We start from the raw sequence: 63758 nt of genomic DNA on the forward strand, positions 1-63758 counted from the left end.
GACAGGAAGCACCGGCTGGTTGTTGGGCTCAGGCAGCAGGAAGAAACAGTGGCTGAGTCAGGTCTTGGCCAGGGTCGGAAATGGTGTCATGGGGGGAGTGGGGTGTGACTTGTGGAGTCACACCTGGTCATCAAGAGGCCTGGGGTACAGGGATAATGAAGTCAGAGGGAGCAGTAAGATGGCACAGGCTGCGGGGCTCTCCTCAAGCATGGACGGAGGAAGTGATGTGGTCAGAGAAGGTGGCACATGGATACAGCAGGACCTGGTGCATGGACTAGGGGTGGGATTTTAGGGACGCTAGGTTCGTGCCAGGGTGTCAGGCTCCGGGCATGGGTCTCACAACTTGGCAAGCAATGTTTTATGTCTCTCCACCCTCTCCCAGGACCCCATGGTGAGCAAGGCCCTCCAGTGCTTGCAGAAATCCTCGAACACCACTGACATCTACACACAGGCGCTGCTGGCCTATTCCTTCGGGCTGGCAGGGGACATGCAGCTGTGGAGTGCCCTTCTGGACAGCCTGGCCCAGTACAGCACTAGCTCTGGTACCGTCCCCTCTGCCTGCTGGTCCCCTCTGGGATGACCGCCCCCATTCCCAGGGCAGGCATTCCCCGCTCCGCCGTGCTTCACCTGGGCAACTGCGCACCTGCCCAAGCCCATCTTGAGCTGACACGTTTGCTGAGTCTCTGGAGCCCACCCAAGTCAGAGCCTCCCTGCGGGAGCTGCCAGTGAGAGACCAGCTACCCTGGGGCCTGCTGTGGGAATACGTGTGCGCTAAGAACTGGACTGAGGCTGTCCAGCCATCGTCCATGGGATAGTGAACAGGGTAACGATGTCAATGATGCCAGGGGCAGCGGTGGCCCAGGTGCCATTTCAGCAGAGCAGGGAGCCCCGTGTTGGCCCCCTGTGATCTACCTGGGCACTGTCTTGCTGGCTCCTTTCAAGCTGAGAGAGGCACCGAGGCCCGCTTCTTCAGGACCCCACTCCCTCCCCTCTGAGCTCTGGGAAGGGTCTGCTGTGTCAGAAACCCTATAAAACCTCCCTTCACTGCAGAGCCCCTGCACAGTGGCTGAGCTGGTCTGTGCCAGCAACTCCGGAGTCCCCCTCGTGCCCCTCCCTGACGGGGTATGAAGGGCAGGGATCGGCATCCTGTTGCCAACAACCTTCACAGCATGTAGTTGCACATGGATGACCCTCCTGAGGGCTCTCGACCAGCTGCCCTGGCATGTCCTGGGAGCAAAGGTCTCCCTTGGTCTAGGAAATGTGTGAGGGGCCTTGGGGAGGAAGGCACGTGGCCCCTACTGTGCTGTAGCTGCATCCATGGGCTCTCCTTCCATCGGCTTGTCTCCTAGGGGGGCAGCTCCATTGGGAGAGAAAGGTGAAGCCACTGCCTGGCACTGAATCCTTCTGGGCCCAAGCCCTGTCAGCTGAAGTGGAGATGACCGCGTATGTCCTCCTGGCCTATCTCTCCCCACCCAAAGAGGCTACTGCTGACCTGGCGACTGCCTCCCAGATTGTCCGCTGGCTCAGCAAGCAGCAGAACCCCTACGGTGGCTTTGCGTCCACACAGGTGACAGGGCCGGCAGAGGTGGGACAGGGAACCCCACTAGGACCTGCATCTCTGCAGCAGAGCAGTCCCCCTTCCTGGGAGAGAGCGGGCCATGGTGCACAGCCCCTGCCCTAGAGGCAGCAACCTGGGCCATGGTGCCAGGATACAGCAGGTCCAGAGTGTGCTGCAGGGAAACTGCAGGAACTCCTGGCTCCAGAGAGTGATTGCAGCTGGTGACTCTGCATCCCCAGGACACAGTGGTCGCCCTGCAGGCTCTGGCCAAGTACGCAGCTTTGACATACAGCGCGAGCGGGGACATGACGGTGACAGTGAAGTCGCGGGGCAGCTTCCAGCAGGAATTCCACGTGGACAACAGCAACCGGCTGGTGCTGCAGCAGGCGACCCTGCCGGAGATCCCCGGGGAGTACACAGTGACGACCCGCGGCCAGGGCTGTGCCCTGGTGCAGGTGAGAACTGCGACTCCAGCGATCAGCAGAGCTTGCTCTGGGCTGATACGTTGCGTGCTCTGTCCCTCACCCACTCGCTCTTCTCCCAGCTGACCCTGCGCTACAACCTGCCGCCAAAAAGCGCCACGACCTTTGACCTGCGTGTGGAGACGGACCCTAAGGAGTGCACTGGGAATGCCAGAGTCCACTTCAGCCTCATCCTTCATGCTCGGTATGAGCGCAGCCCTGCCATTCCCTGCTGGGGCAGGAACAGGCCCAGGGAACAGGGACAGGGCTGGGGTAAAGACATGCTGCTGCAGGGTGGGGGTGGGCCAGGATTTGCTTGCATGGAGGCATCTATCCACAGGGATGGGAGGTACAGGGGCTCCTGGAAGGCAGCTGGGACTAAGCACATTCCTGTACAAGTGACTCCCATGGAAAACCTGGGACGCTGCCCTTGCCCTGGGAGGGCAAACAAGTGTCATAGGACCGAGCAGGTCAAGGACATCACAGATAACTTTAGGTCAAGGGAGTGTGAGGCCTCCCCTTTGCCTAGCCTCCTCTCCTGGCTGTGCCCTGGTGTGCAGACCATTGCCAATGCCTGCCTCTGCTGCTATAGGTACAGCGGAGGACGCTCAGCCACCAACATGGCCATCCTCGAGGTCAAGCTGCCGTCCGGCTACCTCCCTGACAAGAAGTCCGTGAGAAAGGTGAGATCCCAGCTGGGCAACCCTGCCCAAGTGCTGGACACCAAGGGACTTCCCAAAGGGAGAGAGCCCTGTCCTCATAGCAAAACAGACCCAGAACAGTGCCAGGCAAAATAGGGAGAGCCTCCCTATTTTACCACCCACTGACTGGGTATGGAGTCAACAGCACAGCACCCTCGAATGCCTCTCTGGTCTCCCACCCGAGCACTGACTGGGACTCACCCTTTGCTCCTGCCGTTCAGTATAGCTGACCTGCCTAGCTGTCCTACTGCTCTCCCTTCCCTGTAGTAGGTGCTCATGGAATAGGTGTCACTGGCAGCAGTAGTATTGCCACCCATTGCAGCAGGAGGCATTTGGTGTCTGGTCTCAGAGGCCCCAGCAGAGGTGCAGTCCTGGCCATCACCTCTCCCCTGAGCTTTCCCTCCTTTTGCTCTTAGCTGGAGGACAAGGGTTTGGTGAAGAAGCTGGAGCTGTCTGCTGATGAAGTGATACTCTACTTGGACCAGGTGAGCACTGAGGGCTCTGCAGGTGGGGAGGACAGATGTGAACAGAGCCACAGCAGTGGGAGCTGAGGTCAGACATGCACAAGCCCCAAGGAGAGCCCTGTGTGGTGCAGCAGGAGGGGCCAGATCTGGGCTGAGCGCGATGAAGAGGTGACATTTTGTGAGGGGTAGGCAGAACAGGAGCTCAGGAGAGCATTTTCACACTGCCTGGGCTCTGGGACAGAGTGAAGGAAGGAGTCAGACCCCAGAGCCATGGAGAGGGGTCTGTACCTACCCAGGACATAGAGCTCGTCCCATGCGCACGCTTCCTCTTTCCATAGCTGACTAAAGAGGAGAGAACATTCACCTTTATTGTGGAGCAGGATTTCCCTGTGGAGAATCTCAAGCCAGCCACTGTGAGACTGTACGATTACTACGAGACGGGTGAGTCTCGCACCGAATCCTCCATTACTGCTGCTCTTGTGGACTCCATGGGACAGTTAATGCCCAGGGTTGGCCGGGTTCACTGACGTCCCCTTGGTTCCCAGTGACCTGTTTGTGGACTACCTGTTCCCCTGCATGAGCTGGAGCCCAACTTCACTGGAAATGGTGCCTGAAGAGAAGACAGGGGATTTTTTCTCTCTATGACCCTACCCATTTCCACCCTGTGATCCAGCTCCTCAGGTGCCCCCAATTTTGTTTGTGCTGAGCCCAGAAGCTGGCAGGATGCTTTCTGGAGGTGCTTTGAAGGGTGACCTAATTCAAGTGGTGACACAATCCTGGTTAGCTGCCACCAGATGGGGTAGAACAGTGGTTCCCAAGTATTTTTTTTTCTTTTCTGCTGACCAGCACACAAGTGGGACAGGGCACACCCTCTCTCCTGGGTGTCTGCCACCCAGCCTTAAGCCCACACATGACTGCCAGCAGTGGAAGCCACTCACTCGGGCAAACAGATGGGGGTCTAAGTAGGGGCCTTGTGCAATGACCTGGCTACCAACCCGTCATGGCCCAGTAGTTGGGAACCTCTGGGGTAGAATTTCCTGCTTCACTGGGGACCCAAGTGAACCACCTCCTGTAGGCACTCACACCTAAATTAAGAAAACCATAGACAAGGGTACCACCATCCCCCCAGTGCAGGGTAGGGGAAGGGTTTCTCCTCCATTTGTTGTGGCTTTCTTACTTCAATCGTTAACCGGAGTCACTCTGAGCTAACCTGACTTGTATTACGGGGAAAACTATTTGTCTAAACAGAGATGTGGCTGCAGCATGGGCGAGCATAACCCAACTTCCAAGGGAACCAGCAGCTACAAAGACATGGTGATATGGGGCATGGAGCTTGCAGACTGGATGTTGGGCCACCCAGAGGACTATGCAGTCTCACTGTGGGTCAGCAACTAAAGAACTGCTGGTCTTTAAGCCATGGCCCCTTGCCCGAGTGTCTCCACTTGAAGTTCCCCTGCAACCAGACAGGGCAGCTAGAGGGAGCTCAGAGCACCACTTAACTCAGGCTGGAAGTTGGTAGATGTGGACAGGATTGAAAGTAGGGACAAACCCATGCAAACAGGGACAACACTGCAAGAGACCACCCCTTTGTTTCCTGACATACATCTCTCCTTATTACAGGTGAACACACAGAAGCTGAATACAGTGCCCCGTGCAGCTCAGGTGAGTGCAGTGTGCCTGCAGTCTAGCCTGGTAGCAGCACTGGTGGCACCTGACCCTCACTAACATTGCCTTCTTGCTATGTCCGTTCCCATTTCTGAGGTTTCCAGAGCCCCCACTACAGGGTGGAGAGCAACAGGTGCCCACTAGGGCTCTGCGGGGTGGGTGGTAATTGGATTCGGAGGAGATTTGGCCCGATGTGGTGGCCAAATCTCCAAATCCGAAGCAAATCAGGGGACCAATTTAAAGGTTTGAATCAATTCAAAGCTCTCCAAATCTTTAGCAAAGATTCAGAGAGTTTTGATTCAGGCAGTCCTCGGTGGCTGCAGCACGGAGCTGCGGGCACTCAGAGCTGGTAAGTACTAGGGCTGGGGGAGGGGCAGGAGGGGACCATGGAGAGACCCTTGCCAGCCCCCCCGAACTCCCAGTACCCCCCCCCCGACCCATGCCTTCTCCCCCAGCCTCCCTATGGCTGCCCCTGTCCGCTCCAGCTCCTGGTACTTTAAAGAAAAGCCCCAGTGCTCACCGGGTGCTGCCCCTTGCTGCACTGGGGAGCTCGGCACAAGCTCTCTTACCCCCCAGGTCCCCCGGCCCCACCACAGTTGCCCCACCTGCCAGGGCTTTGGCCCTTTAGGAAAGAAAAAAAAAAAAAATGGAGAAAAGCCCTGGGACTCAGGGCTCCAGGGCGTTTCTTCCAGTTTTTTTTCTTAAAGGGCTGGAGCTGGCCCATGAGGGGGCTGAGGGAGCTGGGGGTGGAGTTTGGGGGCTCATGCAGAGCCCTGCATGCAGCATAGGGCAGTGGGGATCAACCCCTGCCTGGCAGCAGCTGCTGAGCCAGAGCTTTTTTCCTCCTCCAAGTGCCAGGAGCTGGGGCGCATGGGGCGGTCATTGCTGGGCTGGGAGAGAGGTGGGCCTGGCCTGGATGATTCGGAGATTCAGCCGAATCAAATCAGGACAGTGATTCAAATCACCGAATTAAATCACTGTCACCCGAACCAGCCAAATCCAAAGCAAATACTAGCTGCGTCGCACAGGCCTATTGCCCACAGCTCTGACAGAGTTCTCCAGTGTGAGAACTGACCGCTACGGGTGTATTGATACAGCAGTCCGATATTGGATCAGCACCAATTTAAAGAACATTGACTGTATCAGAAATTCGCTTTTTTTGCCTGATGTGGCCAATAATGTGGGTGATAAATGCCCTAAGCATGCCGCAGCGCAGCACATAAGGAGCAAGGAGCACAACCTTGCAGCCTGATAAGCTGTGTCTAGCTGGTAAGTCTGCCCCAGCCCCCCTCCCTCACCGCAGGGGCCTCTATCTGCCCCCACCCTACCCATTTCTTCCTCCTCCCCTTTCACCACAACAGACTTACCTGTCAGACACTGCTCTTCAAGCTGTGTGCTGGAAATTGGATCGATATCAGCCAATATGCCTCCTTAGAAATCAGCTATCTGTATCAGCCCCCAAAATCTCTATCAGCGCACCCCCACTGATCACAGAATCTCAGAGAAGTAGAGCTGGACGGGACCTCCATAGGTTATAAAGTTCAAACCCCTGACTGAGGCAGGCTCATCCCTATCCAAACCATCCCATACTAATCCATAATTTAACCTCTTAATAAAGCTACCGTCAGCCCTGACAATGCAAAATGTAACATCTTAACCTGCCAGAGGTAAAACATAGAGACCTGGGGGCCAATGTCCTGCTGCTGTAAAAGGTGGTTAGTATAAGCTTATGAGATCTCAGGCAAAGTAGCATGCCCCTGATAGAGGGAGGCAAAACCTCCAGTCCATAACTACTTGACCATGGGGTACAATTTCTTCCCAAACCCAAATAATGCAATCAGTCATACAGTAAGTAACCAACCCACAGAAGCTGCAAGTGAGGGCCAGGGGGAGGAAGTGGAGGCACTTTCTGGGAAGAATCTAGGCAGGACTCAAGGGAAGAGGACTCTGAGGCTGTTGCGAGGATAGGGCATGAGCCTGTCTGACAGGGGAATCTTGATGGATGTTGGGAGAAGTGTGGGGTGCAGTATTGGGAAAGGAGGGGAAGGGCAGAGGGAACCAACTGACTTTGACCCTTGTTTCATGGGACATTTGCTTGTTGTTTTAAAGCCCCCAGCACAGAGAAAGGAAATTCTCGCTGATGCCCCTGGCCTGGCCTCCCAGCTGGGCCCCTGCCCTCCCATACCAGATACCTCATCAGCAGCTAGACACCAAGGATCTGCAGAGCTGACTGCCCTTTTTCAGCAGCTGCTTCTAGTCCCAGCTGCCCTCTTTCCTCTCAGCTTGGACTGGATGGAGCCAAGCAGTCAAGACACAGACCCTGAACATCATCTGCAGACAACACATTTCAGGGTGCTCTGCAAACATGCCCTTGCCATCCCTTCTCTCAACCTTCAACCCTGCCCGCGTGGCTGGAGCCCATGTATGTGGGACCAGTGGGGCTGCTGGGATTTGCCTGCCTGCTGCGGCAGAAGCAGCACATTAGAATCTGTGACATGTCAGCCCTGCTTGTGACGTCTTTGCTCTCTGTGCCCATCCGTTTGCTTCCACAACACAATACTAGCAGGGGATGTCAGCACTGGAGCAGGATAGGACTTGTACAAGCAGGTGGCAGCTTGTTTTCCCTGACTGCCCACAGCAGTTTGGTCCTGGGGCCAAGTGCCAGCCCCATGCATTACAGCCCTGGCTACAAGACTGGCCTGACTTGCATGTGCTGCAGTAAGCCTACAAGTGGGGACAAAGTGCTAAGGAGGGGAGCCCAGGGAAGGTGTCAGCGGTGCACATACTGCATGGAGGGATCATGGCTACAACCTTATCAGACACACAGCTCCTAACACCAGTGCTGCAAAATGTGCACTCATACCCTGCTGTTTTGGAGCGCTCTTCCTCCTACATGACGCTCAGTCTGGGCTAAGATAGCTGCCCCTCAGGGAACTTCACCCTCCATTAGAGGTGCAAAACAAGGACAGTTGCTGTCCTTCCAGCTCAGTTTCAAGGTGGGGTAGGGGCTGAGCCTCGCAAAGTAAGGTTTCCAAGCAACTGCTTGCACTGGATGGTAGAGGACAGATGTACAAGGGCCATCCTAGCCTCCGGCCAAGGCCACCAAAGGACTCTAGTTCTAGACACCTAATACTATCCCTCTAACTAACACAACAATCTACACCCGAAAAGACTGACAGAGTTAAAATGAAGGGCAGGTCATGATGAGCCACTGGGAGTGCAATGGTTCAGCCTCCTACATAGAATTAGACCAAATTGGATAAGACTCACCACTGCCTAAACCAGAGGCAAAAAGAGTCTGAAACCAACCAGCCTGATCTTCCTAATGTATAGCAGACAGTCCTTCGTGTTTGGCAGAGGGGGCCGCTTTGCTATACATTAATTAAATAATTCTTAATTAAACAAAGGCCACACCTTGTTAATTAACTTTAGCTACCACCAGTATGGGGCTGTGGTTTGTTCTCAGCCCCTGCATCCCTTTCTAAGCACTTGGTGGAGAAGGTACTGATTGGAATTCAGCATAGATTCACCAAAACCCAGTCATGCCTGACAAACCTGACTGCCTTCCATGACAAGATGATTGGTTCTGTGGATGCGGAGACAGCACTAGACATAATATACCTTGATTCTAGCAAGCGTTTTGATAGTCTCTCACAGCAATCTCGCAGGCAAGCTAAGGAAGTATGGGCTGGATGAATGGACTGTAAGGTGGATAGAAAACTGGATGAAGCCTTAGGCCCAGAGAGTAGTAATCAATGGCTCCATGTCCAGCTGGCAGCTGGTATCAAGTGGAGTGCCCCAGGGGTCAGTCCTGGGGCCAGTTTTATTCAGTGTATGCATCAGCAACCTGGAAGATGGGATGGAGTGCATGCGCTGCAAGTTTGGAGATGATAACAAGCAGAGGCAAATGGTAGATATGCTGGAGGGTTGGGCTAGGATTCAGAGACCAAGACAAATTGGATTGGACCAAAAGAAATCTCATGAGTCAATAAGGACAAGTCCAAAGTCCTGCACTTAAGACAGAACAATCCCATGCACCAGTAAAGGCTGGGGACCAAGCAGCAGCTCCGCAGAAAAGGGACCTGGGGGTTACAATGGACAATCAGCTGAATATGAGCCAACAGCATGCCATTGTTATAATAATGAAAGCTAATGGCTTACTAGGCTGTGTTAGTAGGAGTGTTGCCAGCAGATCAAGAGGAGTGTCATTAGTCACCTCTATTCAGCACTGATGAGGCCACATCTGGAGTACTGCATCCAGTTTTGGGCACTCCACTACAGAAAAGATGTAGACAAATTGGAGTCCAACAGAGGGGAACAAAAATGTGTTGGGGGCTGGGGCACATGACTGCTGAGCAGAGGCTGGGGGAACTGGGCTTATTTAGTCTGGAGAAGAGAAGACCGAGGTGGGATTTAATAGCAGCCTTCAACTACCCGAAAGGTAGGAAAGTTTAGGTTAGATATTAGGAAGAACCTTCTCACTAGGAGGGTAGTAAAACACTGGAATAGGTTACCCAGAGAAGTTGTGGATTCTCCATCCTCAGAGACTTTTAAGACCTGGCTAAACAAAGCCTTGACTGGAATGAATTAGTTGGGGATGGTCCTGCTTTGAGCAGGGGGTTGAACTAGATGACCTCCTGAGGTTACTTTCAACCCTTATTTTTTATGACTATGCCATCAGTATGGGGCTGTGGTTTGTGCTCTGCTCCTAGGTTCCCTTATGCACAGACTTTGCCCAATGATGTGCACAGATTCAAGTCGGACACACAGACCCAAATGCTGCCTGCCCTGCCTTCCCCTCCCCACACCTCATCTTGACACATAACAGACAATGGCCAAGCCACAAAGTTACCCGACTCATCCACAGCAGGCAAGTGCCACCCTGCATGGGCAGCATGGAAGGCAACTCTCCAGAACAGGCAGCTCGTATGCCAGGCCAGGCTGGGGACGACAGGGGAAACATCAAAGCAGAGCCATCTGAGTGCTGGGCAACAAAGTGGAACCCTGGAACCTTAAACCTGCCTGTCCCGTCCCAAGTTCAATCCTGTAGCCAGGTACTGCCAACTCTGGCTGCCATTTCTCCGCACAGCTAAGACTCCAGAGCCAAAGGAATGAGCCTCACTCACACTTAGTATCACTTGCAATTCACGTGCCGGACAGGCCCCAGATTCAGACCCTGGGCCCAGTCACCCTACTGGTGGTAGCTGCTAGAGCTAAAATCATGGCCGCAGGTCTTCTGAGGTCACAACTCGTGGAGCTGCAGAGCAAAGACATTTCTCCTGTTGGTCCTGGAAGAGAGGCAGTAACTGCTTTCTTTCCAGAACAGGGCCAGGGCCAGAGGCCCAGGGCTAGCAAGAAGAATGCCTGCAAAATTTATATATTCCTGGCCCTGAATGCACACAGGTCACAGGGAGCAGCCCATCAGATCCCACCATGCTGGCAGGCCACTGTCTGCTATGCAGAGGCAGGACAGCAGCCCCGACCAATTGCGGGTGGGTCAGTCATAAGGACGAGAGAAAGAACCACTCCAGGACACGCAGCAGGCAGAAAGGCCAGCAGCAGCAGGATGGAGATGCATCAGCCCAGGGACCAGGATTTAATCCTAGAACCGGTCAGGAGTGCAGCTCTCGCCGGAGACTGGACAATGGAGACAAAACAGCCATGTGGCACAGAAGGGAGGGGTCACCTGGCCCAAAGAAACCCCCTGTCCACTGTTAATTCTTGCTTTCTCCCTCCCTCCTCCACCAATGAGGTCACAGCAACGAGATCTGCCCCCTCCCACCACCCAGCTGTAACCAAGGCAGAAGGCACGTCCAGGTGCAAGCCCCAGCTCCAAGTGGCTTCTCCTACTGCCTGGGGTTCAGGTGGCCCTGGGGAGAGATGAGTCTGACCTCAACTGAGACACCACCCAGCAAGGCAGGGAGATGCAGGGAGGACGCTGTGGCCGGAATAGGGAGACATGGGGCAGCAGGCTCAACCAGCCTCCGCAATGAGAAAGAGAGGGTGGGGAAGGGAGGTGGGCCTCAGGCCACGGCCTGCCCAGAATTTACAGCTCTGGTGTCAACATGGCAGTAAAACCACGTGGCCAGGGCTAGCCAATCACCTGCAGCAAGTGTAAGAAAGGCCTTGGGCAATACCACAACTAAAGCCGCCTGCCCCAGGGTGACCTGGTTTAGACAGGAAGCTACCTCCTATGTTAAGGCACTGATTAAACAGAGCACATCTTACAGCTGACCATGTCCTCCTTGTGGTCACAAGCACCTGGACTGCAACAGAGACAGACCCAGACACTGTCCAGCATCATGTAGTCAGGGCCTGGCCTGGCACATGGGTGGTCCCACAATCACCAGCCCAGCACAGCGTCTAGTGCTGACAGGAGCTGGCCTTGCCCAGTGCTCCCAAGCCAAGTCTTGAGTTGGCCACATTACTTGTGGTGCCTTTTCTTCTGCTCCTTGCGTTTCTGAGCCCCCATGTCCTTCTTCATGCGAGTGTCCACGACCTTGAAGTGACCTTTGACTCCCGCAGGGCGGCTCACGCGTCGGCCAACTCCTTTCTTGGCCACCACATATGTGACCTTGCGTTTCTCCTTCCCGAGCCCAGCCTTCTTATAGATGCTGCCGGAGGAGAGAAAGAGGGGTCAGAGCAGAGTCTCACCCTCTTGCCAACCTGCCCTTGTCCCAACCCAGAGCTGTTCTCCTGCCAACAGAGAAAGGCAAAGAGTGGAACCAGATCCATGGCAGGTGCGGGCTTGCTTATGGACACTGGAAGCAGTTCCGAAACTTGGACTCCATGCCCTAAGTGGTGCATGACTGGAACTGCATCTAAGGGAATAGAGTTGCTCTACCTCCAGCACCAGGCTCTAGCCCTCAGGACAAAGTTCAGTCTTTTCCTCTCGCCCTCTAGCCTCTGTTCTTCACTCCTTTGTTTCCCCCCCTCCCCTGCTTCTAGGTCTCCTCCCACTCCATCTGGACCCACAACCAGGCCTTGACAAAGACCCATCCATTTCAATCCCCACAGCCTTTCTGCCTTCCCCCGGCTGCTGCTACCTGGGCAGCCTTAGGCTGCCCGAGTTTTGCCAGCACCAGAGATAAGCCTAGGAAGGAGGTGGGGTACAACAATCCAAGGCTGAAGATTTTGAGGATTGGGGTGTCCTGATACTCTTGCCAGCACTTCTGCTCAGAGTTATACTGACTGTCAAATTTAGGGTCAGGAAGAAACCTTCCTTCTAAACCAAACTGACACACTACAGACTTGCTCTGTAGTATGGATCATGGTCCTCTTCCTAAGATCCTCTAAGCAAATACTAACCAACTACTCATCCACTGGCAGTACCCTGGCCTCCTCTCCTTTTTCCTATGACAATTTTGGGGGGAGGAGATGTTCCTAGTGTTGTGTCTTGTAACTGTTTATCACTGTTTAAATTTTAGGGAATCCTTCAGTGGGGTTGCCTATGAACTGGACTCAGTGGCCCAAGTCCTACGTGCCCAAGTCTCCCATCATGGTTCTGCTGGTGAACAACAGCACTGAAATCCTGAACTCCAGCTCTATGACCATGCTATGCCCAGGCACATGGGCCCAGCCCTCCGGTATCACCTGACGGCCTTGCCCCTGTAACGGTTACAGTGAGCAAGATCACCCCCACGTGCTGTGACTCACCGACGCAACTGGGCCATCTTCTCACGCTCCGAGATATCTACCGTGCTCACAACAGCCTCTGCCTTCTTCTTCATCTGCTCCATCTTCTTCAGCATCTGGGGGAGATGGGGAGAGATCAGCAGGGCAGGCAGAAGACAGGGGGGAGCACTTCTTGCATGAAGCCACTGGTTCTCTTACCCGCCGCTTCTTCCGGGCCTTGGCCTCTGCCACCTTCTTAATGGGGCGAGCGTTAATCTGGCGCCAGCGCTGCCGGTACTCTTCCACTGTCTGCCGATCCAGGGGTAGCTGCTTCCGGCGGTGCTGAAGCTCCTCCTCCACAAACCAATCCGGCAGCTCCCCCTCCTCTTCATTAAAGGTGTACCTGGGGCAAGTGAAGCCACGTTCCTTCACCCTGGGACTGGGAAGGACTCCTTGTCCATGAGGGGACTGCCCTCTCTGCACCCCCTCCACGTGTACCGCAGGACAGAGACCAACCTAACAATACTCCAAAGGAGGGGTTCCTCTCACAGAATGACCCAGGTTACCAAAGAACAGAAGACACAAGTCTCCTCCTCTCCCTGAAGTTGCCCTATGAACACAGCTCACCCATATACAGCCAGGAGAGACTGGGGCCCAAAAAAACAAACCCCCACTCCCGCAGCAGACCCTCTTTCCTTAAGGGTGAGTGACCACAAATTGATGGTCTCCATCGGGGCAGAACTCCTGCCCCCCTCCCTTCTTGGTCTGAGTGACATCACTGCTACCCCAGGTACCTGTTGAAGGAATCATCAATCAGATCCCGCCTGGCCTTCTTGGATGTGGCAATGACAGATCCCAGAGTGAGCCCCTCTGCATCCAGGACCCGTGCTCTCTTCACTGAAGAGGGACATGGGCAAGTTAGGGCTAAACTGCCATCCCTTCCCCCAACCCCACCTATGCCCCCAGATATCCAGAGCCTCAAGAGCCATGGGCCTCACCAGAACCCACAGCCCTTCCCCTGCCACCCCTTACCTGGATCCTCAATAGGCACCACCTCGATGCCACCTGGGGCAGCCTGCACTTGTTTCCTTCCCACCTGTGGTGGCAGGCTATAGAGGGGAAAAGAGAGGGGAGCCATTACTTACATGCAGCAACCAACAGGGCAAGGTAGCACAGCTCAGGCCTAACACAGTGGGTCTAGGGTGAAGGGACAGCACATGTAGCTGCCCACATGCACATATATGCTTGCCATGGTTGGGCATAACCACAGTTTGCCTCTCCCCCACAGCAGGTCAGCCCTCCTCCCCTAAGACAGAAACTGGCCTGCTCTTCATTCTTCCAAAAGTTCTTCACTGTTAGAACAGGAAGGCAGTAGAATAGACTGCCATGGGAAGCTGTGGACTCTCCATCAGTGGAGGTGTTCAAGAAAGGGCTAGAAAAACATTGGTCAGGGATGACCTAGGTGTAGCTTTGCCTACGTTCTACAACGGGTATTTCCCCATGCTTCTGGGCTTTCTTGGTTGTTTCAGGGGACTGGAAGGGAATTTTCCCCTCCCTCCCCTGTGTGTCAGGGGGTTTTTAAGCCTTCCTCAGAAGCACTGGGTGTTGGCTGCAGCCAAAGCTGGGGATTTTGACTGGGCTGTGCCAGTGCTCCCGGTAGGACTTAAACCTGGAGGCTCCTGACTAAACAATCTTGCTCCTCTGCTCAGAGTCAGACCAATCACCAATACTTGGGGTCAGAAAGGAATTTTACCCCATGATCATCAGTCTGGTACAAACTGTGTGGGGCTTTTTGCCTTCCTCTGTAGTGCAGGGCACAGCCCTTTACCTAGGGTCTTTTCAGTGCATATTAGCAACTTTTACAGTGGCAGAACATTGGCTGCTTTGAACACCCGCAGGTAAAGCAGGGGGATGTCTTGCGTTGTGTCAGTTGACTGTTTGGATAGGGATGATCCTGCCTCAGGGAGGGAGCTAGACTAGACTTCCGGCCCTATTTCTCTGTGATTCTACTATTCACCTTTCCTCATGGCTGCTGCTGTCATTGTCATCCTCAGAGCTGCTCTCCCCACCAACCTGGGCTTCACCAAGGTTAGACCCTGTGTCAGGCCCAGGCCTGGTCTTCACTGTATCTCCTTCCCGAGGCGGCTTCTTCTTTTCCTTCCTCTTTTCAGTCTTTTTGTCTAAGTGACAAGGAGCAGGGGGAACCAAAAATAAACACTGGCTGAGAAGGATCTAGGAAACAGAAAAGGCCCAGCTAGGGACTTGTTCTACCCTGGGGCCCAAAGATGGGTGCTGCTGCTTGCAAACAACTACACTCCTGCTTTTCCTCAGTCTAGACAGGCTGAGGGCAGGCTGACAGCTACATAGCCCAGCACCCAGTAGAGCCCTGTGCCCTGTTGCTGGGAAAAGTATGTACCAGTGGTACAACTGACTCCCACATGAACACTTGTTCTTTACCTACTACGGCAGGGTTGGGAGCACAGTTGCCTGCCCAGCTCCACACCCAGATGAGGAGGGATGTCTCAACTTCCCCCGAACACCCAGGGCCCTCTTCCTGGGAACTGTGGGTCCCATACACAAAGACCCTGCCCTCCTACGCACCTGGCAGGGGCTCCCTCTTCCTCTTGGCCAGTGTCTGTGACTGCTTGATCTCCAGATCCTCATCCTCATCCTCATCAATGCCAGCAAAGGCATCCTGCAAACAGGAAGAGGTTGGTGGCAGGGCAGAGTTGAGGGTGCCAGGTGGGTGTGGTAAGATACACGGAGGGAAGGAGCATGCAGTTGGGCAGAGAGGGGGTACAAACCATGCTGCTCTGGCTATTTTCACCAGCCCCCGCCACATAAAGGCTCCTGAAGCAGTAGTGTAGGAGCAACAAGTGGGAGGACTCCCTGGTACCAACAGCACTGAGTGCAGGGCAGGCAGGTCTGCCCAGGGCAGGCAGGTCTGGGGGGACTGGAAGAGACTCCTACATTCCCCACATACCATGGCCCCCTCCTCTGTGCTGCCTTGAAGCATAACATAGCCCTTGATTCCAGCCAGCAAGGGTCCCTCTGGCCTGGATGTGTGCAGCAGGGCTAGAGACACACCTGAAGCTCTGGCTTTTGTTAAGGAAAGTGAGGGAGGACTGGAACCCCCACCTCTTCCCAAGCCTCACCCACCTGAGCCAGCATAGGGACCCACCTTCCCAAACCACAGACTGGTCTGCCTCTCCTCTAGCACAGACTTCGTTTCGAGGGGCACCAGCAGGGGGTTCTTCTCCTCCTCCTCCTCCTCCCCCACATCAAACGTCTCCCTGTAATACAGACAGTCCAGTGAGGTCACCACAGCAGGCCCAGGAGAGGCAGCGCTGGGCTGGGCACTCCCCAGTCCAGCACCCAGTACCAGGAGCTCTAGGACCTCACAGGAAAGTGAGAACAGGTGTCCTCAGGGTCTGGCTTCTAGAGTTCAGGCATGAGCTGGCCAGCCCTCATGCTGAGGCCTCTGGGAAAATGGGACAGGCCCATCCCTCCAGCAGGTGATCTTACCAGGCCCCTTCAGGGCACCTGTGGTGCTGGGGGCCTATGGACTTGCAAGATAACTCTGCATGTTCAACGTTTCCAGTACGCCATAGCACAGGCACTGTGATCCATTACCTTTATGGCAAATCAAGTGCAACCTGCCCCTGAACACAATCACGAAGCCGCATCCTGGGACTCAACCCCAGCACCCAGCCTGGGCACCCTTGACTGCTGCTGCTGGGATCCCCACATTGGTCTCCACCAATAAGCAATGCACGCAAGTCCTTCCCTCCCCCTCGCCATAGCCCTCACCTCTTTGGCTTCTGCTTGGCCTTCTCCAGCTGCTTCTGCTGCTCCTCAACCTCTGCCAGGTCATCTGAGTCCAGGTCACTGGCCAGAGACACGGCATCAGCCTCATCCTGCTCTGAGATGCATACGTCGTCCTCCTCCCCGTGCTGAGTCTCCAGGAAGACATCCGCTGATGCCATGTCCCCTTTTGCTACCTCATTCAGCAGCTGAAAAACAAGGAATGAGCCGGTTGCCTCAGAGCTCCCCCATCCCTGCCTCAGCCACAGTCCACCTCAATTCCAGCCATGCCTTTGCCAGCCCCACTAACATCCTCAAGTCTCTTCCATCATTCCAGGCCCCCACTTTCCCCAGCAAACCACAACCCAAACATCTTCCCTCCCTTCCCCACACCAGGCCTTCAGCTCTGAAGATGCCCCTTGGATGAACCCCACCCAGGACAGATGTTCCCAGTCATGCTGTGCAGAAAGCTAGCCAGACCCAGCTCTCCTGGCTCTCCACTGCCAGGGTCCCCACCTTTGTCTTCCCAATGGTTTTGAGTGAGAACATGCCAGTCTCGCCCTCATCTGCAATGGAGACACCAGGAAGGTCCATCTTCAGCTCGACACGCTCACGCTGTTTCCGCTGCTCCTTCAGGATCTTCTTTTTCTTCCTGGATAAGCAATCAGATAGAGATGGTGGGGGCACGAGGTTACATTCATGACTCACTCTGGAACTCCAGGCTTCTCCACAAACTGCAGCAGGGTTGTAAGCACCACCAGCCCAAGCTGCTCACTGAAGAGACACCCCCAGCTGTCCCTCCATCAGGCAAATCATCCCTGCAATCCTGCCCCAGAATTCGCCCAATCTGCATAGCTCTCAGCACTCACCAAGAAGCCTATTTGGGAGCAACAATGGAGCATCAACATCCACCCTACAGGTTTGTGCCACCCAGGAACCCCAAAGGCACCTCAAAAAGTTACTTCTGACTACCCATGGGGACAGGGCTCCTGACTGCCCCGGCTAGAGTTCTTAGCCACAGCACTGGGGCTCTGCAGGGTTCCCCATCTGAAACCCCTTGCCTGGCCTAGCTGATAACAAGCATCTCACCTACCTACAACACTGGGAACCCCCCTCCCCTGAAAACCCACATCCATCCCATCCTCCATGCTCCCACGCCACAAAGGCCCCACCCCAGGTACAAAAAGCAACAAGGCAAAAAGCTGTCGTCTCTGCCCTGGGACCACAGACAGAGCTTCATGTCACGTGAAGACAACTGGCTAGGCCTCAGCTGTCACAGCCCCATAACTGTCCTACCACCATTGGAATGGATAGCACTCACCTCTTCAGTTCAGCCAACTCCTCTGCCTTCATCTCAGCCAATTTCAGCTCCAACTCCTCTTCCTCATTTACGTCATCAGCCCCCGCTTTTGCTGGCTTCTTGGCTTCCTCCTCCTCATCTTCCTCACCAGAGCTCAAACTGCCAGAAGATAGAAGTCACTCAGCCTGCCTCTGCACTGCACTCTGGGGTCAGTCCTCCTCCCTGGGTCCTTCCCCACTGCAGCTCAATTGCCCTGCCTCTCCTCCTACCTGATGTCCAGCTCCTTGGCCTGCTCCTTCAGCTTTTTGGCCAGAAATCGCCGGAGCTTTGTTCTCCAGTTCAGCAGGGCCCTGGGCAGAAGGAGACACAGTGAGATCTCCCTGCCCTACACAAGAGTAGAATCCACCACATGCAGCCCATGAGTGCCCCCACCTCACGTACCTGAGCTCCTTGCGCCCTAGCACACGGATGTCACGGCAGCACTGGCGTAGCTCCTCAGTGGTGGCACTATGCCGCTCCAGCTCACCATCCTCCAGTGTGATCTGCACAGGAGACCAAAGAAAGTGACAGCTGCTGCCTCCTGACAAGTCTCCTCCCTTCAACCCTGAGGTCAGGGCTAGGGGCCCATCAGTGAGTCATGACTACTGTGAACCACGTCACCAGGGGCAAGCAAAGGGGTGCCAAATCCTGCTGACTCCTCACACCTCATTTGCTTCCTGGACAAGATGGCAACCTCACCCTGCTCTGCTTCCACAGGGGCCAGCCCTACCCAACCTGGCCAGGGTACACACCTCATTGGCCTTGGAGAGAAAATCCACAGGGTTGGGGGCCTTGAGAAAATCCATCAGTGTGAAGCGGTGGTAGAGTGTTGTGTCACCCTCAGCATAGCCCTCTGCCTGCAAGAGAAAGGAAGAGAGGATGTTGAGAGGCAGAGCCATGGGTTCCCAGATTTTCAGGCCAGAGAGAACCATTACACCAAGTTCCCATGCACTGTAGAGAGGACAAGCTACTCTCTAGGACAACTTGGCCCTAGATATTGCTTAATGAGCCATCTATTTGTGCATCTGCAGGCCTTAGTATCAACAATTTTTTTTTGTTTTTTACTTCCCTCCAAACTATTGACCAAGCTGATCAATGCCAGGGACCTAGTGCTGATTCCAGTAAAGCCCATGCAGCAAGGATGCCCTGGCAGCAGCAACTTCTTAGGATTCAGCAGATGCTTTATTGATCCTGCAGGGTGCTGGGATTTCGAGATGTCAAGCAGTCATAAGTCAGCCACTGGGCAAAGACCTGTGCACATCACATCTAGAATCCAGAATGGGCTTCCAAGTGAGGTGGTGCTCTCCCCTACCTTGGAGGTCTGTAAGAGCAGACTGGACATGCACCTGGCTGCAGCACTTTTTCCTCCCCAGATTGAGGGTAAGGGGTCAGACTCAATGATCTACTGAGGTCCCTTCGGACCCTGAAAATCTATGACATCTATAGGTACCTTTAATCAGCCAAACTTGTAATCTCAAAGGATGAGGTCATGTTGGTTTGAACACATCCATTTTTCAAACCTTCTCTCAACTGCCATTGTTACATGCCTCTTCTCATCCTGTTAACTGAACCCTGCCTCAGCTTTTCCTTGCCTTGCCACAGGCTGGTGCTAGGTCAACTAGCGTGTAACTACCCACATGGTTCTGCCCCTCCTTTCTGAAAGCAGCGCAGCCTTGACACTCCCTCAAAATCTCCCTAGCAAGCCAAGAGGCAGTAAAAATAACACAAGAGGGGAGGGTTAGTAGAACCTGCCAATCTGAAAGTATTAATCTCTGGCAAATTATATTTAATATTCTCCTGTGTTAGTGGACTGGAAAAGCCTTCACCTCCATGTGCGATACAAGCACAGCACCCAACTTCTTTGCAATCCTAAGAGTTTTTCAAGCTCTTGTCTGTTAACAGTCTCATTTTACTAGGATATGAATTGTTACAAGACCCACAGACACACCCCAGGATACGAACCTCTCTCCTCAGCCCTGGGGGTTGCTTGTCCTGCCCCAGAGGGCCCCATACCCTCCATTCCCCCCTAGCCAGGGATACTCTCATACCTTTGGCTTCTTCTTGGTCACCAGCTCACTCACAGACTTGGCCTGAACCTCAACTTCCTTGAAGGCATATTTTGGATCGAAAAATTTGCTGTCAATTTTATCTGGGGCCAGGTATCCTTGGAGACAGTGGAGGATCAGAGACGTCAGCACATACCTCCTGCCCATTTCCATCAAGCACCCTTACCCCTCACACCTGCCCCCAGTCCCCTTCCCCCTCCCCCCTGCTCACCTTGGCAGACAACAAAGATCTCAGCCGACTCATTGCGGGAGGCCTGTGGTTTGGTGGCCTGCACTTTGTGGAAGAACTGCTGGAAGATCCAGAGCAGGGGCTGGTAGTCACGGGAGCGGAAAACCTTGGTGATGAACCAGCCACCTTTGCAGAGGAATTCACAGGCGAGCTTCAGGGCCATGAGTGTCAGATTGGCTGAAGTGTGGAAGGGAGAGAGGGCAGGAGTCAGCTCTTCACCTAGTACCCAAAGCCTCCACTCTCCACGTTCCCCAAACTCAGAGATAGGGCAGCCTCTGCCCTGTGAAAGGGGCTCCGACTAGATTTTGGTGCCAACGGCAACCAGTGCTGTGGTAACCCAGGGATGCATCAGGGCAGGGAGGCCAGCTTGGGCCAGGATTTCACTCGGGGCTTGAACAGGGCAGGGGGAGGTGGCACACCTGGGTCACATAGCTTTGTCATAGTTGGAGACCTGTAACATGCCCATGGGAGCAAAGACCTCCTACCAGTTCACTGTCTGAGGACACATGGCCCACAATACTGTGCAGCACAGGGTGGGTTGCCCAATCCCTCTGAACCAAGCCACTGAGCAGGGCCAGAACCACTGACTGCAGCTCAAGGGTGCATATTTAGAGTGGACTAAATCCCTGGCCCCTGTGGAGATAAGGGCTGCCACTGAGCTCAAGGGGCAGAGAAGAGCCCTGTCCAGGACAGAGGAGCCTGGGAGGAGGGACATACCTTGAGAGTAAGCATCGTGCACCCAGCTCGCCCCCACGTTGGGGGCCCCATCGTTAAGTACCACATCTACCTTCCATGTCTTCAGCTCCTTGCGCAAGACCTAAGGAGGTGAGAGAGCATGATGAGCCTGGCTTGTCACGACTCCCACTTGGAGCATCCTGGAGTCCCAGGCTCCAGCACACCACGTCACCCTGCTCCCTATGCAGCACCCAGAGGCCAAGAGTCCTACCTCTCTGCACATCCTAAACCCAGGCACTGATAAATCCCTACTCCCCAGCTAGGGGAGTCCAGGTTGCGTCTGCGGATTCCTGCCCCAGATAGGCCCTTGGAGCACGTGTGTGAGATGTCTTTCCCCCACCCATATGCAGTGCCAAGCTGGGTGAGTCATGCTAAACCATCACACCACTGCGTTACAGCTGGCCCAGCAGGCAGAACTGTTACCTGACGGCATTTCTCCGTAGTTATGTCCTCCTGCAGCGTCACCACATTGGGGATGGGCTTGATGGGAACCAGATCCACCCCTAGTAACAAGGAGATCAGCACTTGCTGGAACCCAGTCCTGTTCCCAGAGAGGCATCCCAGTCCACCACAGCTCTCCCTTCCATATACCTCTGAGGGTACAGCAACAACCAGTCCCAGCCAATACGCACCCCTTTGATCATTAGGAACAGCAGTGTTCCTTTCCTAGCAGCCCCCAAAGACACCCCTTGTCTCCTCAGCCTGCTCCCCACAGATATCTTGCCCCTGCCTTCCCCCACAAGCCAGTACACAGGCTCCCCCACCTCACTCACCGATAATAAGACTGGAAACCGGCATAAATTTGGAGGCCACCTGCAGCCTGTGGAGAGCAGAAAGGGTCAGAAAGCCTCACTCTTGTACCATAACCTTCTGCATGAAGGCTCTTCTCACCCTCCATCTCAAAGGAGATGAGCTGCATGCAATTAACTTCAGCACCAAGCACACACCCTGGGATCCCACCCAGGAGGGCCTGTCTGAGCACGCATCTCTCAGAAAAGGATACAGAGCTGCATTCCCAGTGGCCAAGAAGGGCATAAGTGGGGAGGGGCCCCCAAGTGTCACCCTTTCCTAACTGGCATGGGACAAAATGTCCAGGACAGAGAATAGATCCCAGCAGGGACCCACTGTTCACTGCAAGGTGATGCCAGCCCAAGCCATACTACTTTGGCTGAAGACAAGTTGTTCCAGAGGGGCTGCACACACACAGAGCCACAGGGAAACAAGGCCTCCCCTTTGGCGACACTGAGCAGAGTGCACAGGGGCCATCAGGACCAGTGCCTCCCAGCAGGCTAGGATTCCAAACAGCCTACAGCTTGCCAGCGACTAACTGCTCTTGGAGCTGACCTCTCTGAGAAGCTTGCTGAGGCATCCTGAGCATGACATCTCCAGCACCCTTGTAGCCTGAGCCAGAGGCAGTACTGAGCTAAGACTTGCCAGGGAAGTCCCCTAACTGTAGGGAATGGACAAGGCTTGTCCCTGCCTAGAGAACACGAGCCACTCAATTTCAGCTCACGACTTGGTTGCCCAGACTCTGAGGAAGTCAGGGCTGCAAATCAATCTGAGCACAGACAGCTTGAACCAAGAACCATGTGGGCCAGGCTCTGGGTTTTTCCAGGGCCCTGATCAGCCTGGGGCTTGGATGCGAGCAAGCTGGCTGTAGCTCCCACCAGCTAGCCAGGACACTCCTGTATCTCACAATCCAATGGCAAGCAGGAGGGCCCTCTAACTCACCATCCCCCAGGGGCTGCACACAAGTCCACCAGTGCCCGGGCTTTCTGCAGGAATTGGAACTTCCGGTTGAGCTGAATCAGCTTGAAAGAGGATCGGGAGCGAAACCCTAAAGGAAAAAGGGGTGGGGGGGGAAAAAAAATATCAGAGCCCTCCCAAGAGCCTGGGATATCCCAAACAGACACTCTGCAGCAAAAAGGAGTAGGAGAGGCCAATCAGTGCCCATTACTTACTCTGAAGCAGCCACCACACTGCAGGCACAACGAGTACAAAAGGATGGCCAACACAGAAGTAACAGTGACTTGGGCAGGCAGACAGGGGGCCGCGGCCCGACCTGGCCTACCACCAAGGAAACGCAGAGGTCCTGGTGGGTAGTTATGCCAAGGGAGATCCACCAGAACAACTCCACAGACAGACGGGGCCAGCTTCTCATCCCCACTCACCAGTTTCCTTTGCCAGGTGGTAGAACTTGTCCCGTCGGCTCTTCCCAACTTTGCCTTTCTTGCCCATGCTGGTAGGTGAATGAGTTTGCGCCGGGGCTCACCTCAGGGATGCAGGGTGATCCCTGTGACCAGTGCCAGGAAGCAATGGAAATGTCTTCTGCAGAGAAAGGAAAGGCAGCAACAGGCTGAAGACAGGTAAAATAGCCCCGTATTTACTTTGAGTGCCCCAAAGTCCTCAGAAGCAGAACAATCACTGCAACACCTCATCTGGGCTGGGGGGAAGGGAGCACAGGCCTGAACTACATATTAGAGAGGGAATGATCACATTACTCTACCCTCAGCCCCACATCCTGCCCCTGAAGCTAGACCCAACCCCCCAACCACACCATGAGAAACCTTCAGGTGCTCTAAACCTTCTAGCAGGACTACAGAAAACCATCATACAACTCATTAACAGGATACACACAGGTCTCTTTCAAGTGTTACCATCAACTCCAAGGAAAACCCCATGCCGAGTCTGCCAGTCCCCTACAGCAGTAGCGGCTGAAGACAGTTGGTACCACATCATCCCAGCTGCCAAAGTAAAGAAAAAAACTCCAACCCCACTTGGTGCCATCTGCTGCCTGTATTGCAGTCATTAGACAGAAGGCACCTCTCATTAAACTAAAGGTCCCCTCAAAAATTGCCACCTCTCAGTGTTCACTCTTTTTTTTTTTTTTTTTACACTACAAAGTAATACTGGAACAATTATTCTGTTGCAAAGAACTGGGAACACCTTCAATGGGACAGAATGGTTTTAACTCATGGGTTCCTGCTTAAAATGCTTGGGTTTACCCTGTGAATCACATTTATGCATCTAACAGTGCTAACCTTGCCACCCAGGGCAACCATGAAAGGACCTCAAGGCCACAGCCCCTATCCAAACACCCCAGTCAGGACTAGATGCCAACTGGCCAGAACAGAAAGGAAAGCAAGCCAGGCTCAGAGCAGCAGAGCAAACCTCGGGACAGAGCCAACCTGGCCTGCTGGAGCCGGAGAACATGGACATGGCATCTCTAGCACTAAGTCTTTCCCTTACAAACGCCTCTCCTTACCCCTCTGCTTATGATTTGCCTCTACCCCCAGCTGCTCCCCGCCCGCCCCCCTGCCCCTCGACTCTTCCCCCACAGCCCAAGGGGAGACATCGCAGGGGAGCTGCCAGGCAACCTCAAAGGCGGGGCGGCGGCTTCACTCCCTGCTTCCTCCCCTTGCATCAGGACCCCAGCTAGGGCAGCCCACCCGGCCACGCCGTACCAGGCGGGCAGGCCTCAAGGAAGCGGGGCTGGGACAGTCTAGACCCTGCAGGAGACTGAGAAATTCAGAGCCCGACCGACCAGCCCCAGTTCCACTCACCAGCTCCCAGACAGCTCCGGCTTCCACGTGCGCGCCCCGCGCTTCCGCCGCCAGGCCGGCGATCAGATGCACTTCCGCTTCCGGTACAAAGTTCTCCCTCCGCCATCTTGAGAGTGGCGCTCAGTCGCTAACCGGCTTCGATCTCGCGCGCGGGAGTCGCACTGAGAGCACATCCTGTACGCAGAAAGCAGGCTAAGGTTCTCAGTGGGAGGTTGCCTTTCCGTCCAGGCCTCATAGCGGACCCTACCAAGATGGCGGCTGAAAGGGGCGGTGCGCACAGGACGAGCCATCAACAACAAAGCTGTCCCACTGCGCATGCGTGTCCTGAGAGCGCGTCACTCAGTATTTTCTTTCCGGCGCCACTCTACTCGCGGACAGGAAATGGCGTAGGTGGATGTTTCGCCCTTTGTGCGTGCGCACCAACGGCAAGGGAAGTGAGGGCAGTGGCCATTTCTGGTGTGGGCAGGTGCTCGGGCCTTCATTGCCGCCCCAGTGAGCTGCTTCGATGCCGGCCGAGAAGATGGCGGTGGACGGGCCCGAGCAGGTGAGGCCGTGCGGGGCCAAGCCGGACCGCGGGGGCCGCCGCGTCCTGCCCCCGAGGCCAGGGAGGAGCGGGCTGCTGCGGGGCCGGCCTCGCGGTGCTGAGTCAGGGCGGCCGGAGTGAGGGGTAGTACTGCGAGGCCCCCGGCCCGCCCCGTGCCAGTCCCACGGGGCTCCCGGGAAGACGTCCCGGTTATAGCGCTCGGGCCCCGGCAGCTGGCACGTTTATAGCGCGCTTGGGCCCGACAGACGTGTTACACTCGTAGAGCGCTCGGCACGCCCCGGCTGGCAGACGGGACAGTCATGGCACAATTCAGGGCACCCGGCCCTGCCTTCCCTTCCTGGTCAGTGGGGCTGAACAGCCCCACGTCCTCTCAGGGCAGCAGTGCTCAACCCCGTCCCCTCCCCGCCCAGATGCACTCATCCGGTCCAGCGCACCGGGCTGGCCTGTCCACGGGTCTGTCAATTTGGCTGCTGGGGAGCTGCGTTTAATACTGTCAGTGCCACCACTGCGCAGTGGGGAGCCCAGCAGGCCGCATGGTGCGACTCCGTGGGCCAGGGGTTGCACTGCCCTGATGTGATGGCAGTGATTGTCAGCTGGGTGCTGCGCCACCCTGGGGGGCCTTGGAATGTGGTCGGGGTACAACCAGGAGGCACTGTTAGGTGTGTGAAGGGGACTGACAAGATAAACCTGAAGATTTCCCATAGGAAACCGTGTCCTCCCTTTTGCGCTCTTTCTGAGCACTTTCCAGTAGAAAGATTGCTCAATTATTTGCCTGTTGCCAAAAATGGGTGAAAAGCAAGCTGGCGTTTTCCCAGGGGTGCCTGGAATCTAACAAGGTTGAGAACCACTGTGGCATATGATGCCTTCAAGCCTGGCTTGTTCAGCACTACATTTTGACAATGGGACGTGTCCCTGTGAGGATGTGTAGCCCCTTTGTGGCAGCAAACTCCATCCCCATGGCACTGAGACTGTTGATTGCCCCTGCCAGGGAATGGGGCCCTGGTGCCCTGCTCCAGCTGTCACTCTGTGAAGCCCTGAAGCTCCCTTTCCCCCAAGCCCCTGATGCTCCCTTCATCCTGCTTTTCCCCTTTTCCTCATCTTCCACCTTGCTCCAAACCCCTTCCCAGTTCAACTCTTCTTCCTGCCTTGCTTCCTCCCATGCTCCTGTGCCAGGGACAAAACGGTCCCCTGGAGGAGGTGCAGAGCACCCTGGTATTAATGGGCTCTGCTCTCTTCCCCTGCCCCATGGACATGCTGGCAGGCCATTGGGTCCTCACTTGGCCATAGGTGGGATGCCCTGATTGAAAGGGGGCGCCTGGGCATACAAGGAGCAGAGGAACAGTTGGGGGAGGGTTTCGGAGACTGTATCTGTCCCACGGGTGTGTTACTGTGTGGTGGGACCTGCCACCTCCAGGCACAGCTCTTTTTGGAACAAACCTCTCCGCTTCCTGCCATGAGTCTGGCCTTTTTCTGTCGGGCTGTCTGAGATGCTTTCCTGGGCTGACATGCATGTTCTGTCATGTTTTCTTGGCAGATGGAGATGGATGAAGGCAAAGGAGGGACAGGCCTCCGCCAGTACTACTTGTCAAAGATTGAGGAGCTGCAGGTGAGCTGCAGGGGTTGTGTTTTCACTAGGTCGTGTTTTCTGCAGCAGGGACCCTGCTGTCCCTCTGCTCTTTTTGTATAGCACTTCCAACTAGCCCAGCTCCTGCCCCTTTCCCCCCTGCCAGTGGGGCTGGAGGCTCAGGACCACTCCCTATCTCAATCCTGCCAGGATAGGATTGGAGTGCTGCTGGCCAGCAGCATCACCAGGAACCCCTCCCTGGGGGAGGAGTTTCCACTTAGCAATAACCCTTTGAAGTGAGCTGACCTGCTGTCCAGGAAGGTAGTCTAGTTCAGTGCAAAGCAGCACAACCTCAGGCTGTTGGGGTGGGTAGTAAGTGGCCAAATCCAAGGGCCCTAGCCAAGTGCCCATGAATTGTTTGGCAGAGGTGTCCCTGCCCCAATGATGTGACCTCCCAAAACCTCCAAAGCCAGTGGCTTGCACATGAAGGGCTGTGGCCTGCAAGTTAGGGTGAGTCCTTCCCAGCTGTTGTGCCAGGCTGGTTTCTAGGACAAGGCTCTGGCAAGAGCTGGGCAGAGAGTGCAAAAGCCATTGTGCTAGACCTGAGGAGTTTCCCCTTGAGAAGGACCTAGGGTGGGTAAAAATCAATGTTTTCATTGTTCTCCCAGATCCTGGTGTACACCTCTTATATACTTACAGGCTGCTGCCAAGTTCCCCCTGGGCCTTCCTTCTCCAGGCTGTAGAGTCCCATGTCCCTCAGCCTCTCTTTGTAAGGCTTACTGTCTTGGCCTTTGATTGTGCAATAACATCCTTGTTAACAGCAGTATATGGAGATGAGAGAGAACAGACCTGATTACTTACCCATCAGCCCTATTGTTTCTCTGCAGGTTTGTGTACGCAGAGTCAAGCCCTTGCCTCTCCCTAAAAGTGCAAATTTTCAAGAAGTAAAATGAATAGAAGATTGTTGGGGGTGGAGTAGATCTGGGCAAGGCAGAGGAGTCTGGAGATAAATGCAAGAAGGAAGGGGCAGTAGAAACAAAAGAGAAACATTTTGAGCAGAATATTCTAGAAGCCTTGAGGAATAAGTTTCTGAGTATAGCCTCTCCACTGATTTGAGATCTAGTGAGGTAATGGTATGGTAGAATGGTATGACCTATCGTGACAGCAGGCTTGCCAGGCTGCAAAAGAGACAAGGAATCAAAGATGAGAAGAAATCTAGAAGAAAGTGAAGAAAGCCCCAAGCTAATAACATGGCTGCAGACCTCATTTGATGTCCTCCTAATACAATGTGGCAAAAATATCCCCCAAATATCTATGATCTAGTGAATTGGAGATAGTTCACCTCCTAATGACTTCACAGGCACTTTTTGTAGAAAACAATAATTAAAATGAGGCTTCCTTCTCAGTGATTTAAGTCGATTTGATTTAAATCAAATCCACCCTGAGAAGGACCCCTTTAACTTCCTCTTTAATGTAGCAGGGCTCCTACATTGGCGAGGTGGTGAGAGCCATGGACAAAAAGAGGGTGCTATTTGTGCCCAGACTGGTCTCACACAGGCTTCTGCTGGCAGCTTCAGTTGACATATCATCTGAGCTGCTGTGCTCTAGTGGAGGCACTTGGGCAGGGCTGACCCTTGTGGGCTGGTAAGGGCTTATACCTTGTCCTTCCTCTCCAAAGCTGATTGTGAATGAGAAGAGCCAGAATCTCCGCCGTCTGCAAGCGCAAAGGAATGAACTGAATGCCAAAGGTATGGGTTTATTTGACCTTCCCCTTCCAGCTACTGGGGAGCTGCCTCCCACTTGATAATATTGAAAGTGGAATCCCTGGTGAACTGAGACCCAACACAGAGTTGTTGCGTGCTCTGTAGGTATGGACCCTCCCCGGCTGTCTTGGTCTGTTGGCATCCAAGCTTTGCGGCCTCTTTATTTCCACTGCAGCACAGATGCTCCCCTCCACCCCATAGACTGTCTTATCCAGCCACAAAGGAATGTGTTGGCTGAGGTTCTATGCTAGCCCACACTGGCAGCAGAGCATGGCTGCAGCTGGGTAGGCAGTAACAGTGGCTGGAGAACCCCTGCCCTGGAAGGCCTGTCCTCTGTATGGTCCCAGCTAAGAACCAGTGAAGCCCTGCCAGCCCTTCATACAGTATTAAAATCTCTTATTCCATTGCAGTGCGCCTGCTGCGGGAGGAGCTGCAGCTGCTACAGGAGCAGGGCTCCTACGTTGGCGAGGTGGTGAGAGCCATGGACAAAAAGAAAGTGCTTGTGAAGGTACAGAACTGGGATGCTGCTTCCTGGGGCTGATTGGTGCCTACTGCTGGCCTTGGGCCCCAGTGTAATTACATGGAGGCCTGGGTTCCTGGGGCAGGGGACTGCACTCTTGACCTACACACTGCTGTAGAGTGGGCCCAGCAGGGCACCATGGTCCTACAGCACAGCTGTTGGCTTTCCCTGGGCACATCTTAGGAAGCTGGTGGGCTTGCTCTGGGGAAACACATGACCACTGGGGTTCGCCTCCAGAAAGGGTCTGCAGGAGAAGGTGAGGCAGACTGGGGGATGCTGGTGCACTGCAAATCCAGTAGTAATGTAGTGGCTAGAGCAGCAAATCTGTCCCTCCATCCCATGGCAAGAAGAGCCATGGAGAAGAGGGTGACAGCTATCTGTGAGTGCTGACTCCCAGGGGAGAGGGAAGCTCCTCAAGGTGGCCTGTGGAGGTATAGCTTGGAAGAACAGGATGAAACTAAGGGGTTGGCTCAGATTTCTGATAACTTCCTACCAGAGGGTTCTCCTAAACTGAGAAATCATCTCCTGGGAGCAGGGCTGGAGGCCTGAGGGTTGGGAGGTCACCATGAGATGGGAAAGGTGTTAGAAAATGGGTATCCAGGAGCAGGGCTCCTCGGAGCTTCACGGGGCCTTGCTGCAGTCATCCGTCTGGCATCAGACTGCAAAGTCCCCAAAGAAAGGTCAGACCAGGACATCCTGAGAGCTGTCTTAGTTATGATCAACCTCTGCCCCTAGAGCTGCCTTGCAGGTTGTGGTTGTGTGGGAAGAGCCCGTGAGTGGGCAGTGAAGGCCTGTACCTGGACTAATCTTGCCCTGAACTTGCTAAAAATCTTTGTCTTTTGGGTCCCACCCTAGGGCCTTGCCCTTTGGGGAGGAAACTGCCCAGAGGCCTCAGCTGCACTCAGCCAGTGACTCATCTGTTTCAGGTCCACCCAGAAGGGAAATTTGTGGTAGACGTTGATAAAAACATCGACATCAATGATGTAAGTATTGAGACCTGCATGATGGGAGCCCTGCAGGTCTGGGGTTGTATGGCACGGCAGCAGCCACTCTCCTTTGTACTGCAGTCCCTAACCTGCCAGCATGCTGCACAGGAGGCTGCGCCCTTCTTATGCACTTCATGCAGCTCTGTTTGCTGCAGCCCCATCCAGCAGCTTGCTGGGGGGGTGGGTTCTGCTTTTAGGCCTTAGCTCCTGTCCTCTTCTCCAAAGGTGACCCCCAACTGCCGCGTGGCACTGCGGAATGACAGCTACACGCTCCACAAGATTCTGCCTAACAAGGTGGACCCCCTTGTGTCCCTCATGATGGTCGAGAAGGTCCCTGATTCCACCTATGAGATGATCGGAGGCTTGGACAAGCAGATCAAGGAAATCAAGGAAGTGATTGAGCTGCCTGTCAAGCATCCAGAGCTTTTTGAGGCCCTGGGAATTGCCCAGCCCAAGGCAAGTGCTGTTCATGCAGGAATTGTGGGCAGGTTCTGGGTCCCCTGTGTTCCCCAGGTGTCAGTGTGTGTGCAGTGCCAGCTGTGGAGGAAGCAGGGAGTTCTGCTTACTGGGGGCTGCCTTCCAAAACTGAGCAGTGATGATGTGGCCCTGCCTCTCCTCAGCCACCCATGTGTGGCTAACCAGGCTTCTGGGCTAGACTGGGAAGGGGCAAGGGAACAGTAGGAGCACTGCAGCCTCTTAGTCCTCTGCACTGTGCACAGTAGACTGCCTGCCAATCCATGATTCCTTCTGCCCCAGAGAAGGAGGCTTATTCCAGTTGCTTGCTTGAGAGCTGCTGATCCAGGATGAGATCGATGGGGTTGTCAGCATCTGCAGCTTGGGGCAGCAAGGCTACCCCCACCACACACACTCCCACTCATGTGACATAAGCTGGGCTCTCTAGCCATGCCCTGCTCTAAGAGGCAGGGAGCAGGATATGAGGCCTTGGGAACCCATATCAAAAAGGAGGTGGGTTTCATGCACAAGGTACTGAGTGCCCCTGAGCGTCTGCACGGACGCTGGCATGTGCATTATGGGGCACCAGGGCCTTTCCCTGCAACAGTGGTACCAGCGGAAGTGATGGCCAGAAACCCTAGGCTCCCCACAGTGAGACAGCCCGTCACCTCTGCCCTGGGAACCTGGGATGGGCTTATGCTGGCTGCTGCAGCAAGGGCAGTGCCAAGAGGGACAGTGGTATGTGCTCTTGCCTCACCTCTTACGTGGCCAGTAACTCCTCAGTGAAGCGTGCGGCTGCTCTGTTCCTTCTGCTGCTGTCTGCCCCGAGGGGTCAGTTCAGTGTGGCTGAGTAAGCCTTGCTGGAGGGGCAGGGAGGGGATGTTGCCATGCAGAGCCCTGCCCCTGGGCCATGAGCAGTACCCGTCTGCAGGCACAAGAATCACTGACAGCTTTTCAGGGGTCCCTCTCACCTGGCAGCACATGGAGAGCTCCACTGGGACAGCTCTGGTTGCTTCACTTTGCTCCCTTATTTATTTGCAGTGGCCATGGTGCACTGCAGGTGAAGCACCCTGCCCTGCCCGAACCTGGGTGCTTTTAAGTTAGTTGTCCACTAGGTGGCACCAAGTGCTGTCATCTGTGCCTGCACCCCAAGCCATGCCACTAGACTTGCTGCTCCTGCCTAGAGGGAGAGCACCCTCTGACCACCCGATGATGGCTGTTGCAGGGCGTGTTGCTGTATGGCCCTCCTGGCACTGGAAAGACCTTGCTTGCCCGGGCTGTAGCTCACCACACTGACTGCACCTTCATCCGTGTCTCAGGCTCCGAGCTGGTACAGAAGTTCATCGGCGAGGGTAGGTGTGAAGGAAGGCAGGGTGACTGCAGTGGGGAGGAGGTTGCAGTAGGGACAGAGACAAAGTCAACACCTAAGAGCATGTCCATGCTAGGCCCTGGCAAGTACATGAGCTCTGGCACTGCATGGCCTCCTTGGGGCTTGTGTTGCCATTCCACTGAGCCAAGTGAGCCCATGATCATATGCATGATTGTGGCTCATTTGAATGCCTCCCACAAGGGCCTGTGCCTAGCTAATGGATGGAAAGATAGTATCCTTGTCCCTCGTACTGCAGTGAGTACTCCCTAGATTGGGCTCACTGGCTGGCTTCGTTGTAAAGGGTGCTACTGATGCTGGCCAGGAGCTCTCTAGGTTCATAGCGCCATCCCTTAGAGCAGGGGTTCTCAATCCCTGGGCCGTGGGTCGGCTGCTGGACCAGAAGTGGCTGTGGACCGGCAAACCACAGCTGCTTCTGCAGGGCCTGCAGCAGTACAGAATTTGGCCCAGATCCCCCCCAGGGATGGGGGTATTCTTACCTGTCTTCCAGACCAATTCTGGCCATGGTCAGCTGTGACTGCTGAGCCGTGGTTTGCCAGGCTGCAGCATAAAAACTTTGGGAATCCCTGCCTTGGAGTATCTGCTACCTAGCCATGTCCTGTCCTGGTGCAGAGTGTTGAGGGGCCTCTCTCGTCCCCAGGTGCACGCATGGTGCGGGAGCTCTTTGTGATGGCCAGAGAGCACGCTCCTTCCATCATCTTCATGGATGAGATCGACTCCATTGGCTCCTCTCGCCTGGAAGGTGGCTCTGGGGGTGACAGCGAGGTGCAGCGCACCATGCTGGAGCTCCTTAACCAGCTTGATGGCTTCGAAGCCACCAAGAACATCAAAGTGAGTGACAGGGCAGCACTGGGGAGGGAGGGAGGCTCTCAGCATCTCTGCCACTGTGTGATGTTGGGCAAGTTGCTTCCCCTGGCTGCACTTCAGCTCCCCAGCCTGTGCCAGAGGCAAGTACAGGCTTCCATTTCCCTTTCCAATTCCCATTAATTTGCTCAGGATGAGTAGGAAACAGGATGCATCCTGACTGGGTGTGAACTGAGGGTAGTGATGACTAAGTGGCACCAGGGGCCTGATATAGCTGGTTCGCAGGATGAGGCTCCCAGGTAGAGGTCAAGTTAGGACCCTGGCAGCATCAGTAACCACTTCTTCCCTTGTAGGTCATTATGGCCACTAACCGGATAGACATCCTGGACTCTGCACTGCTGCGCCCTGGCCGCATTGACAGGAAGATTGAGTTCCCTCCTCCAAATGAAGAGGTAAGGTGGAGCTGGCCCTGGGAGGCAGACACAATGCAACTGATTGCAGCCTCATTCCCTTTGTTCCTAGGGCCAGGCCTATTGGTTTTCCTCCATCCGGGGCCTGGGGCCCTGTCAGCCTGCAGCTGGGGCTTTCCTCTAGGGGCTGTGGACAAGGCCTGTGGTCAGCTTCTGTAGTGTCAACCCTGAAGGGTGTCTGGGGAAGCCCTCAAGCTAGAGTCCAGCTGAGTGACTGGGCTGGCCTGATGGCCATGCTCTCTGGAGCAGTCCATGCCCCTGCTGGCCCTCACCCATGGCTGGGCCCTCTTTCCCACAGGCTCGCCTAGACATTCTGAAGATCCACTCTCGGAAAATGAACCTAACGCGGGGTATAAACCTCCGTAAAATTGCAGAGCTGATGCCCGGAGCCTCTGGTGCTGAGGTGAAGGTGAGTGCAGCAGGGCCAGAGTTGTCTGGAGTGGGGAAAGGGCTTGACACAGGCATTGGTTGGGATGGGCACATCGAGTGGAGCAGCAGTTTCTCCTGAATGCACAGGGTCTCCCTGAGCTCCTTGCAATGAGAATGTTACCAGCCTGACTCCTGCAGCAGGTTTGGTTTGAACCCTGCTATCAAGTTTTGAGTTAACCTCTCAAGTCAGGAAGTGCCTGTAGCCGGGGGATGTCCATCAGATGCATGGGATATGTCACCAGCTGACAATCCAGCTGAGAGCCATTCTGCTCAGGACAACTAGCTGCAGTGTGGGTGAAGACAGCAGCTGCAGGGAACAGTACAGAACAGGGAGTGATTCTCTCTTGTCCTTTTGCAGGGTGTGTGCACAGAAGCTGGTATGTATGCACTGAGGGAGAGAAGGGTGCATGTTACACAGGAAGACTTTGAAATGGCTGTAGCCAAGGTAAGCCCCTCCTATTGTTCCTTCCTGTGTGGCTTTGCTAGGCCAGTGTCAGACTGCTTTGAAAGAACAGAACATACAAGTCTGTGATGCAGTAAGAACTCAACCTATAGCCAGTTGGCACCTCATGGGCGGCTTACTGCTGACCCATTTTATTAAAACAATCCAGTGTTGGATGGACACGTGCACGTGCACACAGCTACCCCTTCCCCCTCTCCCCATCTCTGAAAGGTGGTGGCAGTTTATAGGTGGATGACAACATTGATTGGGTTCCTGTAAAATTGTCAGAGATCAAGACTGTTCTCCTTGCAGGGAAAGGAGAGGAGCAAGAGGGAACACGCACTCAAAGGAAGCCGATAAACATGCCCCATTGCATGGAGGCAGTAGTGTTAATGTACCTGCATGCTGGGCTAGAATAGGGACACCCACAATGAAATGACTACAGCAAGCCTTAGAGAAGTGTCTTCGCATTAGAGGTCCACTGATACATTGATCCAATATTGGACTGGCATCGATACAAAGAAAAATTTCTGTATCGTAAATCTGCCTAATGCAGATTAGGTTTTTTGGTTGTTTTTGTTTGGTTGGGTTTTCTTTTTAATTTGTCCAATAAATGCCCATCCGTGTGCCCTGGCTGGTCAGCCCTAACCCCATTCCCTCCCTCACTGCTGGGGCCTTGATCTGCCCCTTAATCAACTGAATGCTGCTCTCCAAGCTGAAGAGCTGTGTATCAGAAGTCGAATTAGTATCTGTCCATATGCCCCCTTTTTATCAACTATTGCTGTTGGCCCCAAAAATCTCTATCTGTGCACCCCTACTTCACACTATGCCATTACCCCACAGGCTGTTAAGATGTCAGCTAGGTAGTCATACCCAGAGCTCTAGCCTTTTTGCTTCAGCCCATGAGCTAGCATTTGGGAATGGGACATGAAAGTGCCCAAATGGTCTAACAGGGCTCCAGGTTCAGTTGGATAATGCTACTCATCTCCCAAGTAGAGATTGGGTCCACAGAGCTGCAACTTCTCTGTGAAATGTGAGAACAGGTGAAGCCTTGTGGGATAACTTGGTTCCTTGCTCTAAAGTCCATCTGCTTCCCTGGCTTTGAACGCGTGGAGGCAGTAAAAAGGCTCATTGGATTGTGATGTGTAGGTAGTGTAGCCCAAATCATGAGAGCTACTGCAGCAAGGAATGCACAAGCTCCAGGGAAAGAGGCCTGTCTTCTCATGTAGCTAAAGGGAGTGTGACCTCCCTTAGTAAGCTTGGAGACAACCAGTGAGATCTAACCTTTGCCTCCTTGCTCCCAGGTGATGCAGAAGGACAGCGAAAAGAACATGTCTATCAAAAAGCTGTGGAAGTGAAGAGGACTGAGCCCTGTTGGCCCAAAGGTGTTGTTGCTGCTTTCCTGGTTTGTTTCTTGCTCAATTTCATTAATAAACCTCTGTGGTGTCCAAGTTGTACGTTGCAGACTGTAGAAGGTAACTAACTAGCAAGGATTAGGATTACAGTAGGACACTGATCCTGTCAGCAAGAAACCTCCCTTGTAGGCTTAAATTACACCCATGTGACAGTTCTTGGTAACTTTGGAACACACCAGCACGGTCCATTTGCTAACTGACATCTGTGGTTGAGGAAAGAAGTGGCTGGTCACAGGCTTTTCCCCTTGGTAGTGATGGTACCTCAATTTTGTTTTGTTTCAATTTTTCTAGTTGTTTCCACACGTGCCTAGGGAACACACAACAGTGCTAACATTTTGAAGCCTGCCACACAAACAGGCCCTGGGCAGGATTGGCTGCAGGCCCCAAAGTGCTGACTAAGTCTTATCCAAAGGATGTTATGGCACCCTCAGGCCTGCACAGGAGCTTGGAGGACTGACTCCTGTTGCAAGCCAGCAGGGTTACAGATCAGAACAGCCTGCTGCTTGCACTGGCTCTTCTGCCTGCAGGACACTGCTAGGTTCTTATTCAAGGAAGTAGTTGTACTCCTCACCCAGAGCCCAGCTGCTGGTTATGGACATGCAGGACACCAACAGACACCAACTGCTGCAAAGTGTTTTTATTAGAAAATATTCAAACAGACACATGGTTACACAACAGCAAGAGCGGGCACCCCTGAGCCTTCCCCATGGTGAGCATGTAAACACCCCATCTTCTGCCTACCTCTACTCTGCAATGAAGGGCAGGGCTACACTGCTTGCACCCATCACACTAGCTACAGCACAGGAAACAGAGAGGCCATGCTCTCCAGCAAGGAGTCATAGTGCAAAGACAGGAAGCCCTAGGGCCAAATATGCCCATGGCTTTGGCTAGAGTCGGTAAGGCACTTGGGAAAGTCTGGTTCACACTGGCACCCTTGCCCAGTGAACTACCCCAGAGCCATGGCTCTGGCTTCCCAACATGCAGCCACAGGAAAGATGACACTTACTGCCATGGCCACTGTCATCAGTGTTTGATGGGTGTAGACTGCTCCTGCTCCAAAGGGCCCAGGAGCAGCACACAGGGCTGAAACCAGCACTGCTTCCCCCTGCCATTGCTCAGACTCCTGAGGGTGTAGCAGCACCTCCCCCATGACATACCTCATATAGATCACAAAGACAGGTTGCAATAGGTAAAACAGCAAGGGGGCAGGGGGGAATAATGCAACTGATTGTCAAAGACTCAGGCCAAAAAGCTCAGTTATCTACAAAAAGGCGTCTACAAGGGGCCTGAGCAAACCCTTCCCAAGAACAAAAAGGGACCCCACTGCATAGATCTCCACTTGAGTGCAGTACTAGAGAGGAACTCTAATATATTAATCAAATACAAACCCGCTGTACAAAAGGCTTCCTTTTTATAAAACCTGTTCACAAAAATAGTGCAAAACCATGGGGGCCAGACAGGCCGGCCTTTTGGAATGGACAAAACTTTGGTTGAGGAATGACAGGCAGGCTCATGCCTCTGCAGGACATGGGAGCAGCTGGGGGAGGGAATTGCAGAAAGCAAACGGTGCCCTCTCCCAGCTAGTGCCAGAGCAGACTGGGCTGCTGGCGGCAGTGTTGCACAGAGCAAGCTCTGTAGCCAGAGTGTTTGGAACTAGTCACTAGAGACGCACAGCCGGGACAGCTTGTACCCATCATTCAACAGCTCCGCCAGGGCTCAGACCCAAGCTGGGAGAGCTCCAAGCCTCCTTCCCTGGGGAAGGGAGTGAGCCTGCAATGCTGTTTGGACAGAAGACTGCACTGAACACTGGGGGGAGGAGCAAACAGCACACTGCAGAAAGCTAGCAATATCAATGCAAGGGGGGCTGAAATAAAGAATGGCTAAGAGAGACAAGGCAGAGCCTGCCTGGGTCCCACAGGACCCAAACACACCCCTTTCTGCCTTTGGCTACAGCTTCCTGCCCAAGAGGGGGCCCTGTGGTGCTGGAGAGCTTCTCGGGGTGCTAGTGGCTCAGCCCCCGGTCGCAGGCTTTGTGCAAGTGCTGTATTTGATTCCAGTAAGAAGTACCGTAAGGCTCAGGTGTTGGAAGAGAGGGGAAGAGGACAGCCCCTGAGCCACAGCCAGCCCACTAGGTGAGACGAATCCCCAGCACTTGTTCCAGTTCCTGTCTACGCTGCTGCACCTGAAAGAGAAGAGGGTAGCATGAGGTTGGTCAGGCTGGCTGGGGCCTGGGGAAACACCTCCATGTGCCTGCCAAGTGCTAGAGGGGCATGTACTCTGCCACATTGGGACAGATCAGCAACCTACAGCCTGTGGGGTAGATTGGGCTCACAGATGCAGGGCTTCAGCTGTGGACACTCTCCCAGTTCTGCAGGGACAAGCACCAGCAGCACTGAGGTCCTAGTGCCCAACCACCAGCCTGACCCCCAGCCAGAAAGGCTGTCTACCCCTGCTCTCTCTCTACTTCCAGGAGTCTTTTGTCCTGACTAAGAGATGGCTTGAGCCTCACCCAAGTCCACAATCAACACCCTGAAAGGTTTGGGCAGAAGGGACTCAGTGAAGATAACTGAAAAAATTCCAGTTGCTGGGAAGGAGAAGGGGACAATCCCAGCCTTGCCAGAGATGCTAGATGGCCTGATGCCCAGAGCCTTGCATTGCCCACTCCATCCCCCTGGCCCTCACAGCATGGGTTGAATATCTGTACCTGCCGCTGGGCCAAACCCATGTGGCTGAAGTCAGTTCCACAGCCACCGAGTGAGTATAACCTAGATCCCACACCCTGCAGACAGGGAAGCTAAGAACAGCCACAGAGATCCTAGAGCTGTCTACCCTTCCAGCCTGAGGGGCAGCCAGGGATGGAAGCCCCCTCAATCAGCTGTGCTTGGGGACGGTGTTGGTTTTGGGAAGAAGTGGGCTGCTTAGGAAGGGGGAAATGTTGTTTTTTTAGGAAGCAAGCCAAAACTCCCAGACATAAGCCTGGCAGGGCCCTCCTGGATCACTGAGTCCCATCCCCTATGACTGCAGGCAACACACCATTATAATCCTGTCCAAAAACAGATCAAGCTTCATCTTAAAAACCTGATAGGTTGGCCTGATCCCCATTTACTTCTGTTGGGAGGCTGTTCCAGATGGATGGACACCTCCCTCCTGCTTCCAACCTAAACAAGTCCCTCAGTCCCACTTGTCAACAGCTCCTCTCTGTCCCTGGAGTTCAGCCCCCACAAATGTGATAAAAGAGGATGACTGCATCCCTACACCTCAGCCCTTGCTTTTTTGTAAAGCTAAACAAACCCAGCTCTTTGAGCCTCTTCTCTTGAGACAGGCTCTCTGCTTCCCCACTGGTCCTCAGGGCCCTTCTCTGCACCTGTTCCAGTTTCTATCTATCTATCTGGAGCACAACCAGAACTTCCATAGTTCCAGGTGAGGTCTCAAAAGTGCACTCAGACTTCCCTATTCCTACTGGAAGTGCCCTCTCCACAGCCATTTCACATAGGAGCAAGCTGTTGAAACCTGAGCACCACCAACTTTTGTGGCCAAAATTATAAAGTCAGGTTTCAACATCAAACCTGAAGGAGCTGCTCTGATCACCTCCCTTCAGCATCACCCATAATCTCCTCAGCCAGTGCTTTCCCATCAGTGCACCAATACCCAGCTCATCAGTTTCCCAAGCAGTACTGCAAGTCCTGTCCTAGGTCCAGATTACTGTGATCTAATACATTTCTCCTGGTCTACAAAGGAGGTATTTTATCAGGGTTCAACACTGGGTTCCAAACCCCCCCCAAGCTGGCTCCATTCCAAAGCAGTCACCACCCAGGACTGTGCAGGCAGCAGGGAGTTCCTGGCTCCTAATCACCTTCACACAGGAGGCTGCAGCAGGCACAGAGTGGGAAGGGGCTGCACCCCATGTTCTGGGACTCACCTGGGGGGAGGGAAAAAAGGCGGCCCAGCCAGTTGGTCAGTGGCCAGCCCCACAGGGTTTCTCACCTTGGCAAAGATGTGCCGGCCCACAGCTTCCTGTGCCCAGGGCTGCTGGTAGAACTCCGCTCGTCTCTCCTCCTCCGGGTTCCCAATCACATCTGTAATGATCTAGCACAGCAGCGTGGGGGGAGTCAGTGGGAAGCAGATTCCTGCTTTAACAAATCCCAGCTCCCATCCCAAGCAAAACCCCCCTCCAATCCTGGCAGGGCAGCACCACCTGCAGGGATGCTCCCAAGGCAAGTCCTGCACCAGCTGCTGCTGGACTTGGCACTGTGCTATGAGTTCAGGATCTGCAGCTCCACAGTGGCCACAAAGAGCTGCTCTGGGCATGCCCCAGCCCTGCCAGCTGTTCACACTGCACCAGTCCCTTCTGGAGCTTGTGTGTCTAGGGCCCTGCCCCACAAGCTGGTGCAGCCCCCAACTCTCCCTAGCCCACCTCTTACCAGGGCCCCAAATTCACCTTGAGATCCCTCCTTTGGGATTTGATCCATTCCTGAATGAAGTCCTGTGGGTTGTTGCTGAAGCTCAGCATGAAATCTCTCTGCGTCTTCAGCTGGTTAATGGATTCTATGGTCTCGTGGATCTACCAAGAGTAGCTGAGTTAGATGGAGCTGGCTAGCAAAGACCTGGGGCAGGGCTGGTTCTGGTCAGACAGAGTCAGGACCATCTTAGGGTGCCAAATCTGGTCCTTCCATAGCATGGGGGAGAGGATGTCCCAGGGGAAGGAGCAGCCCTCTTCTAGCTGGGCTGGCCTGGGGTTTGGCAGCAGGAGGAAGCCAGCTACCAGCTGCCTCATAGGGCTTAGCCTGCCAGCCTGAAACCAGACTGATGTTAGTGGGCACAACACAGAGAAACATGCACAGACCATGGGGCACCCTACTGGCTCCTTTTTCTGGAGGGGTACATTGACATCAGCCCCTGTGAGCATCCCTGGCAGTCACCCCCTGCCCAGCCTTTCTCCCCTACACCCCAGGCTCAGAGGTACTAGAATACACAGTACCTTTGGGAAAGAGTTGGCATTTGACTAACAGCTCAGCCAGTGTGCCAGGATCCCAGCTACTAAGGCAGGGAGAGGGCACTGGCACCGTCTGCCCTAGCAGGATTTTGTCTCCCTGATTGGCAGGGCAAGAGCTGGGCAGCACAAAGACACCCCAAACCTTGGCATCCAGGGAGGCAATTTCCTGCTGGTTGGTGGTGGAGGCCAGGAAGTTGCTCATCTGGGCTTTCAGAGGGTCATCAACCTCAACGTCTATGTCGTAGCAGGCAGTCTTCTTCTGGTCATTCGGATCCACACTGGTGAGGCACAGACCAAGTCATTGGGGGATGCCTGGGACAGCCAGCCATGGAGCTGGGCAGATGGTCACAGGCAGCCCCCAATCCCCACCTACCCCAGAGGGAAAACCAGCTTCCTCACGAACCTCAGCCTCACTGATATCGCAGCAAGATGCCCCAACTTGTTCCACATTCTGTGGGTCACCACTGTGGGCAATGTCAGCTCCCACTGCCCTTGGGACCTGCACCCTTGAGGTGAGAAGCCCAATTTTCCTGAACCAGATTTCATAGGTTCCTGCCTCCAGGTCCAGAGCCATCCAACCCTGTCTACTCCTGCACCCTGGGTTTAGGGCCTGTCCAGCCACAGCGCATAGAAAAAGCACAGCCCAGGAACAAACTGCTTTCTGTCAGGCTCCTCAGGAAAGCATTTCTAGAGCTGGGGGTGGGAAAGGATGAAGGCCCCAAAGCTGAGCTCCTGTTCCTGCTCCAGTGGCAGCCTCCCTGCCAGAGCCCAATGAGGATGCCCAGCTGTGCCGCACCTGATGGTGTGGTTGATGATGATGGGATCGGGATGTTGCAGCAGCCCTGCCAGCTTCATGGGGATCTCGGAGAATCGCATGCGGATGCAGTTGAAGATCTAGCCGGGAACAAACCAGAGCGTTGGCAGCGTCTGGGGCAAGGGATCCTTTGGAAGCACCCAAAGGAGTAGGGCTCAGAGGTACTGCCTAGCAGCCGGCAGGATGGGCTTGTGGGGGATGGGAATAGCTGCCAATACAGGCCAAGGATTAGTGACCCATCTCGTGGCTGGTAGAAATGCTGTCAGAACTGCTGATGAGGAATGGGACATGTGGAGGAGCAGCTGGTGTAAGGGGCAGCCAGCCCCTTGACAATCTTGGCCCCAGAGCCATGCTGCAGCACCAGTGGGCATGTCTCAGAAAGGCCCTTGCCCCTTGTCCCATACTAGGCCCTGCAGGGAGCCAGGAAGGTGCCAGGCTTTCCCAGCACATCAGGGACCAAGGCACCCATACTAACAAAGACAGCAGCCTTGCCCAGCAGCATGGCAGCAGGAACAAACAAGGGGGCAGGGGCTAACCTGGCGGAAGTAGCGGTTGCAGTTGATATACTCCTTCTCGTGACTGTCCTGCAGCTTGTTGTGTTTGATGTAGAGCCACAGTGCCTGCATGATGTTGGCCCGGGTCTGGGTGTGGACGCCCAGCAGGCGAGCCAGGCGAGGGTCCAGTTTGTACTGCGGTGGCTGCAATGACAGTGTCCCCATTAGAAATGCCTGTGGGGCCAGCACTCCCCTTCCTCACAGGGGCCTTGAATCTACTGGGATTTCTTCTGCGGGACCTGGTACATGTGCGTCCCTGGGTAGACCACAGAGAAATCCTGCACAAACTAAGGAAGAGGAACTCTCTGCCTGCCCCACATGGCAGGTGTACTGTGCACCTTTGCTGAGGCCCCCTTCCCTTCCAGCTCCAAGACAAGTAGCCAGGAGATACTGAGGGCTGACTATCTGCTGCTCTGCTTTCTCCTAGGCTCAATACCCAGCAGCACCAGGCCACTATCTGTTGCTGAAGGGAAAGGACTTTTCCCATGATCATCCTCCCTTGAGTCAGGCCAACAAAGCCACCCCACTCCCCGCCCCCACCTACAGTGCTGGGAAGGGGAGGAGAGAGAAGGGAGGCAGCACCCTGCATCCTTGACTCCCATGGAGCCTTACCTGGTGGTCCAGCATAAGCAGCAGGGTGCATTTCACATTGACATCGCCAGGGCGTTTGACCTGGAAGCCATCGGTCTCCTGGGTTGTGGGCATCCTGTGCCACTGCAGGAACCGACAAGACAAAGCCGGTTGCTGCCATGCCCACAAGAGGGCACTTCACCCCAGTTATTTACACTTTGTGAGCCCCGTCAGCAATTTGAAGCCTCACCCTGAAGGTGGGGGGGAAGCAGCTAAGAGTGCACTGGTGCCAAAACTGTTCCCCAACCCTTCTTCTGCTCCCTCTGTCAATCTTGGGAATAAAAGGCTTAAACAGAGGGGGGTCACTCTGATAGACAGTGGCAGAGCTACCACACTTTGCTGCTGGGAGTCTCCCAGGTGGGGGGGTAAGGGGGAGAAGAGCCATGCCACTGCCACCACCCTTGGCCACAGCCAACAACCAACACAGAGAAACAAAACAAAGCCATCATGGAGCCTGGAGGGAGCATTGGCAAGTCCTTGCAGTGAGGATCCAATATGGCCCGCACCCATATAAGCTGCCTCCCATTCTCACACTGAACTATCCCCAGCAAGACCTGCTAGTGCATAATGAAAGCCAGGGGCCAAGCACCTGCAGGGAAGATTCAGCTGAGCTTATATCCCAATCCACAGCTCCACTACTCTCCTGAGCCACCCACAGGACCAGCCCCAGGGATCCCTGAGGTTGCAGAGCAGAGACCCACTTCAGGAGGTTCATGGGACAAGCCACTGCCTCAGCCCCACCTGCTGAGACACCTCACCTCCACCAGATGGTTGTCTGGTCCATAGAGCTCCTTGTCCAGCTCAATCACAAGGCTCTTGAAAAAGGAGGAAAACTTTCTCTTCTGCTTGCTTGGCTGAAAGACACAAGCCAGTGTGGGCCTCAGTCACCCCCTTTCCAGCCCCAGTGGCCCTGGGGGTGTAGTGCCAGGCAGGCAGGAGCACAGAAACCCCGTGACAGAGCCCCACCCACAGCGCAGAGGCATGACCTGCAGGTGGCACTGAACCCAGCTGCTTGGCGAATTCTCATGGGCTCGGCTCAGCAGACCTGTTGGTGCTGTGGGGCGCCATAGTACAGACACATGCCAGGCCTGGGCAAGCTCAAGGGACTCTCGGGGTACAGGGAGAGGCAGGGAGGAACTCAATGACACTGGAGGCCTCCTTGGGTTGTTGGCTAGGGAATACTTTGATGACATATGAGGGAGGGAGACTATACAGCCAGGCAAAGTGCTCCGGGTCCCACTTTGGGATAGTGCAGGAGCCTGCTGGCATTTGAGACCAGGGGCTGTGCAGTAATTCTACACAACCTCGCAGCCCAGCACAGAGGGCTGTAGGAACAAGAGCATATGAGCCAACACAGACAGAGTCCACCAACACAGACAGAGTCCATGTAATACTAGCTTTGCTCTCCGGCTAGCAAAGGTAAACCATGGGCTGGGACAGGGGTATGAGCTGGCCACCTGCATGAAGTAGGGATGGGTGGTGAGTGAGCAGAAGTGGGCACAGCACAGCTCCTCCATGTGCTCAGCTGGAGAAAAGAAACTTGTTGCCATGGCCCCACTGGGTAGCACCAGACAGCATGGAGTACAAACACAGGTGCATGCAAGGGCATCTCTGCCCACATCCTTACATCCTCCAGGAGTTTGCCTTCCACACGCAGCTCCCAGGAGGCCACACGCTCCCCGCCATCCCCCTCTTCCTTGGCCGGGCTGAAGGTGTTGGAGATGTAAATACGCAGCTTCCGCTTTTGCTGTGAAGGAAAGAGAGAGAGAGAGAGAGAAATACAGGGACACTCAGATCTGGCAGCAAGCTGGCAATGCCCCAACCAGGCTTCCCTGCTCTTGAGAGTCCTGGATGCTGAGCACCTCTGCCCACCCAAGCCAACTGGGGCCGTCCGGGCAACAGCTTCCTTCCCAGGGATGATGCCTCATACCGTCAGGGGCTTTTTGATGGCCTCCTGGATTTCCATCCTTTTCCTGGCAATGGTCTGGTCCAGCTTGCGCTCAAAGGCCAGGAGGTCCATGTAGGCCTGAGATTCTGGGACAAGCTCCCGGATCTACCAGACAGAGAACCAGTTACAGAGCACCCCCACCCCACCAGGGGCATCCATCACACTAAGTCCTGCACCATTTCTACCATTTCCACACACATCCCCCCAATCACAAATGACTAAACTCTGCACCTTGAATTCACCAGATGGTCCCTGGCAAAGGGAAGCCCAGCTCACCCCACCTGGCAAAGTGTGGATCCTAGAGCACTGCAAAGCTGTCCCTTGCAGAGAACACTGCTTTCATGCTCAAACCCTGCAGCTGAAGGCCTGGCCTTTCGTTCCTTCTCTTTCCCTTCTTCCCAGGTGAGTCCCAGAACATGAGGGTGCAGCCCCTTCCCACTCTGCCTGCTGCAGCCTCCTCTGTGAGGGTGATTAGGAGCCAAGAACTCCCTGCTGCCAGCACAGTCCTGGGTGGTGACTACTAAGCAGCCAGCTCAAGGATGAGCAACCTCACCTCTAGGGCTGTGACATGGCACATCATGAAAGTCAAAGGCTCCGCACAAGAGCACTGCTCCAGAGGTCCCCTAGAATCCAAGGCACCATCACTTCTTCCCCTTCCATGCAGGGGAGGAGCCAGGGGGATCATCTGCCCCCACTAGCTACATAAAGGATCTCGTCTCCCCTCATCCCCAACATCACTGAGAAGAGCTCTAGACCCCAGGGATGTTTCTACTCCTACCCAGGGGAGGGAGGTGGTCCCTTTTCATCCCTTTCTTAGTGCCCTGTCCACTGACATCAGTGCACCCTAGCCTGGGGATGGCGCCCACACTCTTTGCCTGGTTCATCATCAGGAAGGCAGCACTTACCCTCTGTGGTAAGACTTTGTCAGCCATCTTCCTCCTTTTCACCCTGCAAAAAGCACACAGGCCAGTAGGAGCTGAGTGAGAACCATGGGGACATGAGATAACGTGTATCCTGCTGCCTGTCTGAAGAGTAAGGAACCTGCCTTACTGCCCAGGCTCAGATGCTGGTCCAGCCTGTGGAGCTGGGACCTGCCAGGCACTTTACAGGCCAATTGAACAGAGAAGCTTTCCCTAATTTGCTGATCAGTAGGGCCTCACACAGACATCCAGTTTCTCCAGGGTGTTGCTGCTTTCCCAAGAGAAACCACAAGCATACAGATATTCATGCTTTTTCTCCCACAGTAAAAAATGGCCACTCCAGGAGAAAAGTAACCTGGGAATACTGAGGGTTAAACTACTCCCAGGAGAGTTTCTCTTGGGGGGTAGGGGGGAGAATGTCTGTATATCCAGATGGTAACCAGTCCTGGACCCCAGACACCAGGAGATGCTGTGCATTAGGTAGACAAGTCACCTACATGGGACTGTGACCAGGAGGTCCTCACCCCTACTCCAGACACAAATAATACATAAGAGCTTAGGACCCAGCCCAGAGTGTCTACCAGGAGGGCAGGCAGTGTATCTTAGAAACCAGGATAGTGAGGATTCATAGGTTCTCTTCTGTGGTCATGCTAACTTCTCCTGTGACCTTGGGAAAGATGCTTCCTATCCTGTTGTGCCTCAGTTTCCCCACCTGATAATGTCCACCCTTGTGCTTTACCATTTCCAGCTGCAAGGACCCAATGGAAAACAGTTCTTAGAGCAGCAAATCCTGTTCTGGGACTGTTGTAATTTAACAGTCCTGGCAAGGTCAATATCCCAACTCCCAGCTGTGATTCCAAGTATGAAGTCTGAGCCACAATGCCCCATCCCCAAACAAAACCCCTTGCTCAGAGATCTCTCAGGCCTGCCAGGGCAGGCAACAGTCACAGCATGGGTGAGGCTAAGACAAGAACTACAGGATAACTGCAGGAGCTGCAGAACTGCCTGGATCAGCCTCATCTCTCAACTCACCCCATGCTCATCTCATCTGCACCAGGCTGCTGCACATGTGGTCTGCAAAAGCAAGTTCTCCCTGGCACTGGAGGCCTGTGACTCCTTTCTGTACTGTCACACCTGCACACATGGTGACTCCAGCTTGCAGTGTGTGGTGCAGGCACAAAACCACCCAAAGACCTAAGTAAGGGTCATGGCAACTCTTGAGAATGCTGGCAGCCTCCTTGCCTTCCCCAAATCCTCCTGCAAATCCATCCCTGGCTGACAGCAAGGGAACAAACCAGACCAGCTCCATAGTTTCAAAGCTGTGCTGCGTTTGAGACAGAACAGCTAGAGAGGAGGAGAAACCATCCCTTCTCCCTGAGAAGCGTCTTGTCCACGGCCCTCCCAGATACTCCCCCACATCGCTGCACCTGGCATGTAGCCCATGACAGACTTCAGACAGACTGGGTCTATCAGGGCAGAAGCAACAGAGGGCTGTCTTGGAGCAGAGACTGAGACCTTCACTACCCAAAGAGCTTGGTCTGTCCACACAAAGATCCCTTCTGCATGCACTGCAGGAGCGCTGTGGAAGGACTCCAGTATCTTGTGTCGTCCTAGCAAAGCTGGAGGCTTCTCCTAAAGCAGTTGGCACTCAAGCACTGGCAACACATAGGGGGTGCACGCAAGCACATGTGCACCCCCTAAGCATGGCGGTGCACCCCCTATGAAAAGGCACCGCCAATACTGTAAGTGGTGCCTGTGGCCAGTCGTCACTCATCCCCCTGCCCTCCACCACCGACAGTGTCTACAGGCAGTCAGTGATCTCGCCACCCCCTGCCACTAACGGTAGCATCTGCAGGCAGACAGTGATCGCCGCTGGCTGCTGCCAACGCTGCCAGCAGCATCTGTGGGTGGTTGCCCACCCCTGGTCGGCGCTCACTGCCAGTGGTTTCTGTGGGAGCTCCACACTTACCACAGCTGCGCTCCCACTGCTGCTGTGCCCCCCCAGTCGCTGGGGGCATGTGTTGTTCATGCACTCAAGTGGCTGTTGTGGACACCATGGTACCCCTAAAAGCTTCTAGCACTCATGCCCTGCCATCCCAAGACTGTGCCAATGGTCACTGAGGGCAGCTCACACAGGAACCTGGGAGGCCAAAGGTCTGAAACTACTGCTCATGCAAGCTTAAATGTTTCTCTGGAAAAGGGGGCAGGGCACTGACCAACACTCACAGGTCTTTGGAGGTGGGGTTTCTTCTATTCCATTGAAAAGACAGCTGGAACCCAGGCCAAGAACATGTTGGCTTGTGGCTGAAGGTGCAGGTTTGCCCAACAGCCCTCAGGTGGCTGAGAAGGGAGCTATACCAGTTCAGCACAAGACCCAGTCATACCACAACTAAAGCTATGGATGGAGTGAAGTTGGAAGCCCTGCAGGATCATGTCTTGCTCCAGGGGAGGGATCCCTCACTCGGCACAGGCCAGCCACCTCCCTCCCCTTCCCCAGTGATCAGAATTCCAGCTCTGCCCAGGAATGTCGCGCAGATGCACAGGCCCAGCGATTCCCCTGAGCAAGCCTCTCCCCTCCCCCCCCGCCCCACAAAGCCTGTGGCCAAGAAGCAAGCTCCGTGGCAGCACACAGAGTGCCGGGAACTTCTGGCCTCCATTACCCCTCGGCTCTGCTAAGGGAATGCAAAACCAAGGGTGTGGCTCAACAGGGCCAGCTGCAGGGCTGGGGGCAATATACCTGCAAGCAGGCATCAAATTAACTGGGCTCCACTGTCCAGCTCTGGCAGGGAAAGGACCCAAGCATCCACTAGGCCCAGGAGATCCTGCCCTGGGAAAACAGCCCAGAGCAGTCAACAAACCCCAGTGCAAACAGAAACAGAGCAAAGGGATTAGCAGCACCATAAACAACTCGGGAACTGCCAGCACAGCACACATCCCCCCCAGTTTGGTTTGCAGGGAAGACCAAAGTGGGGGAGGAAGCCTCCAAGAGCTGCATACCACAGGATCCAGTAGGGCCGTGTGTGTTTTCTTCTGGGGCTCCAGATGGAAAAAGGTCTCCCGGAAGACCCTGTACAAGGACAAGAGGGCCAGGGGCAGGGACACGCCATACATCCTCCTATTCCTGTGGGCCAAGTATGCAAGCATGATCTGCAAACTGGTGACGGACGCAGAGGCCAAAACCGCTTGCTTTGTGAGGTACTTTGCAGGGCACATCCTTAGACACTGGGGGGTATTCACCCTGACCAACCATAGACCGTGGATTATGAGAGCCCTGTGGTTCTATGAGACCCTGAACCAGTGCCACAACGTGTATGGTCTGCAGAATGTAGGCCCAGCGAACGTGAGAAACCACAGGAAGATCCAAGAGACAGTGACAGTAATTGATTTCACGTCTCCCGTGGACCTGCTCCCAGGCGACACATGCCAGGCCACGTGGGAGCGCATCCACCACAAAGAGCTGCACAAAAATCACAGGGACCTGAACTGGCTCATAGCCCACTGAGCTCTGCCAGTGAGGGCCCAGAGACAGAGAGAGGGGCAGTTGGGGAGACTCAGCTGCCTGTGGCCCAGCTGCCACGGGGCCACAGAAATAACTGAGCATCTCCTCTGGCTCTACGCTAAGGAGGTATGGAAAAAGGTAAAACAGCTGTGCAAAGCAGTGACCAGTGTCAGCCAGCTAAACAGTGAAGCAGCGCTGTATGGGCACCTTGCCAAACATCAGGGGAGACTGTTGCCCCGTTTTGACCAGTTTGCGTTCTGCATCAGGAGCGCCCTGTGGAAGGCCAGGAACCTCCTGCTGTACAGACAGACAGACGCAGAGGTAGTGGGCTGCATGAAAATGGCACTGAGCAAACTCTGGATCTACTACCAGAAATCGGCAGCAGAGGACAGAGAAGATACAGCAAATGTCACCTGGCATAGGGACATCTGGCACAGGATCATACAACCCCCACCCAGAAGTGAAGAAGAGGAACAGGCAAGCGGATCAGAGGACAGCGACAGCAGCAGCGGGTCCTCCAGCAGAAGCTGGAACAACAACAACAGAGGGCGTTTGAACCAATTATGTGACCCTGGAAGTGGGGCAAGGGTAGAAAGGAAGGAAGGGCTGGTCTGAGCGACCTGCATGGACTTAGTTTGTTTTGTGTGCATTGCACGCATTTACGGATATTGTAACAGGTTCGGGTGGCCAGCAGGCTTTTTGCTGGTACGGATTTCTGTAATGGGAAAGGTTTAATCCTTTTGTGGTGTAATGGATAGAGCATTGATATATATATAACTTTATATAAAGAGAGAGAGATTTTTACAACAACAACAAAATATCAGGGGGGACAGAGATACAGCCCATCTCCAAATCCACGTTCGCTTCTGCCAAAGACAAGCAGCCAGGGGTGCCACTCAAAGGCAGAGAGAGAGCGAGGCCCCTAGCCAGTCCAGAATCAGGGACTAGAAATCCTCGGCACCACTGAACATCCTTCCCTTGCGCTGATTAACTGGAAATGGAGCAGAGAGCAGGAGAGCCGAGATCTAATCAATCCCTGCTCAGGCCGCCTCCCCCCAGCGCTATCTTGAGAGACTCCAACATACTGCACGCTGGCCACTCAGCCATGGAAATCAGCTCCTCTGCCCAGGCACCAGCCACCTCTTTTGAACATGGGAAAAAGGGAGACAGCAGAAAGCCCAGTGACTCGCCCAGGATCATAATAGGGCTGGGAGCAGGATGCAGGAGCCCAACCCTACTCCACTGCACTAAGCCTAGCTGTGACAGGTTCTCTCTCCACTTGTGTGATCCCAGGGGAGGAGCTGCCTTCACTCACATCATGCCCTACCCAGAAGGGTAACGATCATATCCTTACCCTCGCCTCTGGCTCGCCAGTGGTGGCTGTGACTGTGGCGCAAGCAGGCGTTTCCGGAAGGGGTCCATCATCGACTGCGGCAGGCCTGGTCTCAGGGGACTGGCTGCTCCATACGGCGGTCCTGAAGGCGGCCCCACCTGCAGCCCTGTCATCGGCATCCGGGCACCTGGCGGCATCCCAGGGCGCTGGTGGGAGAGAGAGACAGAACAAGGCGTGACCTCAGGAAAGCAGGGGCCAGAGCTCCAGCAAGCACCTTAAAAAGGCCCGTGACCAATGCAGCCCGGGGAATGAACTGCACACCTGCTTCAGTGACAGCACTGGCCGGGCAACCTGCGTCTGAGAAGCTCTCCTGGCAGGGGAGGAGGAGGAGCCCTGATCAGACAGGCCTGGGGAGCAAGTACCACTGGTAACAGGGAACCCAAATTATAGCCTCCCTCTGTTACTGCCATTCACAGAGTAACTACAGGCTTGCCCGCACCAGGAAGTATACAGTTTAGCATGGGCGCTGTGCAGACATGCACCCTCTCCCCCAGGCTGGGCACAGAGCATCGTGACTTGCTGAGTTGCAAGGGGGCAAGGAGAAGGGGCCCAGGGAACGGTCACTCAGTGAGCTGCAGCACACGGTGGGGACATGGAGCACCAGAAGCAGCACTGTTGGGTGCAGGGCAGGGAGGGGCCCACTGGCAGAGCAGCAAGGGTAGGGCCAGTGCGCCAACTGGCAGCCTGGGTTACTGCAAAACAGACAAGCAGGGAAACAACAGAAAAATGCAGAAGTGCAAACCGCAGGCAGCCTCCACCCCCCACACTAACGGACCTGAACAGGCTGCTGCCTGCTGCCAGTGCTCGGGGAATCCCCTTCAGAGAGTCCAGGCAGGTTTCACTTCCCTCTCGGGGAGAGGGAGACGCTGGGACAGAGCACAGAGCTCCCACCACTTGGGCTCTCGCTGCTAAGGCTCTTGGTGAGAGGGACCCATAAGAGTAACTGTGCTGTAGGAACCAACTCCCTGCCACATGGATCCTACAGCACTGGGACCAGGCAGATATCCACAATGAACTAGGCCACTGTTGGCTCCATGCTGGCACAGTGCCCTGACAGCACAGCACCCGTGTGCTGGTTTGATCCTCAGGTTTCAGCCTGACGTAGGGCACACATGCAGGCATCAGAAATCCACCTCCCATTTAAATCAGCTTTTTATTGATATCACTTCTACAAATGAGGTGTGGGTAGCTCAGAGAAGAGTCCATAACCATTAGGGAGAGGCTGAGGCTGAGAAAATCCAGTGTCCCCAATGGCACTACTGACCCACACGACCGCTGGGAGAGGAGGGAATCTCACTGAGACGCAAAGGTCCCATCTAGGCAAAGGAGGTAGTCTACATCAGACAAGTCCTGACAATGCATCTGGAGAGGAGTTTGACCCTGTGACCTCTGGTCTCCAGGGACTGAAGTCCATGACTGCAAGCCTAACCCCTTCCCCCCCCGCCTTGCTTTCCAAAACAGCCGCACAGGCCATATATTTTGCGGCATGCTCTTCACCTGGAAGTCCAGGGATTGTCCTTGCTGGCCATTAATGGGGGAAATGAAGCCTTCCATGCTAATTCCCACAGTCTCTGCAGACAGCAGGGCTGCACTGAATAGAGACCTGCAGTCAGTTTCTCATTTCCTAGGCTGCACACTGCCCTTTGCCATCTGACATATTGCCAGAGCAGTCCCTGGCTGGGGAGCCCTTCTGCAGTCCTTAGTTTGCTCCAGTATTGGCTTAGTTGCCTGCTTTGTGGGATCAAAAAAGGGCTTCTCAGTGCCAAGAAGCTAGAGTGGCTGGGAAAGTCACCGAGCCAGCAGGGCAACATTTCATCGCTGCCAGCACTTGTGGACATGCTGAGGCAGCGCCCATTGTTCACCATTCCTTCCTCTTGCGCCCAACATCTTAAGGCAGACTTGGACCATTGAGGACCACTACAAACAAGTTGCTCCCAGAAAGAAGGAACCTTTGTCTACTGAGCTTGGCCTGCTTGGGAGGAGGGTTCACAAGAGAGAGGCTTGTCACAAACAGTGGCAGCACTTTGCAGGTGCTCAGACTGAAGAAGCTGAGGCCTTTGTTGCCTGGGGACAACTGGCATACTCAGTGCTTGAGTCAAGACCTCCAAATGGGATTTCAGCTCAGCCTGCTCTACCCAGGCATGGCAAATGCAGTAAAATGAGAGAAGGAAACCTGCAGGCTGCAGAGGGAGAGATGACTGTCCTACAGCCCTCTGTTCCAGCTGCCTGTTTTAAAGATCTTATCGCCTGGGGCATCCATCTTTGCCACACTTTGTGCTGCTGCAGGTGACATTATGTGACCTTAATGAGCTTGTGTATAACCTGAAATTTCACCTGAAAAAAACAGATGCATTCAATGCAGGCAAGTGGCATCAGTTTAGCGGGCCTGGTCTTTTTCCAAGCCAGCAGCAAGGCAAACCTCCCTCACACACTGCTCTGGGAGCAGGCCAGGACACCGTTTCCATGGCTCATGCAACTGATGACAGACTCCCCTCAAAAGGCCTGTTAGCACAAAGTGGTCATTTGTGAAGGGGAAGCTGAAGCAGAGACCCACCAACTTCATCTCCAAAGGAGCCTCGCAGCCCTTAAAAGAAAGCAGTTCTTAATCCTTATTCAGCTGGGCTGAATTCACGTTGCCAACCTAAGAGCAAGAGGCTCTGATGCTCACAGACAACATCCTGAGACCCCAGGTCCCACCAAAAGCACTAACCTAACAGGAAACCCTTCCCAACTCTCTACCTAAGCACACCTAACTTTTCTCTAAGTTGGTCACAGAAACATCAGAAGTGCCAGAACTGATGCTGCTGCTGCAATAAGGAGCCAGCCTCTTGCTGGTACAGCCTCCTAAACAATTGTATCTCGAGTAGGTCCTTCTAGTTACAGGATATTCCAGGGCTGGCTAACAAGCATTTCAAACAATGCCACGTGCATCAATCTGCCCTCATTTACCTGGTCATGAAAATGAAAAACTTTCTGGGGACATTTTATGCATTTACTTTTGTGGCTCGCAGCTTTTCTACCCCCACATGTGTCAGGTTCCCTCCCCAAAAGAGAAACATTCCTCAAATATTCCCAGTCCTCCCCTTGCATAACTGCTGTCTCTCAGTCCCTTCTCTCCTTTTCCCAAAACACATACCCCCATGGCCCTCCAGAAGTGTGCCTTCCTCATTTCCCCCCTTGCTGCTCTGGTGGAGAAGAACCACCGTAACGGTTCTACAGAGCTGCTCGTACACACTTTTGATCAACGTAGAAGTGAAATTTGGAGAAGCTTGGGCTAGGGTCCTAGTCGTAGCGTGCACTAAGCCCTAAAGACCATATCTTCTCATTTGCCAGGCACATCCCCTCCACCACCCCATATGCCCGTTGAGATCAGATGGGCAGACACTGGCAACACAAATCAGCTTGATGCCTCTTCCACCTGGAGGAACAGCCAAGGACAGCAAGGCTGGAGTACTGCCTCTTGAGCAACTGCACAGATGTTTCCTTTGCTCTGCTCCATTACAATTGTGCAAGCCCACCAAAGATAGACGGGGCTGCACAGGAGTGGCTCAGAGCCCAACACAGCTTGCAGGACCTTTGCTATAAGGAAAACCAAAGGCAGGAGTCCAGATCGGCCAGCCCGTTCCAAAGAAAGTCGCACGGATGCAACACCAAGGCTCGCCCTGGAGTCACTTACAGACCAAAGAAGCAGTGGTTTAAATGCTGCAGTAGCTAGTGCAGCCTGGCAAGGTTTCCCCTCAGGATAACTACATCAGTGGACTTATGGGTAGACTTCCTAACTACAGACAGGCCAGGAGATTGGAGGCCAAACATGGGACATTTGCAGTCAGCAAGACATCTTTTTCTTTCTCAACAGTACAGAAGATATGGAACCATCACGGGAAAACAGCACAGAGCCCCACAATGTCATTAGAGAGTCACTCTGCAGATGAGAAGGTCCTACAGCTGCCATGGGAGGAAGATGAGGAACTTTCCTGGAACCCCCTACTACCCTGGTGTTCTCAGCCTGAGTTAAAGCAGTGGATCCAAGCAGCAGGGAAGTTGACTGGGGATCCTCTTCTATAACCCAAGAAGTTTGTTGGACTCTGTGGAGAAGATTACTTCCCAGAATGGGAAGCACCAACATGAAATATTATTAGACTGAACCAGCTAGCTTTTATCCTACCTCCACTAGAACCCAGGACCAGACAACAATGGCAAGTTGAATGTATTTTGATGCGTTAAGAGGTTAACTGACCTGGGCTAGGAGCTCTCTGGAGCAGGAGTGCGTGTCACACAGTTTAAGGTGTCAAGTAGGTGACTCGCAGACAGTGACACAATGGCAAGTTTTACAATCTGCAATGGTATTCAGTTCCTCACAACCCAAGGTTCAGAGTCAATGGAGGTAGATGGACTTTGTACTATTTTAACACAGGGATCAAGAGCTGCAGAATGATGCTGTCAGCATAGGAGTGCCACCTTGAGAAGCATGGGAGTGATAGGAGATCCTTGTTTTCTCTTGATCAAAAGTACCTCAGCTTGGGACTGCTATTTTGCTGAGGTCATTCCACCAGCACTGGCACATGTTGTTTTATCCCAGGCCTTTGGAGCCTGAACAAACAGAAAACAAGATGGATCAAGGGCATGGAAGGGGGTACTGTCTGAGTCTGGCCTGGGCAAAGCTCTGTCAGCAAGCAAAACTGTGCAGGATGCCCAGTTCCTAACTCCCACATCCCAATACTTTCTTCAGGAACAAATCCTCAAGGGTCACCAACCCCATCCATCATATACTGGTGGCTGCCCTCCTGGGTTATTTGGTCAGACTGCTAAAGCTTCAGTGGGAGACAGCAGGAAGAGGAGATCCCATCAGGGATTAATGCAGAGCCTGTCTGAAGTCAGCTTGCCTGGCAAAAACACAAGGGAGGCTGTACTCAGTCGCTGCCCCTTGGCTCTGGAGCTCAACCCACCCCTTGCGGCCCACCAGAACCCAAGCCTGGACATCTTCCAGAAGCGCTGTAAGACCCTCCTTTCTGGTCAGCCATTCAGCAGACCAGGCTAAGCTGAGATATTGTACAATGCAGGGATATGTCAAACATACAGTCCACAAGCTGAACCTGGCTTGCAGAGCTCCCAGAAGTGGGGCTTGCCACTGAATTCCCAATGGCACAACCCTGATGGGCATACATTTAGGGAGGGGGAGCAAGCAATTCCTGCATTAACCCCCAGAGCACCACCCTCACGGCTGCTGTCGCATCCAGCAAGGAGAAACCCCACAGTCCAGGGATGCAGGCAAGTTTGGCACCCACCCCTGGTTTAGGGGGGGGTTGCTATATAGAGTCTTTTAATACTCTATTACCTTTTACAGTTATTTTGTTCCTCCTATTTTGTTTCTCTCATTCAGTTTGTTTTAGAAGCTGGTTTGCTCTCTTCTCTAAACTGTTCTGAGCCCTTGTTGGGAAAGACCCCGGTGGGGGGGGGGTGCATGGTGTGTGTGCCTGCATCTGGCATGCACATGCACATGCACTCACACACGTACAAACAAACCAACCAATTCCAAGGGTGGGTCCAAAAACCTGACATTGATCCGGCCTCATTCTGCTGAGGCTTCCATCAACCTTGTGCACCTTCCCAAAGGCAGCTGCTCTCAAATCCATTTTGTGCAAACTGGGTGCAGTTTAAACACCTAGGAACTCACTTGGCACAGAAGTGACCTGCAAAACTGGTCAAAGACCCTTCAGGGTCTTTGTATAGTAACATGATCCCTCTCAGGCTAAGATGCGGGCAAAGTTACTGGATGGGATTCAGTGAAGGAAATTTGCCCAGGCAAGTGATAATCTCTTGGATTTCAAAGTGGGCGGCAGTTTCCACCCTCATTCACCCACTGCAGCAGAACATAGCTGGCACCACTGCCCCATTCCTGCTGCCTCCTACAGCCCTCCATCTCTGACCCTGCCACCCAGAACTTCCCACACTGCTCCAGGCAATGGGGGGAACAAAAGGCAGAGCTCGTAAGTCACATCCTATGGAACATGCTGGATCACATCCAGGACTCCCAGTGGAGAAATGAGCAGAGCCATTTAGATGCTGAACAGCCAGCATTTGCTTCTTTTTCCCTGCCAAAGCTGAATGAACGGATGGGACTGGCTGCAGCTTAACAGTTCATCCCAGGTCAATGCCCAGGCCTCATTCACTTTAAGAGCTGTATCTGGAGTCCGCTTCAATCGCGTGTAACATGAGTTTGGAAGGCTTCCTCGTGCATGCTCATTCACATGACAGGAACCTACGCATTTGCCAAGGCTCCCTTCTCAAGCAAAGGCCAGGTCCAGGCTCTGAAAGGCTGACAGCAGGACAAACACTGGGAGGACTAACTGTAATTATGGATCATCAGAAAGGAGCCAAGCCAAAAGAGCTGAGTTGCACATTGTTAAGAGAAACAAATGGCAATTCAGAAAGCAACTGATGGACCGTCCCTCCAGCTCTCCACTCCTTTGTCCCAATTGAATGGCTTGTCTCTACAGACTAGCATCTTTCAAGGCGCAGCCCTAATGCAAGAATAATCATCAAGAGGTCCTCATTTCTCTACTGAAAACAAGGAATGGCACCTCTACAACCAACTCTGAGTTCCCCACTTAAAGCATACCCCTGCAGCGGGCAGGGTGCAGGGCACATGGTTGGAAGCAGTAAAAAGAAATTAATCTGGGACTGAAACACAGACAGGCTGGTGACCTGGGGGCAGGGCCCATGGTGTTCCTACTACAGACCATGCTACAGTCCTGGCTGTGCTTTGCATTTCACAGTTCTGCAGGCAGCCATTGCTGTAGCCAACCTCTGTGTTCCTACAACTGCTCCTTGTGAAGCCTTGAAAAACAAAGAGTGAATGGGGCTTTCCTGGTGCATGTTCTACTTTTCAAGCCAGAAAAGCATGCTCAAACTTTGTACACGCTAAAATTTTTTCGGGAGCGAAAGCCGCACATGCTCTTGCCTGGGGCTTTGGAAGCAAGGCCTGGACAAGAGCCAGGTGAAGGACCTTCCTTCATGTTTCTCCAGAATCCCCGCAAGCCTGAACAGCCACATTTGCCATTACGACATAGGCAAAACAAACTCTGTTCAAACAGGATTTCAGCTCCGCTTCCAGGCTTATCTTGGGTATCCCTTGGAGACTGGAAGCTGCAGGCTTACCTGGCATTTTACTCTGCTGAAGGGCAAAATCCCCACACTGCACCCCAACACCTGGGCTCTCTCTGCCTCAGTTTCCCAGGCCTGAGGAAGAAGACATTGGGAAGCTCGGTCTGCTGATGTTTATGGAGCACACTGTGATCCTCAGCCAGAAGGCACTAGAGAAACACAGCATTATTAAACTGTTGTGTTGTCCAGCAGTGAAGGTGCTCACTCCTAACTGGACCACAACCACAGGCTTCTGCAGGGACAAGCCTCAAATTCTTGGAGATGAGCAGCATTTTAATAAACAGGGAACATCAAAAGTCAGGCTACCCCCCAAGGTAAATACAGCGATGGCCTGAGCAGGGACATAAAGCAACAGCAGGAAACACCAGACAGAATTTAGTCACATCCTGACAATACCTCATGCACCTGCTGAGATACTTGGGTTCAGAGAGAACAGCTTGTGAAGCTACATGAATTATAGGTCAGAGTCTGGCTATCTCGATAGGACCTGGGAAAAAAGCAGTGGTCATGCCAGGACCTATGATGGCAGCTCTGCTGCTCTCTGCTAACACAAGGCCTCAGTGAGAGACCAGGGAGAGGCTAAAGGAAGGGACAGAAACAGGAGGGCTCACACCTCAAAGCTCATTTTTCTCTTTATTTCAGACATCCTGGTCCCCCCAGCAACTTCCCTACCATGATGCCCCAGTGCTCCTTGTAACCTGATACACAGGTTATACTCGAGTTGCTCTGCACCTGCTCCTGAACAAGACAGGAGCAGCAGGCTGGCCCCATGCCATCCTGTGCACAAAACATCACCCAACCCGACAAGAGCACACCCTTCACAAGCTGGCCTGCAAGCAGGAGGAAGGAAGCAGAAAGCAGAGACAGAAGAAGCAGAAGACAACATTAACCAGTGAAACCACTGCAAACAAGCCCCAGAAAACAAGGGGAGGGAAAGGAGGAGGAAGGAGTCCATAGACAGAAACAGTGACTGGGATTCAATCTGCAGTGTAAGCATTAAGGCAAAATGAAATCAGGAGCAAAGGCCCAACGTTCCCACGTGAAGGAGAGTGCCAGGAAACCTGGCTTTCCACTCGACAGGTTAGAGCTAGCAGGATCAGAAATGTTTCTTTGAAAATCATAGGAAAATCAGATGACCGTCGCACCTCAGACAGGCAGGGCAGGGAGGGTGCTGCCCTCTCCAGACCCTGGCTAGCAAAAATGGACTGAAAGCAAGAGAGAAGCCAAAGAGCCCATAGGGCGAGGGTTGCTGGAGAGAGACAAGAGTGACAACAGGTCTCAGGTGGCAGGTCCCAGAAACATTGTACATCTGAGTAACTATTATCGCACACTCCTGCACCCTCCTGTGGGGAATGGGCAGGGTTAGGAGCTCAGCTGCTGTCTCTCCCTCTCTCCTTCCTTTCTTCCCATGAGGATTCAAGTCACAAAGCACATATAACTCAGGTGTATAATCCTGATATTATCCACCCTTCAAAACACCAGGACTCCTGCTGGGTTTATACAGCTCACACAAGAGCACATCCACACTGCTGGGTTAAAGAACTGAGCTCTCCTGAACTCCAGTCCAAGCCCTTTTGGACTCCTGCAGCCCCCTTTCCTGCACCCGCCACTCCCCCAGCCTCTCCCAGAGCTGCCAGAGCTGATCTTTGCAACCTGGCATTTCGCCCAGGACATTTAGCTCCAATCCCTCCACTGGATGCACCACACCCAGCCTTCCCTCCAGCTTTACCATTAGGGCCATTCATATTATGGCTCCCCCCACCAAACCTACTCCTGGTTCCTTGCCCTGCAGCCCTCCCCTCTGCTCCTCTGGCATGGCAAACCCCCGCTGCCTCCAGAAAACCCCTTTGCACTTTCTCCCACCTTGCTTTCCTCACACAACCCCTCACCACCACACTGCATAAAGTCACAACTCATACGACTTCAAGTCTCTTGTCAAGGCCCAACTCAACCATACCATGCACAGCAAACTGCATAACAATAGCCCAGGGGCAGCCAACGTGTGGCACAGGTACCACAAGTAGCCTAGGCAGCCATGGCATGTGGCACATGGCAGACTGGGGAAGGGACAGGCAGCGCAGTGGCCAACAGGGCAGGGAGTGGAAAGTAGAGCGCTGGATCAGGCAGGGAGCACAGTACAGGAAGCAAGCAGAGCAACAGACTAGACAAGAGAAAAGGATCAGAGTGGCACTCAGGGAGGTTATGGGGCTAATTTATGGCACCCCTGCCAAAAAAGTTGGTCCCCACTAAAATAGTCCACAGGCAAGTGGCCTGCAGCAGATTCATATCAGAACTCCCGTGAATTGTGATGGGAAATGATCAGGTAAACTATCTCTGAACTCCTCTGCTGGCATGCATGTTACCCATTACAGACTTTATGTTCTTCGCAGCAGAGACTACCTGATTCTGTGTATAGAGAGCAGGCAGCACAATGAAGCTCTAAGGTACTACTGCAGTACTGAACTGACTGGTTTCAAGGCTTCATTGGCAGCTCTCTCACCCATCCAATAAAAACCAATCCAGCCATTTCTAACAGATCATGAAAATAATGTAGCTTTCTGTTCATCAACTTGCACCCCAGCACAAAGAACATCAGTAAAGGATAATTTCTAAGAGCAGCCAAAGGCAGTTTCCTATAGGCCCTATACTAAAAGCAGGACCAGCAGCCACTGTGTATCGCTGAACTAGCTGATCCCTCATGCATATACAGCCATTTTAACACAGTGAATTGGCTAAAGCTCAGCCCTAGTCTCAGGGACTTGAAAAACAAGGGAGGCCCCAATTCTAATCAAATTAGAGCATCATGTACTTTGCATCCAAGAAACAGACAGCACCCAGGTTCCTGCAAGATTAGGTTGGCACGTTCCATCCCAAGACTTAGTCTAAAAGGGCTGTACTCCTATGCCGGGCAGGGAAGCAGCACAGTAAGAATGCAAAAACTACATTCCTTTTTCTCACCAGCTACTCAAACCACACTTCTTCTTCATCCACACCCCTCCCCGAGTGTCCTGGTGAATATGCAACAAATGCATGCAGCATCTCCTTCATTGCAAGACCACATAGCTGTCTGCCCACGTTCTCTGCTTTTTCTGCTCACTGTTCCCCGCTCCTCTACAGACTCCCACTTTGGATCCTGTCTTCCACATGCCTCCTGTGCCTCCTCATACATCAAGGACAGGATCCTTCTTCACTGGGATCTAACAGCTGCCCTCCTTTTCAAGTCTTTCCCTGAAATGTGTTTACCCTCAGGCCTTCAAGTGTCCTCTGCAAGGGACCTCAATGCTTGGAGCGCCTCTGGATACCCGCATGACTGAGCTAGCTGGCAGGCACTTCCAGGGCAGTGACCAGGTCTCCTTGCATGTACACAGTGCCAAGAACCCTAACAAAGCTCAGCTCATCGTCAGCTTCCTGATCCTCCTACACAACCCCTCTGCCACCATGCAAAGAACCAGGGTCTTGCTAGTCCAGAAACACCAGTTACTAGCCATCAGGCCAAAAGGCTCTAATGCCACTGATGCATGAGGGATTAATACAGACAAAGTCTCCTAATACTGAAGGGAGCTGGCCGCTTAAGCTCCCTGCTGGAACAGTTAGTAAGAATAGCCAACAGACACACAAGGATGGAGAAGGATTAACATATCATGTTAATAATCCACCAATTAAAGAGCCCCATAGCACTCACTAGCACAGACTCGAGTCATTGAGGGGTATTGTGTCCTTTTGTGCCTAACCACAGATTAAGTTCCCCACCACAGCAAGGCGTAATAGAGCAGAATAGGTCTGAATCTGAATCAATATGGCTTGTGTACCCCTAGAGGACTGACATAACAAAAGGCAGCAGCTTTGCAGGGCGCTGCACCCCTGTCATTTACTTCTGGGAAGAACATATCTTGGAGGATGAGGGAGGAGACGTTTTCTCTTGGTACAGCATTTATAAAGCAAAAAGACTCGACTATGCTGGTTACAAACAGCCACAGCAGAGAGAGGTTCCCTTCCACCCCCCAAAACAGCTCAGGTCTCTATCCTGCTCCTGCCACCTTCTGCTATCTCAGCCCAAGCCCTCAACCACACCTTTGTTAATCTACCTCCATCTTGCTCTACTCCATCTCCCGTAAACTGCAAACCTTTGCTGAATGCAGTAGCTTGATAAGAATCTCAAGACTTCTGCACAGCCTCCCATCAGACAGGCAGACACAAAGCTGTACAGTGCGTGAAGATACTAAGGTTACAGTAATGTGGAAGGTAAAATATTACTGAAAGGGACATGCCTGTTACAATGGAACTGAAAGTACCAAAGGAGGTGGGGGACACCTTGTCATTTTGAATATTTATGATATATATTAACCCAGTTTCTAAGTCTACAAAGGGGGCGTAGGGCTGACCAGACAGTAGTGGTCCCTCCTAGCCACCAAGTCTCTGAGTCTAGTTATGACCACATCCATAATGAGCTAATGCTCAGAAATTGGTATAGGGCATATTGTCTTGACTTCCATTTCCTCACCTTTTAGCATTTTGAGGTGACTCAAATTATTTCCCCACTCAGCTTTAACAGAGTTTGTAAGGCAGAAAGTCTCTAGATTTAAGGTGTCCGGATTTTTAATTTTAATAGTTACAAACTAATAAGAAAGGCTAGAGGCTTGGGAATAGAGATGAGCCAGAGCAGCTAGCTGGAGAGTCTGCTGAATTATCACTCTCCTCCATTTCAAGCCTTGCCTGGTAGAGAAGGCTGCAAGCAATGCTTCAGCTTGTTCAAAGCTAATCCTGCCAGCATGCAGGAGTCTGGCAACCTGAATAACTTTGCAGGGGAGGGGGAAGAAGAAAGTAAGAGCATCAATTAAAACATTTATACTCCTCATATTGCAAGTGCTAGACAGCAGAGGACTGCTTCACTGGCTCTCCAGCAGCTCTGCTTTGGCCAGTTCCACCCCTAGGGCCAACAGTGAGGCTGTATACAAGGTCTAAGTGGGAACCTCCTCTCCTTTTCCATTCCCAGTCAACCTGTCCTCTGGTAATGTCACAATGGCAAAACATATATATAAATATTGACTTGAGAGCTGTTATAAAAGGAACAAGAAGAAGAGAGGAAACGGAAAATGTTAAGTAGAACACACCACCTTCGCTTGAAGTGATCTGTGCTCAATTATCTCCCGAGTGGGTTTGTTTTCACCCAAACAGAAGGCGAGTCCCGTGACCTCCAAGTGAATCTTGCTGCTGTGCAGATAGGGAGCCGTGCACAACAGTTCCTGTTGGGTGTTTAGGGCAGATCCAGGCAATCACTGTGGGCTGCTGACATTGACACAGCACGTATGCATTAACATTCAGCTACTAACAGCGCTTCCCTGGACTTCAAGCAATAAAAGCAATGGAGAACAATGAAAAGATGGCTAATGCAAAGGGTGAACTGGGAACAGACCTGCAACAGTATCTGGACTTTTTTTTTTTTTTTTTAATTTACTGATCACATTCAAGAAGATTTCTATTGAATTAAATTCTTGACTGATGCCCCAGATCCCATATCACCATGAGCAGAGTTGCCATCTTGAGGAGATATTACTGGAGGCCCAACTCTGGAGGGAAATTCCCACATACACACACCCCCTTGAACCCAGTGAAAGCAACTACCCTGCCTCTGCTGAGGAGCTTTATCAGCTCCAGACACATAACGCAGTCTCCAGCGCCAGGAGGACCTTTAGAAACTCCAGCTTCTAAGGAAGCCACTAAGCTTCTGCTCAGTTACTTTTCAAGTTAGAAGTTACCGTCTCCATTTCATCCACTCCAAAATGGAGATCCCCTCTCAAGCTGACATCTCCTGCAAGGAAACACCCCACCCACACATCCACGGAGACATTTACAAAGGATCTCAGCCAAATTTAGAAAGAAGGTGAGCGCAAGTCCTCAGACACAGGAATCCTTGAGAGCAGGGGCACTCTGCTGGGAGTCCCCTGGCACGCTCTCCGAGGACAGCACAGACAAATCTCTCCCCGTGTCTAGTTGCAACAACAGTGTCAACTAGAAAGAATAATTTCTGTAATAGTGATGATAGCCTCCACTCCTAAGGGATCTCCACCCACAAGCTTCTGGGCCTGAGAGCAGAGTTATAGATCAGTCTTGATATCATGATTCTCTATTTCTGCCAGCTGATTGCGTGTGGAAGGACAGAAGCTGGATGAGGCAACTTGGAATTAAGCCGCCATAACAGGGGCCCACCTGGTCCATGTTAGCACTGAGTTACAAAGCCTGCTCTACTTTCAATTAGCCCCTGGCTACTTCTGGATGAACAGGCAGGAAAGTATGTTTATGAGCTGCTTTTTCCATCTGGAACGAGGCGTGCAACACATTTTTTGGAAGAAGACTCTGTTGCCAGATCCAGGCCTTTGTCACTTAAATTAGAACAACATGCTTCGTGCAAAGCAACCTACTGATCAAGCTGGCACCTGTGCTTTTTTAAGCCAAGCATCGGCAGCAGACACGCATAGCCCCACACCTGGGCTTTTGGAGTGGCACTGGCTCAGCTTTCTGAGACGTTTTAGGGTGCGGCAGCTGAACAGGAGCCCTCCTGCCAGCCGCGCCCCAACCTGCAGCGTCGTGCCTAGCTCAGGGTGCAAAGGCATCAGGCCCCTGGACTCAGCAGTGTAAAAACCCACAAAGGCTCCTGGGCATTGAACCAGCCCATCAACTACCCACCACCAGGCTGACAGCAGCTCTCCACCCCTGCAAGAGCAAGTCCCCAAGTGGCGGCCCGTGGCGCTCAAGGGCGCTGCCCCCAGGGGGCTGCTCGCGGGCACCCACTCCCCACACACGTGGTCTCCCAGCGTCTCCCCAGGGTGCCGGGGGCAGGGCGCAGGCCGGGCGGCTGACATGTGGGGG

At 53.6% G+C, this 63758-nt stretch overlaps 4 protein-coding genes across 4 annotated transcripts; 2 read left to right on the forward strand and 2 right to left on the reverse strand.

Moving 5' to 3' along the window:
* The first annotated feature begins 353 nt into the window (after positions 1–353).
* Positions 354–7350, forward strand: LOC109323216 (alpha-1-inhibitor 3-like). The gene is made up of 9 exons (XM_019554671.1): positions 354–542; positions 1350–1567; positions 1798–2013; positions 2103–2224; positions 2612–2702; positions 3137–3205; positions 3523–3625; positions 4805–4846; positions 6959–7350. The coding sequence occupies exons 1-9, from the start codon at positions 389–391 to the stop codon at positions 6988–6990; spliced, it is 1047 nt and encodes a 348-aa protein (XP_019410216.1). The 5' UTR covers positions 354–388; the 3' UTR covers positions 6991–7350.
* A 3066-nt stretch (positions 7351–10416) lies between these two features.
* FTSJ3 (FtsJ homolog 3) lies at positions 10417–24282 on the reverse strand. Its single transcript, XM_019553812.1, has 22 exons — positions 24200–24282; positions 22808–22964; positions 22368–22473; positions 21410–21456; positions 21060–21139; positions 20619–20718; positions 19884–20078; positions 19655–19770; positions 18359–18463; positions 18009–18109; positions 17837–17917; positions 17589–17726; positions 16784–16919; positions 16274–16476; positions 15645–15756; positions 15065–15158; positions 14481–14643; positions 13496–13572; positions 13258–13360; positions 12683–12866; positions 12506–12600; positions 10417–11463 (listed from the first exon to the last, which is right to left on the reverse strand). Exons 2-22 carry the CDS (start codon positions 22872–22874, stop codon positions 11274–11276), a joined length of 2493 nt encoding a protein of 830 aa, XP_019409357.1. The 5' UTR covers positions 22875–22964; positions 24200–24282; the 3' UTR covers positions 10417–11273.
* A 319-nt stretch (positions 24283–24601) lies between these two features.
* Positions 24602–35018, forward strand: PSMC5 (proteasome 26S subunit, ATPase 5). The gene is made up of 12 exons (XM_019553814.1): positions 24602–24743; positions 26278–26349; positions 27986–28055; positions 28481–28578; positions 29517–29573; positions 29802–30032; positions 31255–31381; positions 32057–32247; positions 32574–32672; positions 32989–33099; positions 33478–33564; positions 34866–35018. The coding sequence occupies exons 1-12, from the start codon at positions 24705–24707 to the stop codon at positions 34917–34919; spliced, it is 1236 nt and encodes a 411-aa protein (XP_019409359.1). The 5' UTR covers positions 24602–24704; the 3' UTR covers positions 34920–35018.
* A 580-nt stretch (positions 35019–35598) lies between these two features.
* SMARCD2 (SWI/SNF related, matrix associated, actin dependent regulator of chromatin, subfamily d, member 2) lies at positions 35599–49989 on the reverse strand. Its single transcript, XM_019553813.1, has 12 exons — positions 49689–49989; positions 44821–44863; positions 43898–44020; positions 43595–43714; positions 42726–42821; positions 41950–42051; positions 41320–41481; positions 40766–40863; positions 40112–40247; positions 39415–39537; positions 38961–39062; positions 35599–37158 (listed from the first exon to the last, which is right to left on the reverse strand). Exons 1-12 carry the CDS (start codon positions 49862–49864, stop codon positions 37105–37107), a joined length of 1335 nt encoding a protein of 444 aa, XP_019409358.1. The 5' UTR covers positions 49865–49989; the 3' UTR covers positions 35599–37104.
* Positions 49990–63758: the final 13769 nt, after the last annotated feature.

This window comes from Crocodylus porosus, unplaced genomic scaffold (assembly GCF_001723895.1).
Source record: "Crocodylus porosus isolate Cpor-Errol unplaced genomic scaffold, CroPor_comp1, whole genome shotgun sequence".
In the NCBI taxonomy this organism is placed as follows: domain Eukaryota; kingdom Metazoa; phylum Chordata; order Crocodylia; family Crocodylidae; genus Crocodylus; species Crocodylus porosus.

What these genes read in the sequence shown, in the direction of transcription:
- LOC109323216 (XM_019554671.1), top strand. Translation starts at nt 389, where the DNA reads ATGGTGAGCAAGGCCCTCCAGTGCTTGCAGAAATCCTCGAACACCACT. An exon ending in CCAGTACAGCACTAGCTCTG is followed by an intron (nt 543 to 1,349) that starts GTACCGTCCCCT and finishes CTTGTCTCCTAG; the next exon opens with GGGGGCAGCTCCATTGGGAG. An exon ending in ACAAGAAGTCCGTGAGAAAG is followed by an intron (nt 2,703 to 3,136) that starts GTGAGATCCCAG and finishes TTTTGCTCTTAG; the next exon opens with CTGGAGGACAAGGGTTTGGT.
- FTSJ3 (XM_019553812.1), bottom strand. Translation starts at nt 22,874, where the DNA reads ATGGGCAAGAAAGGCAAAGTTGGGAAGAGCCGACGGGACAAGTTCTAC. An exon ending in GCACGATGCTTACTCTCAAG is followed by an intron (nt 20,079 to 20,618) that starts GTATGTCCCTCC and finishes TCCACACTTCAG; the next exon opens with CCAATCTGACACTCATGGCC. An exon ending in CCAGTCTGTGGTTTGGGAAG is followed by an intron (nt 15,159 to 15,644) that starts GTGGGTCCCTAT and finishes TCCTGTTTGCAG; the next exon opens with GATGCCTTTGCTGGCATTGA.
- SMARCD2 (XM_019553813.1), bottom strand. Translation starts at nt 49,864, where the DNA reads ATGCCGCCAGGTGCCCGGATGCCGATGACAGGGCTGCAGGTGGGGCCG. An exon ending in ACAAAGTCTTACCACAGAGG is followed by an intron (nt 44,021 to 44,820) that starts GTAAGTGCTGCC and finishes TCTGTCTGGTAG; the next exon opens with ATCCGGGAGCTTGTCCCAGA. An exon ending in GCAACCGCTACTTCCGCCAG is followed by an intron (nt 40,864 to 41,319) that starts GTTAGCCCCTGC and finishes GTTCCCGGCTAG; the next exon opens with ATCTTCAACTGCATCCGCAT.
- PSMC5 (XM_019553814.1), top strand. Translation starts at nt 24,705, where the DNA reads ATGCCGGCCGAGAAGATGGCGGTGGACGGGCCCGAGCAG. An exon ending in CAAAGATTGAGGAGCTGCAG is followed by an intron (nt 26,350 to 27,985) that starts GTGAGCTGCAGG and finishes TCCTCTCCAAAG; the next exon opens with CTGATTGTGAATGAGAAGAG. An exon ending in CCTCTGGTGCTGAGGTGAAG is followed by an intron (nt 33,100 to 33,477) that starts GTGAGTGCAGCA and finishes GTCCTTTTGCAG; the next exon opens with GGTGTGTGCACAGAAGCTGG.